The 72,011-nt window shown below is 39.9% G+C and overlaps 1 protein-coding gene and 2 pseudogenes across 1 annotated transcript; 1 reads left to right on the top strand and 2 right to left on the bottom strand.

The window, feature by feature from the left end:
• Nucleotides 1-11,404: 11,404 nt before the first annotated feature.
• Nucleotides 11,405-30,884, bottom strand: DNAJC25 (DnaJ heat shock protein family (Hsp40) member C25). The gene is made up of 4 exons (XM_036741767.1): nt 30,468-30,884; nt 26,562-26,714; nt 15,573-16,043; nt 11,405-12,743 (listed from the first exon to the last, which is right to left on the bottom strand). Exons 1-4 carry the CDS (start codon nt 30,849-30,851, stop codon nt 12,621-12,623), a joined length of 1,131 nt encoding a protein of 376 aa, XP_036597662.1. The 5' UTR covers nt 30,852-30,884; the 3' UTR covers nt 11,405-12,620.
• Nucleotides 30,885-66,346: 35,462 nt separating this feature from the next.
• Nucleotides 66,347-66,925, bottom strand: LOC118834008 (annotated as a pseudogene).
• Nucleotides 66,926-68,234: 1,309 nt separating this feature from the next.
• On the top strand, nt 68,235-68,591 carry LOC118843705 (annotated as a pseudogene).
• Nucleotides 68,592-72,011: the final 3,420 nt, after the last annotated feature.

The following is a 72,011-nucleotide window of genomic DNA, read 5'->3' as shown; positions in this document are numbered from 1 at the left end:
AACTATATTAGAAGGGAGAGCGTAAAAAGGATAATTTCAATGATCTTAAATTAAAAATGTCTTGTATAAACTAAACCTCTGTAGCCAAGAATAGAAGGAATGCAGGAAATTGAGGGGAAAAAACTTTGGTAGACAGATTTCTCAGATAGGATGTGATTGGGTCGGAATACTGCTGTGGTATAGGAAATGATGAACTGGTCAGTCTAGAAAGTCTTGGTCCGATGAAGGAAGATGCTATCTACCTTCGGAGAAACAGATGACAGGCGGGAATCAGCATAGAACGGTCTTATGTGTGCATGTATGTATGAGTGTATTTGTGTACATATGTGTTTATAGATATCTATGTGTATGTGTGTATACCCATGCTTGATTGCAGCCTTCTTTAAGATAGGGGGAGGAAGAGAGGGAGGCGAAAAAACTGAAGTAAAAAGTGCACAGCAGAGAACAGAAGAAAACCAACAAGAAAGCAAAGAAAAGCTGGGCAGCTTTGAAAACAATGTGTAGAATTTATTATATAGGAATTCTTAAAATGCAAATTTATTGTTTTATATTGAATCCGTTCTTTTAAGTTTCAAATTTAAAAATTTACCAAGAGAGAGAAGGAGGGAGGGAAGGAGGGAGAGAGAGAAAGGATGACCTGGGTTCAAGTCCTGCCTCTGACACATACTGGCTGTGTGACCCTGGGCAAGTTACTTAACCTCTCAGTGCTCTAGGCAACTCTCTCCGATTATGTGTTGCAAAGAAGGTGCTAGCTAGCAGAGGTAGAGAGAATCCCCTAGACCGGTGAAATCACAGGTACAGCCTTTATCCGAGTACAGTTTGTCTCTCACTTTTGTGCCCTCTAGCTTATTCGCACAGAATGTCGCCGTTGGAAGAGATGTCAGAGGTCATCTAGCCCAACCCCAATCTGAGCGGCCCCCTCCCTGTACAACCAAGTCAACAAGGAGTCATTTAGCCTTTGCTCAAAGACCCCTCTACCTCCAGAGGCATCCCATTGCACTCTGGGATAGCTTTAATTCAGTGGTTCTTAAAGTATGGTCCAAGGACCCCTGGGGGTCCTTAAGACCCTTCCAGAAGAAACAGGAAGTCAAAACTATATAGTGACACTAAGATGTTTTAATTTCTAATACAGCAAACATCGATAGGTATAACCCACATAAACAAAGTCCTAAATAATTTTCAAAAGTGCAGAGGGGGCCTGAGGCCCACAAGTTTGAGCACCACCGCTCCAATGGTTAAGTTTTCCTTTCGTTGAACCTTACGTTGCTTCTTTGCTATTTCCCCTGTTGGTTAAGCTCTCTGGAGCCAATCGCACTAAGTCCAATCCTTCTCCCATTTGTTGTTGTTCAGTTGTGTTCAACCCTTCATGACCCCACGTGGAGTTTTCTTGGCGGAGATACTGAACTGGTTTGCATTTCCTTCTCCAGCTCATTTTACAGATGAGGAAACTGAGGCAAACAGGGTGAAGTGACTCGCCCAAGGGTCACATCGCTAGTAAGTGTCTTAAGTCCGGATTTGAACTTAGATGTTCCCGACTCCAAGCCCAGCCTCTATCTACTGCAGCCGCCTGGCTGTAGGGGACTTAACAAGGTATGAATTCCAGGACTGGGATGAGTCCTGGGGCAGATAAACAAAGTCTAGGAGAGGCAGGAGTGCAGCCTGGAGAAGATGTCTCCTCTAAGTTCTCTCTTTTTCATGCTCATTTTGGCCGATCTCTATAAGCTTCCATCTATGGAAGTACGGCCCAGTGGGTACAGGGTGCTAGCCTGAAATCACATGGTACTACTTCTGATAATGACTAGGTGTGGTGACCACATGCAAGTCACTTAACCTCTCGTGTCTATAAAATAGGGATGATGGTTAAGTGTGGTACCAACTTCAAAGGGCAACAGCCAGGCTCGAATGAGATAACGCAGTCTCTGAAGCATTATCTAACGCCAGCTGTTGTAGCCCTTACAGATTGGGGCCAGACACTATCACTTTACCCTTCTTACTGAAACTGAGAGAAAGCCTTTAGTGTCCAGCTCTTTGTGGCCTCATTTGGGGTTTTCTTGACAGAGATACTGGAGGGGTTTGCCATTTCCTTCTCCAGCTCGTTTGACAGATGAGGAAACTGAGGCAAACAGGGTTAAGGGACTTGCCCAGGGTCACACAGCTAGTAAGTGTCTGAGGCCAGATTTGAACTCAAGGAGATGTCTTCTTTACCCTAGGTCCAGAACTCTATCTGTTGTGCCACTCAGCTGCCCACTTTAACCATATTTCAGTATAATCAGTTTCTTCTGTAATTCTTTGTATTTTATTTTATGCATTCGAAGACTTTTTTTTTTTCTGAGAAGGGGTCCAAAGGCTTCACCAGATTTCCGGGGCAGGGGGAGAAGATGGGGTGGAGCATGAAACAAAAAAGATTAAGAAACCTCAATTTGGGCTCTCTTCCATCTCTGAGATTCTGATCTTGAAAGATGGGGATCTAGGGCTGTTCCATCCACTCTGTATAGATTTATTTACATGGTATTTTCCATGCAACTCTGCCTCACTGAAATCCAGTTCACGTGCAAGTCAAGCTACCGCCCTGTGATGTCCTTGGTTCTCTTGGAAAATGAAGGACAAACAACAACATTCCGGTTAAGATGCGAGCTTGGGAGCAGAGATTGCTTTTGGCTTTCTTTGTATCCCCAGGACTTAGCGCAGTGCCTGGAACGTTGTTTTTGGCATTTGTTGAAGGTTAGGTGTGCACCCAAGGTGGGATAAGCAGCCCTGAAAGGGGCTAGGAAAGCCTTCACACTAGAGGTGCTAGTCCTCCCCGAACACCCCATACAGCCCGCCTGGTTGATTGGAGCAAAGACCCCCAGAACCTCCTGCCCCATTCTTTGCGTTAGATACTCTCACCAGAACTATTACAATGGCTTCCTAACTGATCTTCCTGCCTCTGGGCTCTGCCCTCTCCCATTCACCTTCCAGACAGCCGCCAAACTGGTGTTCCTAAAATCTGGATCTTCTCCTCATCACAAATCTTCAGCGGTCCCTTATTGCCTCTAAGATAAAACATGAACTTCTCAGCCTACTGTTTAAAGCTCTCCACCGGCTGGATCCCACCTACCTTTGCAGTCTTTCTTGTGTTTCACATTGACTCCCCCCCCTCAGTCAAACTGGACTGCTAGCAGTTCTCTATATAAAACATTGATCTCCTGCCTGCGATCCTTTGCATAGGTGGCCCCCAGTGTCTGGAAAGCACTTTGTCTCTCTTAGATTTCCTCATTTCTCTCAGGAGTGAGCTTGGGCACACCGTCCTAGAAGAGCCCTTTCCTTATTCTCCCTTCCCCCAAAGTGGTAGTGAGAGCTTCCTCCTGAAATTACTTTGTATTTACTTGAGGGACTTCAAAGGCTATCTGGTCCAAGCCCCTTATCTTACAATTACAGGTAACTGGACCACAGATTGTAAGGGTCAGAAGTGGGATTCGAACCCAGGTCCTCTCAGTGCCCTTTCCATCATCCCACATCTTCACATGTATTCTCTCCCCTCATTCTTCCTCCCCCCTCCCCAGCCAAGTCCATAGAAGTTCTTCGAGGGCAGGGACAGTTGGTTTTTGATCTTGAATCCCCAGTGCCCATCACAATTAGATTGTTGTTCAGTTGTGTCCAGCCCTGTGACCCCATGGATCACAGCACATCAGCACTGTCCATGTGGCTTTCTTGGCAAGGATAACAAGTGGTTTGCCACTTCCTTCTCCAGCGGATTATGACAAATAGGTTAAATGACTTGCCCAGGGTCACACAGCTAGTGTCTGAGGCTACATTTGAATTCAGATCTTCCGGATTGCAGGCTCAGTGCTGCATCCACTGAGCCATCTGTATGCCTCCCACGATTAGACAGTAGGTGCTTAATAAATATTTGTCAAAGAGTCTTTCCCCTTAGCTTTCAACCACTCTACTTTCATGAAGGGGCATTTAAGGGTGTCAGTAATCCAGCTGAGGTTTGGCCCAACGTGTGTGGTATTGGGGTGGTTGTAAGTCACGCCAGACGCTGTAAATTTGGGGATGTGAAAGGAAGGACAGTAGCTGTAGTCGTGTATTTGAGAGAAGAGCCCGGGAGCCTTGGTGCTATGGTGGACCTTCTTCTCTTGTATTTGGGCAGAAGGAACTGAGAGGGGGGCTTGTGGCCTAGTTATTGGTATCCTAAAATTCAGCTTTTATACCAGTAATGATGAGAGGCCTAAGATCCCCTGCTGTGCAGAAGAACAGGATGTCTTAATCACAGGCACTTGAACCAGGGAATACACACACCAGGCAACCCAATGCAAGATTTCAGTATATTCCTCTGGGGATTTTCCCCCTTTTCTGGTGAGAATGGTAATTGTTCAAGTTGTGATAGTTACAATTTGCAGATTTTTGCCAATTTATTAATGCAAAGTACAACAGATGATCCTGTGATCCTGTCTCAAGGTCTTATGCACAAAAAGTGACTTTAAGTCTTAGCCCCTTTCTCTTCTCCCTTCTTACAATCGATCACACTTCAACCCAGACCTCTTCATAGCCTTTTTGCGGTTCCTGTATGTTTTCTAGCAGCTATGTGGTACAAGTAGATAGACTCCTGAGTCTGGAGTGAGGAAGACCCGAGTTCAAACCCAGCCTCAGATCCTTACTGTGTGACCCTGGGCAAGTTACTTAAACCTCTGTTTGCCTTGGTTCCTTCATCTGTAAGCTGGACATAATAGCACCTGACTCTGAGGGTTGTTGTAAGAATCAAACAAGATAACTGTAAACCACTCAGCACCATGCCTGGCACATAGTAAATGACATAGAAATGTTAGCTGCTATTTTATTTTGGGAGCGATAGAATCAGAGCCAGAGCTGGAAGGATCTCAGGAAGCATCTCGTCCCACTTCTGAAGTGACTGTGTAGTCATTCAGTTTCAGAAGAGGTGCTCGAACCCGAGTCCTCAGAGTATGGAGGCACTACTCATTTCATGGTGCCTCACTAGGAGTCTGGGAATTGGCTGCTACAAAATGAAGCTCTTTCCTATGGGGAAAAATATTTCAGAAGTATAACTCTTACTTCCATGAGAGTTCAGTCTCTCATACCTCTTGCCTGGACAATAACTAACTCATTTGTCTCCCATTTCCAGTCTCCACACAATTGGCCAACATGCGTTCTCAAGCCACAGGCCTGATAATGTCATCTCCCTGCTTACAGAGTGACATCCTGCTTCTTAGGATAAATACAGACCCTATTAGGCTCTTAAGGCCATCTACAACCTGGTTTAACCTGCCCTGCCAGGATTACTGCATGCATGTGTTAGTCTGCTAGGTATTTTACCTGCATGAGATTCTGTCTTCCACTTCCATACATGCTATCTTCTCTGCCTAGAGTGCTCCTGGCCTTCATCTGTGTCTCTTAGAAGCTGTAGCTTCCTTCAAAGGTCAGCTCACGCACCTCCTCCCACAAAACTCCTATCTAAAGCTCCCTCCCCCCCGCCCTGAATTCTATTAATTTGAGCCATAGACAAAGGAAACCTTGTGTTTTCCTGTGAGTCCCAAATATATGATTACTAACTTAAGAACATAAAATTCTTACTTCCCTTCTATCCCTGTAATCAAGCTGTGTTGATTTTTTTGTCTATTCCTATAAACTATGCTGAGCATAGAGAAATATTACATATAAATAGGAATTACGATGGATCCGAGCCAGAGTCAACTAAGTCAGTTGCCAACAGTGGTCCTAATTACCAGGTGAACTGCAGTGTAGCTGAGGGATATATCCCATAGTGGTATTTGGTTCTTAAAGGACCCCAGACTGCTTTAACACCAGTGTTAAACCTAGGCCAGGAAGGTAGGAATCAAGCACAATAAATCCAAGCAAAAGGGCTAAGTTAAAAAATGGCGTAGGAATGCCTTCTCAAAGTAAGCAGGCTGGGGAAGGGGACAGAAATTGGAAACCTAAGTCAGCACAGATGGCAGGCCAGATAAACAGGTGATCAAGACCAGCAAATCTTAAAGGTAAGCAAGGTGGCGATTGGGTCAGGGACAGAAGCAACAGTTGCGACTCCTCCCAACAAGGGAAGACTGTATATTGTGGCCGAGGATTTGGACAAATTCGTGAATGGCCAAGCCATAAATGGTTAGCGCCACCGCGGAGGTTAGGAATTTATTTACTCTATATGCCGATCCTTAGTTTACCTTTATCAAATTCAAGTTAAACTGTGGCCAGCGTTTTGGAATTCATGTTCAAATCCCTAAGTTATTCGGTCCTTAATTAATTTTAGTTAATGCTAAAGGTCCATTTTGTGTGGCTTTACTGACGAGCGGAGCTTTGCAGATATTTTGTGAACTTATTAACCTGTAAACATTACCCCTCAACACACACACACACACACACACACACACACACACACCCTGCCCCATGCTCCCTCCCCCTCACTGCATCCAATCCTTTTCACATAAAAAGAATACATCTGATGAGCAGGAGACGTTATCAGTCTCATTGGCTGTCCATTTCAACATGTCTTTTTTTTAAATTGCAGATAACCTAAACTTATTCCTTAAGCTAGCGTATTTGAATATGAAAATTATAAGGAAGATTTGCATTTATCCATTATTTAAATTTAAGGATGATCCTAACACCTTGCTATTAAGACCAATCCCCTAGTCCCAAAATTCAGACGCCATTATCACTAGGCAAAAACCATGGCTAATTTTGTAATAGGTCACATTTGCACAATGTTTTGTGGCTTATGTGGTTATTGCCTCATAATAACCTTCAGTGCAAGCATTACTAATCTTCATTTTACAGGTGGGGACCCTGGACCTCAAAAAAAGTTGGGTGATTTGACCACGACGACAAAGTTAGTGTTAGAAATCAAACTCGTGTCACTTGACTCCAAGAATTGTTTTAACTACATCATGACTATAGAATCTTTGATAAATGTCAAATAAAAGTCAATCCTCTCTAACTTCCTCTGAACTTTAAATGTGGGGCCATCAATCACTTTTATAAGGCTTGCAGTATTCCATCTTGATGGCATCCTCCAAGAAAAATATCTCTAAGGCTTTGACCTTGGATTTTTCCAAAGGCAAAGTGAGTTATTTTCTAAATGCACAGCTAATACTTTTAATATAGCTGAGATTTATCTCTAATTTTAACAAGTGTTCATTGTCCTTTACATGTGTAATATGTGTAGCTGAAAGTATAAATGACAACAACTAAAGGTCAGGCAGGAATGGAGTCACCTTGTTAACTTGTCATTACATCTCTTCTCCCCTTTGTGGTTAAATTCCATAAAAAGGTGGTTTACAACATATGCTTCCACCTTCTCTCTTCTCCCTCTCTTCTTAACCCCTTCACAGTCTGGCTTCTGAAGCTGCTCTCTCCAAAGTAACCAGTGATTTCTCAGTCACCAAATCCATTCACCTTTTCTCGGTCCTCATTTGCCCTGACCTCTCTGCAGCCTTTGACGCCAACGATCACCCTCTTCTCGACACTCATCTCACTAGGTTTTCAGGACTCCGCTGTCTCCTGGCTCTCTTCCTACCTGATCACTCCTTTGCTGGCTCTTCATCCAGATCACACCCTCTGAGCAGAGGCATCTCACAGGGATGCATCCTGGGCCCTCTTCCCTTCTTCAGTACTACTTTGTTTGGTGATCTCATCAGCTCCCAGGAATTTAATTACCATCTTTATGCTGAGGATTTTCAGATCTACCTATCCAGCCCTAACCTCTAAGCTGACCTCCAGTCTTGGATCTCCAACTGCCTTTCAGAAATCTCAAACTGGATGTCCAATAGAAATCTTAAATTCAACACATGCTCATCTTTTCCCCAAACCCTTCCCATTTCCTCCTAACTTTCACATCCCTGTTGAGGGCACCACCATCTTTCTCAGGCTCTGGATGTCATCCTGGAATCCTCACTGTCTCTTATCCCCCATATCCAATGTTATGAAGGCCTAACAGTGTCACCTTTGCAACATCTCTTGTATACATACCCTTCTCTCCACTGTCACTACTCTAGTGCAGGCCCTCATCGCTTCAAATCTGGACTACTGCAAATGCCTACTGGTGGGTCTGCTCACCTCAAGTCTCTCCCCATTCCAATCCATTCTCTATTCAGCCATTAAAATGATTTTCCTAAAACGCAGGTCTAATCATGTTACCCCCTACTCAATAAATTTCAGTTGCCTATTGCCTCCAGGATCAAATATAAAATCCTCCTTGACATTCAAAGCCCTTTATTACCTGTCCCCCCCCCACCTTTCCAGAATTCTTATACCTTACTCCCCAACATATTTTTCAACCCAATGATGATGGGCTGTTCTGCAAATGAGACACTCCAACTTTCAGCTCTGGGCATTTTCTCTGGTGTCCCCCATACCTGGAATGTTCTCTCTCTTCATCTCTGCCTGTCTCCCTTGGTTGCCTTTTAAGTCCCAACTAAAATCCTATCTTCTACAGGAATTCTCTCCCAACTTTTCATAATTCTAGTACCTTCCCTCTTATTTTCTATCCTGTATATTGTTTTTACATGTTTTCTTGTGGCTCTGCTGCCCCCCACCTCCCTCCCCTCACTGTGAGCTCCTTAAGGGCAGTGACTGCCTTTTGCCTCTCTTATCTTCAGAACTTAATGCAGTGTGTGCCACGTAGTAGGCACTTAAAATGTTTAAACAGGAATAACACGGCAACCCAGAATTATGGACTTCCACACACAACATGAAAAAGGAACCTAAAGAGGAATAATCTCAACTATTAAAGACTTAAGAACTGAGGATTATAGAAAAACTGGAATGAATGGGCTCTATGATCTCCCAGCTCTAAATCCTATGAACCTGGAGGAAAGTTCATGGCTGGTCACGATGAAACCTAAGTTTTCATTTCACTTCATATAAAGGCATACTGCGATACTATAACAATGAACACTTAGGGATATTCACTGTATTCACTACAGAAAGATGGATTTAAACTCTCAACTTATGGGAGATATGGGAGTCAATGGAGTGCACAATAATAGGCTCTTAAAATCCTTTTGAAATTTTTTTAGAGCTTTTTATGAGATGGTGGAAATGCAATCCTGCCAGAACGTTGGGAGAAGAACACTGAAATGACAATCCATCCATCAACAACCCAGAAGGCATCGTAGTGAAATGGATACAGTGTGCTGGATACTCAAATTCATGGAGCCTCAGTTTCCAAATGCAAAATGCAGATACTTGTGGTACATCACAGCATTATGATGATACTCAAAATCTAATAGCACTGGTCAAATGTGAGTTGTTTGGGTTTTTTTTTAGCTCTGTGATTATGTCTTATGAAGTGAACTGGGAAGAGGGGAGACTTTGAAAGAGAACAGTCTACCTCCTCCCGTGACTGGAACTGTTCTTTTTAATCCGAAGCTAAGGTTTGTAAAGGTAGGGAGAAGATATGAGGCACTTTGCACATGCTAAAAAAAAAACCAAAACACCACAAGTCAATTAAAATTTTCACTTCAATACTGACCTATTAGCATCCCATAGCTCTCTCCAACACTAAGAAAAAACACTACAAGAAGAGTCACATTCTATCAGGGAGAGAAGAGCTCATAATATTTACTTCTGGACTTTAAAACAGGGGCACATTTTCAATAGCCGGGTTATAGTTAAAACACCTTCAGAGATTCAGGATTATTTAACATAAGAGTAAACCTCTGATTAAAAAAGGCTACTTAATACAACAGGTTAATCTGTAGGTATTGCTGACTTTACAGAAGTCCATGTATATGTATGTGGGAGGTATTTATCTAAAATTGACTAGTTGGGCAATCACTGATTGCAGATTTTGTAGCTTTCTATAAAACAATATTCTCTCTGCAGCTAACTCTACTCATTCCATCCTGACTCTCCCAGGTCTATCAGAAACAATAAATCCATAATAAATCTTTTCACCCAAGCATTTTGCAATTATTACCAGCAGTGTTAATAAATTTCATATTTTTTCATCATGTAATAACCCTGTCATGCCAGACTCACCTTAACTCCTTTTTTGACAGGATTAACAAAAATGGCAGATGAGGGCAATGGTGTAAATATAATTTACCTGTATTTTAACAAAATACTTGATAATTATAAGTACAACTAGTTGAATGTCAGGACCCCAACAGTAGTCATTAGTCAACTTAGATGTCTCTAGAGCAAATTTCTCTTGAAAACTGAGGACTCCCTTCCCCCGCTCAAAAAGCATGTGTTTATGTGGGTTATATTTATTGATATTTACCATATTAGAACTTAAAATGCCTTAGAATTTATTATGAAAATAGTTTTGATCTCACAGACCTTATGGAAGGGTCTCAGGCATACCCAGGGATCCCTGGTCCACACACTGAGAACCACTGCTCTAGAGTAGGGCCCTGGGAACTGTGTTTGGCCTTGTATTGTTTATTAATGTTTTCATCAATGCCTTGGAGAAAAATATAGATGGGATGCTAATCAAATTTTCAGAATGGCACAAAGGTGGGAGGAACATCTAACACATTAGATGTCAGAATCTAGATTCAAGAGTTTATCAATAAGGTAGCACACTGGATCAAATCTGTGAGATGAAATGTGATAGGGACTAGTGAGGATGTCTTACATTTGATTAAAAAAAAAAACTTCCAAAAGTACATGCTAGAAAGCAATACCCATGAAAAAATATCTAGGGATTTTAGTGGATTACAAACTCAATGTGAGTTACTGGTGTCATTTGGCAGCCAAGAGAGCAAATGCAATCTTGGGCTGTGTTAAGAGGCCTGGCATTGAAGAATCAGATGATAGTTCCACTTGTACTGTGGCCTCGTCAGGCCATATCTGGAGTATTCTGTGTAGTTCTGGGTACCACACTGATCATCTGGATAGTGACCAACCCTTGCTGGTGAAGAGCTTTAAGTTTTTGCCATGTGAGAAGCAGATGAAAGAGTCAGGAGTATGTAGGCTGGAAAAGAGGAGACTCACAAAAGAAATGATAGATCCTTTAAAGTATCCGAAGAACTAACACACAAAAAAGGGATTGGACTGGCTTTGCACTTGACCTGAGAGGGAAGAAATAGAAGCCCTGGGTAGAAATTGCAAAGAGGCATATTGGGAATTGATGTAAGGGAAAAATTCCTAACAATTAGATATACTGGAAGAGGAATGGGCTTGTCTCAAAAGGTAGTGAGGTTTCCCTCTCTTGAGATCTTTAAAGAACATACCCTTGTCAGGGATGTGGCAGAGGGTATCCTTTTTCAGGTATAATTGGACCAGATTACCTCTGACCTCCCTTCCAATTCTGAAATTCTGTGACATATTGTTATTAGAGTTCTTAGTCTGTTTAACTATAGTACCTTGTTCTATACTTCTGTGCTGTTAGTCAATTTTTTTTTAAATTATAGAAGTTACTTTAATTTAGAATTTCAAACAAATCAAGTTGTAATATAACAAACCGTTTTATTTACATAAAGCAAAGAAATAAACCCTTTAACAAGAGAATCAGCTTACCTTGATGAAGGTGTACTGACACTTTAGTGAAAGATTACATGCCACAATTACTAAAGTTGTATGTTCTGGGCTATTACCAAACAAGTACTTTCACTTTCATATACAAAAAGTATTTTTTAAAAAAAGGAATCTCCAGTGCAGCCAACTTATCTCATTGTTCTACAGAATAACACAGAATATTGATACCCTGATTAATGTCACTGATGCACATTCATGCACCTCCTGATTGTATTTTCAAAATGTTTTAAGTCAGTGCTCACATCTAAAAATGATTCCCTCTAACTTAAGGACTTCAGAATTTTAGGGGCAGCTTTTGTGCTCTTTGTTCCATATTTTTATTCTGATGAGGAATTATATTTTTATTACAGAAGCTATCAAGCCATATGGTCACAAGAAAGACCAATTTACCCTCTTGTAGAGATTTTTGCTTCCTTTGATTTGACTCATTTTTTACTCACTTTGATTTGACTCACTTTTTTAAAATTTACAATCTTATAATGACTGTAATAAAGATCATCCTACGAGGACATGAGAGTAGAATCACTCTCCTGGAGAGCTTCTGATCACATTTACAATCCTATAAGAAATGCAATAAAGACCATGTTACAAGGACATGATAGCAGAAAACTCTCCTGGAGAGACTTTTTAAAAATACATTTCAATCCTTAATGATTGTAATAAGAAAAGATAAATTAGAAGAGTTACTCTCCTGGAGAGATTTTTGGACAAATTTACAAACCAGTAATTAACTGCAGTTGTGATTTCTTTTTTTAAAGTAAAGTTCTATGAAAAAAATGAGGATAGAGAAGAGCAATGAGCAACGTAACAGAAAAGCAAGAAAAGTTCTAGAATGGAAAACTGTCAGTTTTTAAATAGTATCTGATAGAAGACACAGCATGAAGATTTAACAGAAAGTACTAGACCCATGAAGCATGTGGAATATAAATACTGAAAAACCTTTTGTAAAATGTCTCAAGAATACAGTTTTATGTATGTTTTAGACTTCACATTGTTTCATTCCATCAGATGCTTCCTGAATTTTTAGACTGTTACTGAAAATAAATGGATGAATTTTCTAAAATAATTCTCTTAAGAAAAATAATTTTATAATCATTGTGGTTTGGTACACAGAATTCCAGCAATCATCAGTCATCTACAAAAGTTAAACGCCCAGGTCCCTCATTCTTCATCCATCTCCTGTATCTCTTCCATCGAGAGTCGTTTGCCTTTTTCTTCTTTAGCTCTTCCTCTTGTTCCTGTTTGTAGACCTGCACAGAAACACAGAATATGAGCCCTGGAACAGCCCTGGGACCCCTCCCCAGATGAAGTGACCTCCTTAATCACAAAGAGTAAGTAGGACACCAGTCTGCTAACTCGAAACTCTCCAATGTATCTCTCAACATTTTGCAATGGCTGCCTCCTCCACTAGTTCGCATTACAACCCTTCCACACTTCTTTTGTATTTCTCACCATTTCATGGATCTACTAGAGCCGAGAAAACTAATAAACTGTAGGCCCACGTGGCTCCCACCCTGAGGTAGTCTGGTTTTCAAAGAGCAGAAGTAAGGCTGGTAGCAGGGAAGTATTTGAAGCCTTTGAAGTTTAAAATCCAACAGCATAGACTTTGAGAGTCCTGGGTCACATGAGACTTTTAAAAAAATTGGTCACAGTTAATTTAGCATGTTAAGAAAAACTAGTTTGCAAGAGACATGTTTGTGTTTTAAAAGACTGAGGTCATAAGCACTTCCAAAGTACACTTTAGCATTGTAAATAAAATGAAGGCAGACTTTTTTTGCAAAAGCAATTCCCTAGCAAGAGGAACATAAAGCTTTCTAGCTTTCTATTGGGACTTTTGTCTTTTGTTCACTAATAGAACATGTGATCCAAATTTTAAAAGATTTAAGCATTTCCTTTTGTCTTGGCAAAGAGCCACTAAAAAGCAACTATACTCTTCCCACCCAGCAAACCAATGACTTTTCTGTTTTAACTAGTGTAACAAAACGGCATTTTTGAACTTTTTTTTAATGCTTTTTTTCGGCAGAACTAAGAACCCTGAATGAGACAAAGTAAATAAATCCCACATTAAGTTGAGAACAGAATGGAACAACACAAGCACAATGTATTTCCAGGGTACACTGTATAATAACTACTAATGTCAAAATTAAATGGAGCTGCTTTCTTCATTTCTCCAGATATTTTAAGGTAGTAGCATTCACACTTTGAAATTTATCTTATATATTATTATATTAGACTGATTATGCAAAACACATTAGTCTCTAAAATCTTGGAAGCAGTCTATAAAACTGGGTTTTCACAATAGCCTGAAAATTCTGACAAATAAAAACCTACCCTGGAAAGACCTCTAAAAATGTAGCAGTCCCCCTCTCCAAATAAATAATATACATAAGATTCCAGAACTGAGATGATTAAACTACTTCAGAGTAAGCTTTTCAGCTTAGAAAAACTCACTAATATACAAACAGTGAGCTAAACATGACTTAATTTTATCTGTTTGTTAAATAGGCTGAACACACATTTAACATGCACTCTATAATCCTTGACTAGTCCATTTGCTCTATACACTTAAAAATTAAAATGTATTTATGTTAACGTACATAACCAGATTGCTATTTCACTGTATGGTGAAACCTTTTAGAAGACACCACTGTGCAAACGGAGAAGTCACTGACAGTTTACTTAAATCAGGTTTTCCTATGCTACATTCACATTTAAAATATAAATGTATTCAACCACTTAAAAGAACAGTACTAAGATAAAGAATCAACAAATGTCAGAAATGGAAGGGCCCTTAGAAATCATCTAATCCAATGAACTGATTTTATAGATGCGGAAACTGACGATAGAGAAAATCACTGGTACTGAAGAAAACACGGGAGAGGTGACAGCTAGTTAGAAAGCAAGCATTTCTCCTTTATGTATGAAAAACACACCCATGGGCCCAATTATGTTCGGTATACTTTGGAGGACCATCATCCACAACATGCCACCTATGCAAAGGTACACCCCACGGTTCTGTCCTGCACCTTCTCGACTTTTGGTCTACTTTCCTTAATAAAATATAGATTTTCTTAAAGCCAAGGGCTTTCACTTTTGTATCCCCAGGGCCTAGGCACAGTGCTAGGCACATATTAGGAGCTTAATGAATGTCTGATGAATTGCATCTTTGGTTCCTCAAAGAATGGTTATTACATTACTGCTGATATCCATCTCCAGGGCTTCAGAAACATTTGTATTTGTAAGTATACATTTTGGAAGCATTAACAGAAAATTTATTTAAAAACACTTTAAAAACTAAGCAAGCATTTGAGCCACTTCTAACTTTCATTAATTCTGGAATGACAAACCATTTTTTTAAATTATATTTCATTAAAAATGAACATTTGATATCAGGTTCCAAAACTGAAGCAGGTTAGGTAAAATGAACCAGACCTGGAAATCTGGTTAACTCACTATGCTGTGCAAACAGTTAAGTAATATGGCTTTTACCTACCCAATACAGTTTTGTTACCATGAATGGCACAGAAAAATCAGATCAGACTGAATTTTTCAGAATCATTTTGGGTGATATACAGATAATGCCACATGAAAATTCCTCTAAAATATTTGTAGATAATCTTGTAAAAAAAAAAAATGTGGACAGCCAAAGTAGCTTTTTCTCAATGACAAATATACTCACACCCTTCTTTTGCAATACAGTTATCCCTTCACATCACGCCTTTCCCCATCTTAAGTTTTGATATATCACGGACTGGCATAAAAAATTAAATGCGAATTCTGGGGGAGTTTTGTAGAAGCTGCAGACAACATGCAAAGGCCAGCAGACACAGAAAAAGTTTAGAAACTCAGAAATACATAAAATATATGTCTAGTGCTGCATAATACCAACATATTTTATCATTTACTGCCATAATAATTTAGACCTCTTCTCTGGTACAAGGGGATTTTCCAGATTGCAGGGGCTCCACACCCCCACCCCCTCAATGTGGAAGGGATAACTGTACATTTTAAGTTAAGCATCTTTTTACTTTTGACATGAAAGAATACATTAAATTATCAAAACAATTCGAGCTACTCACTTCATAGTTCTCCTTTATCCACAGCTTCCGTTCAAGGAAAGTTTCTTTCTGGTGATCTTCTAAACTGTCAAACTGAGATTCTGACATTCTCATAAATTTCCGTATGAGATAGAGCCTCTCTTCTTCTCCATACTCTTGACCTTTGATATTAAAATGATAAATCCACCGGCAGTACCAGACTATGTATGCACACAGGTGATAGGGAGCTAAGATGATTTGGAATAGCAGAATGTCACATACTTTAGGCTTCTGATAGCCTCCTTTTATATCTATTTTACTTTTTATAATGTTTTTGATGATGTTTTCTTCCTCCTCACGGATCTCCTCCTTGGAGCGTCGGTTTTTGCCTTTTTCTTTGGCTTTGTTAAGTAGCCCTTGCTGCTTGGCAATTTCAGTTGCTTGAATACGATACCTTGGCACCGTGGCTAAGTAGTTGATGGCCTCATTATAGCTACTCCACCAGCTGAAAAACTAGAAATATTTAACAAGGAAAACACAGTCACTTTTACCTGGAACTACGACTCCAAATTTAGCAACAAAAAGTTAGCTGGAAACCAATCCCACCCAACAACCATTCATCTGCATTAAAAAGAAACAGTCTTGCATATATGGGAAGACAAAATTAAAACTGATTTCAAACAGTCACGATATGACACAGACATTCAGTGGCAGCAACAGTTCACCCTGACGTACTTTACAGTTACAAAAGCATTAACTGGCCTTCCCAGAGCCAAGACCTGAATGCAGGTCCTCTGACTTTTAAGTCTGAAGCTCTTTCCGCTACATCATACTGCCCCCAGATAATCTAGAGAAATATTATGATAACAGTAATAACAACAGTAGCTAACAAATAACACTTAGCCTATTATATACACCTTATTTCATTAGCTTTGAGTGGGACACAATGAAGACTCCTTGGGGGAACCTAGACATATGGAACTCCCAAGATGCTGCAATACCCCACACCTAGCCCCGCTTTGACAATACGACCAACTTTAACTGTGAGAGCAAGATTAGCTACAGAATGTTCCAGGCAAAACTCCCAAGGCCAGTGGCCTAAAAAGGGAGAGATTAGAATTGTGCAGATGTTGTAGAATGATGATGGCCACACAGAATACTGATAACCGCACCTGTCTGTACTTTTTCAATGTCACTCTGTACTTTTTCCATGCCATGGGGAAGGGAGGGGGAATTCCGCTTTTAGATTGTACCCTCGAAAGCTCATAACTCTGAGCCAAAAGGCAGGGGGTCTGGGAAAGGGGGAGCTGTTGTCAGGGTCTATAAAAAAAAATCTGTTCTTTCTGCATATGGTGTGGTCTGACACTGAGAGCATTCTCTGTGAGTCACCCTTCCTCGCAAGATCGCAATAAAATTCCTTTCTGCTTTCTACCTTGAGAAGCCTGATTTTAATTTGGGTAAGGGTCTCTGTCCTATACAGCTTCTTACAAAAGCTGTGTAAAGTGATCCCTGCTCTACAGATTAGAACCAAAGGCTCAGGGAGGTTGACTCAAGTTTGGGGAATCTGCTGCCTTGAGGCCACAAGTGGCCTTCTAGGTCCTCAGGTGCAGCCTGTTGACTAAGTCCAAGTTTTATAAAACAAATCCTTTTCTTAAGTTTAGATTCAGTCAAAGAGCCACACCTGAGGACCTAGGGGGTCACATGTGGCCGTGAGACCGTAGGTTCCCCACCCCTGCCTGACTAGACCATGGTCACCGAGCTATTAAGTGTCAGAAGCAGGACCTGAACCCAAATTTCTCCTTACTCCAAATCAAGCACTCTTTCCAGTATACACCACGCCTCTAGATTTCTCTTTTATATCAAGATTTCTCCTTTTCCCAGCATGGGAGAGAGAGGCTAAAAGGTAAAAAAGTATCAGATCTTCTCTAGCACCACAAACAGTTCCATGCCATGGTGATAAAGAGTCTCTGAGGTTGAGATACCCTTTCAAAAATGTTCAACACAATGAACAGGCAGCTTTCACAAGAAGAAAAAGAAAAGAATATTCCAAATCACCAAGAGGAACACACATTTTAAACTGGGTGAAGTTTCAACTCACATCCACAGACTAGCAAAGATGACAAAATATGAAAATAACTACTGGGAGAAGCAATAGGACTACACCACACTAGTGGAACTATGAAGTCATCCTATTCTAGAGCATAACTGGAAATTATGCTAGAAAAGTTACCATATATACTCCTTGCAAATATGTTTTGCATGATTTCACATGTATAACATCATATTGCTTGCCTTCTCAATAAGTAGGAGAAATAAGTAGGAGAGGGATTGGAGGGGAGAAAATTTGGAATTCAAAACATTTTTTAAAAAAGGCTAAAAATTAATAATTGGGAAAAATATAAGATATAAATAATACAAGTGTGTATACACACACAATCTTTCACCAGGAATATTACTTCTGGGCAAATACTTGCTCAAGGAAGTAAAACGCACTGGGAAAGGCCTCATATATACAAAAATATAGCCACACTTTATACAGTGGCAAAGAAATGGCAGAAAAGTGAGTTCTTCTGTTAGTGGAGTTGTGAACTGGTCCAACCATTCTGGAAAGCAATTTGGAACTATACCCAAATGGCTATAAAACTGTGCATACCTTTTGATTCAGCAATATCACTGTTAGGTCTATATCCCAAAGATGTCCAAAATAGGGAAAAAAGACATATTTGTACAAAAATATTTACATCAGCTCTTTTGGTAGTGGCTAAGAACTGGAAATCAAGGGGATACTCATCAGTTGGGGAATGGCTAAACACACTGTGATACATGATTGTAATGGAATATTATTGTACTATATGAAATGACAAACAGGATGATTTCACAAAAACCTGGAAAGACTTATATGAACGGATGCAAAGTGAACAGAATCAGGAGAATGTTAGAAACACTAGCAGCAATATCGTTCAATGAACAACTGTGAATGACTTAGCTATTCTCAGCAATACAACGATCCAAGACAATCCCAAAGGACTAATGATGAAGCACGCTGTCCGCCTCCAGAGAAAGAACTGATATTGGCTGAATACATACTGAAGCATGCCATTTTGGACTTTCTTTCATTTTCTTTATTCAAGTCTTGTACAAAATGACTAATATGAAAATGTTTTACATAATTGCACGCATATAACCTATATCTGCTTGCCTATTGTCTCAGGGAGGGGAGAAAAGGAGGGACAGAGGGATAGAATTTGGAGCTCAAAACTTTAAAAAAATTTTTTTTTGAAAAACTGTTTTAATATGTAACTTGGAGGGGGAATAACATACACAAAAATTAAAGCTTATAACAAAGAAAAACAATAAAGAAAAGTGGGTGCTCAATGATGGGGGGTTGGAATCACTGAAAAATTGTGGTATATGAATACAGTGGAATATTACTACACAATAAGAAAAAACACAAAATTCTCCATGAAACCTTGCTCCCACACCTTAGGGTTCTCAATGGCTATGTCAGGAGACAGCAAATGCTGAAAAGGTTTTGAGTATGGTTCCAGCAACAGAATGAGTTGGCTATCTTTGGATCAGCCTAGCCAGTTACAGAGCAGTGAAATTATTTGCATGTGAACACAGAACAAAGAATTTTACAAAGTAGTCCTCAATCTGATGTGGACCTAAGCAGGCTTCCAAAACGATGGATGAGAGGTAGAAAAGGGGGCAGAAGGTTCTAACAATCACATAATTCTTAGACCATTTATCAATATTAACTTGGCATTTGGTACTCTAAATGTGAGATCCTTGTCCCAAATACCAATGAATTGACACCAACTGGAGAAAATAAACAGTGTCCATTTTGACCTTCTTGCTATAAAAACAACACCAAAGAGACGGAAGTTATAGCTTAAGTAGTAGGACGGTTCATAGGTTATTCCAACAGAATCAAATAAAAGAGTTAATTTTATTACATGTTCAAAGACACTAAGAAACACTGTTCTGTGGGACATCTGATCATCAAATATTGCAGTGCTTCATGACAAATATTTGCAAAATGACCACTGTGAAAATTATTGCAGTATGTTCAGCAACACCTGTCACAAATGAACTGGCAGGGAAATTTCTATTAAGAATTCTCTGTAGGACCCTCCAAATTAAATCAGCATATATGCTGATATTCAGTGACTTCAAGGCAAAAGCGGGAATAAGTTAGGAAGGTGACAAGTAAGGTTCAGGAACAAGGAGACAGGCAAAAGACTAGAGTCCACAGCCATTTTACACCTGGGCATCATTAAGATACTTTGTTGAAGAAGGAAATCTGTAGGCACCAGAAATGGTGAAAATCAAGTAACATCACAAATTTTAAACTGATTAAATTTTAACAAACTAAAGACTGATTTTTACTCACGTGGGGGCCAATCCCAAGTGAGTTGTTAATTATGTGGCCAATTCGTTAGAGCAAAAATGACAAAGCTAAGAGACCAAAATGAAAAAAAAGGTGTGTCATGAAGACTTTAAAAACTCCATCCTGACCTATTTAGATGCATAACTGATACAAAGGGAAAAAAGCATTGGAATCGATTATAATAACTTCATATGTACGTTTAACTGGTGTAAATCAATTGCCATAACAAAGAGACTAAAATTGCCTTATGAAACAGAGAAAAATGCTAAAGGGTAAAACTAACTGGTGACAGATCTAAGTGAAATCCTCCCAAGGGCATTTAAGAATTGTATGTCCAGTGCAAGACAGAAGGGATCTCAGACGGCCTCTAGTCCAACCCCCGCATTTTACAGCTTAGGGAACTGAGGCCCAGGGAGGTTAAATTATTTGCCCATGGTCATACAGCAGGTAAAAGATCTGAACATCAATGTACTCTTTCCACAATATACACACTGCCCACAGAATAAGATGGAAATGAAAAGACAACAAACAATAAAAGTAAGAAAGTTGCAAAGATTTTTTGGTAACAAATCTTTCAACCACAGACAACAGTTACCACACTTGTTTTCTAACCAAACTATCCTGGACATGTTTACGTTCCACAGTGAAGCAGATATTTACCATCACACAACTGACTAAAAGATAAAGTGAATATAAAGTCTTCCTATGTTTATCGCTTATTATTATTTTTAAAAACCTGATCTGGTAGAGTAGAACACTACCTAAAATGCACTCTTCCAATATGGTGTCTTCCACGCCTGCATCAAAATCATGCAAGATTCCTTGAAAGGCATGATATCAGAGACCTCTGATAGTAATATCAAGCAAGCCGTAAAATGGGAAGACACAGGATTGCCAAAAGTCTTCACTATTGTCATGGAGGACATCTAGCCCTGTAGCCAAGTTGAAGGCTCATCCCCTAGAGATGGGAAGGTCCTCCAAACACTCCTGGTTGCTGATGACATTGTGCGTCTGACATCCAACTCTAGAATACTGCCAAACCTCCCAAATAATATCTGGAACCACCCACAGTGTATTAAGAGTAACCATACTATCTATACAATTATATGCAGCTACAGGGACAAGATATACCACACATACACTCACATCATGGGCAGGCACTGCAGATAGACAAAGAGTTAAGCCAGAACTGAGGAAGAGAAGGAAAGGGAGCTATTTTGGGAAATTACAAAGTTTGTTTAATGACATCCCCTTCTCCCCCAACTTCTAACTAGAACAAAGGCCCATTTAAAAAATATTCTACTAGTGTTATATGGCTCTGAGCTACAGTCTGTGAAGAATTAAAAATGAGTATCGTTCAGAGCACAATTGTAAAGGCCCCTGAGAATGTGAGGAGGCTGTAACATATCAATTATCAACTATGAAGAAAAACTGGAGTAAAGCCTATCATTGAAAACATGCACCAGTGAATAGTCTGATCACATACAGAATAGAATGGGAAAAGTGAGGGACAGACAGCTCAGGTGTTCAAGGAATCCTTAGGATAACACAGCATGGACAAGAACTGCAGGAAATTGCCAAGTACGTGTAGGTGATGATCTCCATCCACTAGAGGATCTGGATAAGAACCAACAAGATGTGAAGAATTCAGAAAGACCTAGTGTGCTGATACAGAGCAGAGTAAGCAATCACCAAGCATTTATTAAGCACCTACTATATGACACACACTGTGCTAGGTGCTGGAGGTACAAATGTGAAAGTGAATCCTATCCCAAAGAAGCTTACCACTTTAATGGGGGAGACAACACGAAAGGAGGAGACTAATATGGTGCAAAGGATTTCTTTTTATTTTATATTCCCATCAACTCCCTTAGCCTCGACATTTTGGGGGAGGATAAGAGACAAGAGGCAGGTCCTAGGACTTGTGCTGGGTAGGCCGGGAGGAAACTAATATGAAAAAAAATACAAACAAACTGGGGTCGGGGGAAGGCAGCAGCAGCTGAACAGAAAAGGTCTGATGCAGGAGCTAGTAGCCTATGGGCTGACTATTGAAGGAAAACAAGAAGAGATTCCAAGAGGTGAGGAGGGAGTACATTTCAGGCATGGGAGGCAGCGACTGAAAAGGCATAGAGATGGGAAATGAACACTATGCATGAGAAAAACCAAGGTCTGTTTGCCTGAACTACAGAGTTTTTGATGGGGGAGGGACTGCATGTTTTTTAACGCTGGAAAGGTACCTTGGGACCAGGTTGTAAAAATGCATCATTTGATTTTTGCACTAATAATCTAATACTCAGTTATAACATGAATTTTTTCCCTTGAATTTTACTTATGACATAGAACCACAGAATGTTTGAGTTGAAAGAGGCCTTCTTCTAGGGAGAAAAACTCTAATACAGAATTATAATAATCATCCCAATAATCTAATAATCTCTTGACACACCAACGTTCTCATCATGGTGGAAAGGTTTCTCTGTTGTGTTCCTTAGAACTGAGAACTAATGATCTTCGCCATACATTCCCTTAGAAGGTATTACTTCTCAATTTTGGTAACTTTATACCATACTATTGAATTAACTATCCAAAGAGGAATTTATCATTCAAGTTCTATCTAATAGCTAAAAATGAGAAGCATGAAGCAAACTAATTACAATGTCCTCACTGGCTATTAACTATTTTATTCTTGTAGCAGTTATTTAAAAGCATACTTTTAAAAAACAATCTATGATATAGCATAGCTAGACTCCAGACTAAGATAAATAAAAAGCAAAATGCATGTCTTGCTCAAATCATATTCCTGGGATGATTCAATTTTAAAAATTAAGTGACCTCAGCACCCATAATCTAGGAGCAAAGAAACCCACATTTCTATTACTGAAGTCAAATGGGCACAGATCTAAAGCTGGAAGGCATCTCAAAGGCCACTTAATCCATTTAATTTAGTCCTCAGAACACAGAGCCTGTCCTCTTTCTCCTCCTTGTTCCTAAACGGGCAGCTCCTCTACTATCATATTTCTCATCCTGAGTAATTTCTTTTAAAATTACAAATGAATTCTGTTCAGAAGTAGTTACAAAAAATAAAAGCAAAGTCAACAGTAAGCAAGGGAATATTTTGAAATAAGGGAAAAAGTCAAGTCTTTCAGAAAAAAAAATCCTTTCTAGCTTTTTGAGTTCTGCAAAGGACAAGAATTGGCCCACAAAAATTTCCTTCTTATCAGATATTCAACTTAAATGTGACTGTTAATGAATATTTCATACAAATAAACAAGTGACCTCTAAATTTGGTTTAAATTTGAATACTTGCTTTCCCCAAATTAAAAGATTTATCATTTGGCAAAGTAGAGTTGCAATTATATTCATGTATTCATATCTTGCCTTAAAAATTGTACACTTCATGACTGATTTTTTTTTTCCTGTGCTCAGAAGAAAAAAATATTTTGATGCATTTTAAAAAAGGAGAAAAGTGTTAAAGATCAAAATTATAATTCAAAAACAGCTCTGAGAAAGGCAAATACTCATCTCAATATTATGAAATGAGCACATGTAAATAGTAACCATTTCCCCAAAGCAAATGAGCTTAGAAACTCTCAGTACATCAAAACTTAAATTCTTTGACCTTCTGGTTAAAGACCCTAGTGTTTGCAAACTCTGAAAGATGACTTTCAATGGATTTACACAAAGCATGGTGGTGGAAGACATGAAAGAATGTGTGCAGTGTGGCAGATACTTTCAAAGTATTGAGGAGGCTACACAGACCTCCTGAAGAAAATATTCCAAATTGCAGTGTACAGAGGCTGCCAGTTAGAGAAAACAGAGATAAAACACAGAGGAAACCAGAGATTGTTTTTCCCACCATGATTAAGAAGAAGGAAAGATGATGTAGTTCTTAATGGAAAGAGAAAAAGTGAACTTTCTGAAGTCTAGAATTTGGCTTTAAAAAATAAAAAGCTAAAATTTAAATGGATGTAATAATTATTTTTTAAAAATTCTTTCACAATCACTTGTCTAGAGATATAATACCACATTAACTCAGGAAGGGATTTTAGAAGATCATTTAATCCAACCTGCTCATTTTACATGAGGAAGTTTAGGGACTCTTCTCTGTACCAAAACAAAATAATATCTTGACCTGCAATAATGATAAATTCATGCTTTAAAAGATGAAGGACCTAACAAGGGGATTTCTATTCAGAATCCGATTCTCTCCAAAAGGGAGAAATTAGCTATTAGGGTAAAATAGAAGGCAATATTGGGGGAGGAGGGAAGGGAAGAGAGTAAAGAAGTACTTAGAAAAGTAGAAGTAATGGAAAATGAAAAATGAAGGCAAAATTGTAGTACCATAGAGTGAAAATGGTATGAGAAGTATTAAGGCTCAGAATGAGCTGAGCCAAGTGAAGAAAGCTAATGGCAGCAAAAAGGTCAGGGTTTTTAGAAAAGCTTTGAGGGTAAGTACAAAATCAGAGTCACCTCTACTTGGGATGGATGAGACAAATGAGGACTGATGGAAACAAAGTAATTATTCAACCCTTATTCTGTTCCCAAGAATGACTGGTTGTTTTTTTTTTTTTTTTAATCAGAAAGGAGAGAGCAAAAATGTTAACAGAGTCAATACCCAGAATAATGAGACAATAAAGGAACATCTACTTGCCCCTGAGTTCAAGCCACCTGGACAAGCTAACCTATATCCTGGAGCACTTAAAGAACTGAAGGGTGGGAATGCTATGCTAAGCTACAATCAGTCCTCTTTGAAAGATCAGAAAGAATAGAAAAGGACCACTGAGAACAGCACTGGAGAAAGTTAACTGTCCCAATTTTCCAAACAGAAAGGAATGCAGCCTGCAAAAAAAAAAAACAAAGGCCAATGAACTTGATTTCAATTCCTGGAAAAATTCTAGAACATACTTTTTAGAAGGTTAGTGATTGACTAGAAAAGGAAAGGTGAACACAAAGATCAAAGTATAACTTCAAAAAGATAAGGTCATGACAGACTAATCTTATTTCTTTTTGTAACATGGTTATTAAAGTCATAGATCAAGGAAATATAAAATACAATATAAGATTTTGGCAAAAATCCCTTATAAAATTATTCTGGCAAAGCATTTGGTAAAATATAATATTATTTTATGGAGAAGACGGAGCTAGACAAGAGTACACTTGGATGGATTCAGAACTGGCTGGAAGATCACACCCAAAAGGAGTCACTGATGGTTGCATGTCAACTTGGGAGGATAGTTCCAGTAGAGTGCCCAAGGGATCTGGACTAGGCTCTATGCTGCTGACTTGGATAAAAGGATGGATGGCATCCTGATCGAATGTGCAGGTGACACAAAGCAAAAAGTGCTAGCCAATGCACCAAGTGACTGTGAGGATCCAAAGAGATCTAGACAAGGTATAACACTAGCACAAATCTAGTAAGATTAAATTTAATAGGGATTAATGGGAAAAAATCTCATTTTTAGATTCGAAACATGAGAAGAGGGAGGCATGCACAGCTAGATCGTAGTTTATCTGAAAAAAGTCTGAAGGTCTTGGTAGCGGCAGGGGTGCAATGTGAATCAAGGATATCTCAAGAGTGACACATAGTATGACATACCCTGTGAGCTGCATTAAGAGATAATAATGGTTCCACTGCATGCTGCTCTGCTCAGACCACATTTGGAACTGAATTATATTCAGTCCTCAAGTCCATATTTAAGTGCACTGATAATCTAAAGGTTCAGAGGGCAACAAGGATGTAGAAGGGCCTCAAGTTCATATCAATGATGATTTGATTTAAAAACAACAAAACTCTGAGGATGTTAAATCTGAAGAAGAAAAGATTGCGCGGGGTCAAGGAAGGGTCTGACTATAAGAATCTGAACATAATACTTAAAAAGCAGTCCAACCAGGATGACCTGTAATGAATAATGCTGGTTCTGGAAAACTTGTTAAGGAGTTAAACCGCCTTCCTATCAGTATGGAAGGTGATATAAATTATCGGACACAGCTGCTGTTAGTTGGCTTTGTTTAATTTTTTTATGACAAAGAAGAGTTCAATGGGAGTGGAGGTGGAAAGGGGAAATAGAAATAGTGTTAAAAAACAAAAATCAAAGTTCTCCTCATCAATTCAAGGACCTAAAATTTTTCCAAGGGACTCATGATGGAAGGTGCTGTCCACATCCAGAGAAAGAACTATGGAGTCAGAATGCAGAGTGAAGCAGACTCTTTTACGTTTTGTTTTGTTTCTCATTTCTTTCCCATTCGTCATAATTCTTCTATGCAACATGACTAATGTGAAAATATGTTTAATAGGGATGTATGTGTAGAGCACATGTCAGATTGCATGCTGTCTTGGGGAGGAAGGGGGTGGGGGAGAGAAAATTTAAAACTTATGGAAATGAATGTTGAAAACTGAAAATAAGTAAATTAAATATTAAAAAAACAAAAATTAAAAATACAACTTTTTTTGTAAATAATACACTCAATTAGATAGTTGGATAAATGAAACTTTTCCCCACAAAGGCAAAATTTAATCTAAGGTTGAATATAAAACTTTACTTAATTGTATACATAATTTACACAGGCACATCTGAGTCCATTCCAAAATGCAGACTCAGTATAACAAAAAGTATTGTCTAAATGCTCAAAGAAAAAAAATATACCTGAAACACGGAGATAGCACACACAGTGACTAAAATGACAATTCTGACATCCACTTTAGGGGCTAACCGCCTACTGTAGTAGTGATAATAATGGCTGTAGTACTCTTCAGGATGATCCAGCATATAATCATAATCTTTACGTGTTTCTTCATCCTACAAAATGCAAGATAAGACATTTTATCAATTCATATCTTCAACTGTCTAATATGTGAAATCTGGAACATTTCATAACCTGGTATAAATGTTAAATTTTTACTGGCATGACAACATTACTTTAGAATTTTAAAACTAAGCCTCTGTTATAATTAAGAATTTAAGCTATCAAGATCAGAAAACTTCTTTCCACAAAACCAAAGAGTCTTCATCAATTATTTTTCTTAAAAACTGAATATTAAATACTGGGAACACAAAAATAAATATTCCCTTGGAACTCAACATTATTAACATAGACTTCCCTTATAAATTTCTTTGAGGCATCATGAACACTGGATTTGAATTCAGAAGATTTGGGTTCAAATCCCAACTGTGCTATTTTATTCATCCATGTCTCTCAACAGAATTCAAGCTCCTTGAAAGCAGGGCAATTTTCATTTTTTATCTCCATAGTAGCACCAAATAACACATAGGAAGGACTTACTAAAAGTTTGTTGAATGTCTCTGGGGTTACATGACTGGACTGTTCTCACATCCAAGAGTAATCTATAAGGTCAATTTCACAGCCCAGTCCATATTGCCCATGTAACATACATTAGAACATGTAGTAGGAAAAACGACATTCTAAATGTTCCCAAGTAAAGATGTAATAAAATATGTAATAAAAATGTTTTAAGACTCTGAGAGATTCCTGTCAATTTCAAAAAAAAAAAAAAAACAAAAAACTAAAAGCAACAGGGAACTGTCACAAGCTTGTATTACATACCAGTTTAGAAAATTATCAGTAACAGGTTCCAAAGACTTTTTTTGTCCTTCAGCTAACTTCTTTCTCAACTTATTCGCTGACTTACAAAACTTTCAAGATAAAGATGCCAAAAAAAAATCTACTATTGTAAGTATTAAAAGAAGATTAAATAAGCAAATAAAAAGTACCTTATTTTATGGTTCCTTGCCCCCAAACTGGAACAAAAGAGTCTTTAATGCAAAGCTGGGCATAGGAAAATGTGGTTTGAGGAAACTCTGAAACCATGTAAAAAATGCTGGGAATTTTTCTGGTGGAGAGGAAAGGAAATTCAGGAGGTAAAGATGCAAGTACTTTTTTTGTTGCCTTTGCAATTCCAAAGCCCCTCCATTAGTTTAGAAATGTAAGAATGTAGAGCTTATTATATGAGCAAACCAAATTAAAAGGTCTAGCACCTTACAAGAGAGACAGGGTAGTATAACGAACAGAGTCAAAAAGACCTAAGTTCAAGTACCAGCTCTGACTCATATGTGTGCTCTGTGACCCTGGGCAAATCATTTAATCTTTCAGTGTCTCTCAGTAACTCTCTGAGACTAAAAAAGTCTCCACTGGTAAAGGAAATTTCCTCTTCAGGAGTTTGAACAATGAAATCCCTGGTACAGTTAAAATATTTCTAAAAGTATTATATATGAACAGAAAAAAGAAGAATTACTGTTCATGAAGCTGCAGATAATAAATGAATGAATGAATAAAAAAAAATTTATCTCAGAAATTTTATTCCAGTGCCTCACTGTGGCATGGTAGCAATCCTGTGTTCTTGAAAGGTAAGTCTTTCGCCTCTAAGCATACAGGGGCTCATCATCACTAGGCAACCATGGGATGAATTCTTTGGCCAAGAAGGCTCCCTCATTACTGAATACCCTGTTCTACTTCTGCAGTGATGATGGCTGAGCAGCGGAAGATGGACAAGGAGGTACAGGAAGAATCACACAATTTTTAAGTTGCTTCAAAATATTAACTTACTGCGGGTATACGTAATCATAGATTTAGAGCTGAAATGGATCTTAGAGACGTGACTTGCCCAAAGTCAAACAGCTACTAACTAAGCCAGGATATTTGTGCGTCTTTACAGGAAGGCCTATCTATCCCATTATTGTCTATCTCAGACTCCATTCAGTGTAGTCTGGTGATCCAGTAATTCATTGCGTCATTCCAGCTGGTCCAAGGATGTAATAGTGATTCTCCGTGATTCTTCACACTAAATGAATTAGGGTTAAGCAAGCCAGTACACTTTAGTCATCATCATCAGATCTAACTGGGGAAATGGGAGAAAATGCTCAAGGTTGTTATAGAATACAGGATAAAATATGGATCTCCAGATTCAAACCCAATACATTAACACATCAGTCCAAATACAGGCTGCCCTCAAATAAAAGACCATTAGCCAAATAAGATAACATCAAAGGGGAAAAGTGGTCCCTGACACATTACAAACCCCTGTACTAGGCTGTTTCTAGACAGGGCACTGGCAGAGGTGCTTTCATGTCCAGGTCAGAAAGTCCCTCCCATACTGTCTACCTGAGCTGCCTAAGGTCATTTTGCAGGGAACAGACACTCTTTACTAACAGGAATTTCCACTGCGTTTGTATATTCGGCCAAATTTTTCTCAACTCTAACACTAGGAAAACATGTCACTAAAAGATTTAATAAATATTCACCTACTGTTCCCTGCCAGAGATTCTTGGAGACCATTTTATTCCTGGACTACAACTTCATCCCCCAAGTGGTTCAAGAAAACTCTCCTTTTACAACCCCTAAAGCTGGATTAAAAAAAATTTTTTTAAAAACCTTCAATCCCAATAGCATTTATTGAAACCAACATTTCACCACACAGCAATTTCATTGTTATTTAAAATACAACCCTTAAAAGTAGGTAGTACAATATGACTATTGCCAATTTATAAAGAAACTGAGGTTCAAAAAGTCCTAGGATCATAGTAAGTGGCTAATAAACACTATGAACTTATCACCAGGATTTCAAAGAATCTGAGGGTTGGAAGGGACTTTGAAGACTGTCTAGTCGAGAATCCCTAGGACTGTTACTTATTAACCTGTGTGACTTCAGGCAAGTCATCTAGTCTCCTTATCTTATATGTGGAGAAACTCTGTCCTGCTAAGTTCCCTAAAGTCACACAGTGACAGGGCTGGAAATCCAGTGAAGTCAAGTGAAGAAATCATTTGTTAAGCTTACTACGAGCCAGCAAGCACAGAGCTGGAGGCAGCCAGGAGGCTCAGGCGCTTGGCTGGAGTCGGGCATACCTGAGTTCAAATCCGGCCTCAGACACTCAGACACAGAGCAAACCACTTAACCTGTTCCACGTCACCAACTGGAGAAGGAAACTCAAGCATCTTTGCCAAGAAAACCCCATGGGCAGTACTGGCCCGCTAGGATCCACAGGGTCGCTAAGAGTCGGTCGCTGAACGACTGAACAACACAATGTGCGGGGCACCGTGCTAACCGCTGGGTATAAAAAGGCAAAAAAAAAAAAAGTGTCGCCTGCTCTCACGGATCTCAGTCTGACGGGGGAAAGACAACACCGATGTATAAACCAGATTATACAGAATAAACTGGAAATCAGCATTTGTGCAATTAACCAGCCGATCTGGGAAGGTTCCTGGTCGCTCCCCGGTGACGAGGAGTTTAGACAGACTAGTTCCAGGTCCTTTGACTCCAGATCCAGCGCTCTTTCTACCGCCCCGGGTAAAGTCCAGATGGTTCCTGGCTCCAAAGCGATCATCGAAAGAACCCTTTCATTTTTCAGAGAAGGAAACTGAGGCCCGGGGGGTGGGAGGGAAGTGTCTCAGGGGGCGGGATAGTGTTTCTCTGCGCGGATCCGACGCGTGACAAGGGGGCATAGGAACACCGAGCCGGGCAGGCAGTGCGGGAGGGCAAGTAGCTGCGTTACGGGGTTTTCCGCGGCTCGGCCTCTGCCCCGCCGCCCCCCACTCACCTTCAGGGTCTCGTAGGCAGTAGCCACCAGAAGGAAGGCCTCCTGCGCGCTCTCCAGGCTCTCGCCGTCCGCGCCCTCGCGCCGCACCAGGTCCGGGTGGTGGCGGCGCGCGAGCTGCCGGTAGGCGCGGGCGATCTCCGCCTTGCCCGCCTTGCGGCTCACCCCGAGCACGTCGTAGCAGTTGTGCGAGCCGCAGTAGAGCCCCTCTACCAGCGCCCCGGCCCGGCCCGACAGCAGCAGCAGCGGCAGCAGCAGCAGCAGCCACTGCCGGCTTCCCGCCCCAGGCCAAGCGGCGGGCGGGGGAGGCAGGCGGCCGAAGCGGCAAGGTCCGCTAGCTTCATCCCAGCGCCCGCCGCGCTGCCCGGCGGGCGCCACCGCCACCATCGCTGGCTTTCACAGCCCCGACTGGCTCCGGGCTCGTCGCTTCCTTTATACGTCATCAGCCACCGCCCCCATCGAGGACTTTCACTGCCCCGACTTGGCTCCGGGCTCGTCGCTTCCTTTATACGTCAGCAGACTCGGCGGAAAGGAGGGGGACGGAGAGGGAGAATGAGATACGTGGCGGGGTGGGACTTCCATGTCCTTAGCAACGGTTGCTAGGGGAGGACAACTTACTTCCTCGCCCCTGCCTTACCCGTCACGGTCTCCCCGGGTTGTTCTTGGACTGTGACGTGGTATAATGACACCCCTCCCCCTCCAGCTTTCTGGATTAGGGGAAGGGACTTTTAAATCGTTTAACAGTCTGACCCCCTGCCCTTTCTAGCCTCACACCTGATTCCCTCCCCTCCCCTACACACACACATACTATGCAATTTAGGCTGTACGTGGTACCGTCCATCTCCCCACTCTGGGCATTTTCTCTGGTCGTGCCCCGCGCCTGAAATACTCCCCTCATCTTCGCTTCCTGGCTTCAGGTGCCGGCTAAAATCCCACGTTCTGCAAGAAGCCTTTCCTGACCTCCCGGGATGCTAGAACCTTCCCAACGTGGGTTGCTATCTCCGATCTGTAACTTGTTTTTTACATATTTGTTAGCGTGCCGTCTCAATCAATAAACATTTTAAACAATAAACATTTATTAATCACCTACTGTTTGGGAAGCTAGGTGGGGCAGTAGATACAGTGCTAGTCAGAAGACTCATCTCCCATGAGTTCAATTCTTGCCTCAGATACTATCCGTGTGACCCTACGCAAGCCACTTAACCCTCTTTGCCTCAGTTTCCTCATCTGTAAAGTGATCTAGAGAACAAATTGGCAAAGCACTCTGGTCTCTTTGTCAAGAAAACCCCAAACAGGGTCAGGAAGAGTCAGACAAAACTGAACCGACTGAACATAAGCTGAGTGCCGGGGATGAAAAAAGAGGCAAGAGATAGTCCCTGCCCTCAAGGGGTTTATAGTCTAATGGGGCAGACCAATGAGGTAAACAAATATATGCAAAGCAAACTATATACAGGATGCGTAGCAAATAATTAAAAGAATGAAAGCGGTTTGCGAAGGCTTCTTACAGAAGGTGGGTTATTAGTTGGGCTAGACGGTGATCTCCTGGACAGCATGGACCATTGGTGGACTTTCTTTAACTCCTCAGTTTAGCTCATAATAAGTACCTAATAAATTATTTTTGACTTGACTAAGAGAGTGCGTTACCAGTCCTGTGATCCCCAAATTCTTCTTCAGATGCTAACTAGCCATGTGATTCTGGGCAAGTCATTTAGCTTTGCTTAAGCCTTGGTTTCCTCATGTGCAAAATTGGGGGGCGGGGGCGGTTCTGACTGTACTCCTCCTGATTCTGTGCTTTCTCTACAATGCCCCAGACATCTCTTCACCCAGGAAGCTCACTCTGCCCCTGGATTTCCCACACCAGAAGTACAAGACCCTCTAGCCTCTCCCTCTGGTTAGCTGGTTCCTCTAGAACTTCCGTTTTAAGGAGGAGGCCCGGGCCAGCCATCTTCACTCTTTTTGCTTGAAGAGTAAGTGACCAAGCCCAGCATGACTGAATGTCGCAGTAAGATGAATAGTCCTCCAGCTTCTTATTGTCCCTCCGTCCTTCAGCATCCTTCTTTATTGCCCAACATGGGGAAATGGACACAAGCCCTTGGCCGACAGGTGACCCTGCCCTTGCCCATCCTATGACCGTCAGCCCTGCCCGTTTTTCAGCCCAAGTAGGTGCTTTCTACTGGTCCTCATTGGCCCTAGACTGGACTGTAGGTTCTCCTGGAGGGTCAAGGAATAGGTCTGTCAACCAATGAGATCCTGTATTTTACTCTGCATCATCTATATCATCTCTGTATCATCTTACCAAACACCATAAAACCAAGGCCACAAGGTCTTATTGATTCTTAAAGGGTGGAGGGGCCAGGTCTCTTTAATAAATTGCTATTGGCTCAGAAGTCTGCCTTGGTTGCTTTTGTTGTAGATTGGATATTTTTGGGCCCACACATGTAACATGTCAAACACATATGTTTATATATGTACTCCTACACGTACACGTACACTCACATACATACACACACATACATATACACATGTACATGTACATGATCCTAGCTGAGGATCACATCCGCTTTCAGTGAGTCTTTAGAAAGATTCAGATACACATTCTCCCTAGGAGCTAGAGGGGCAGAAGATGCCTCTGAGGACTGTGACCTCTAACGGCGGAGAAGAGAGAGAGCGAATTATGAAGAACATCCCCCCTACACACCCCTAATCACCTACTACCCCCTCCCCACCAACATACACACACACACACACACACACCTCAGGAAGATACTGTTCTTTGACTTTTCCTTTGTGTCTTTTATAGAGTGTTGGGAAGGAGATTTCTTTACCTTCCTGCAACCTGTGCAGGGAAAGCTACCTCACCTAGCAGGGAGCAGGACTCCTGAATCAAGGCCCAGGCCCTGAGGCACTTTATGAGAGTTAGAACTGGCTGTTGGGTGTTGAGTTGCAGAAAGGAAGAGGCTCAGGGAATCAGGCTCATTGCCTCCACCGAAGTGGAACTTAATATCTTGCAGTGACTGTTACAACTCAAAATACATCTCCAGGATCATGTTCTTTTGGAAATTTCTTATGGTATGTTCAGGTTCTATTGCCTTTGAGTTTTACTACAGGGGTGTCTCAGAGTAATATGAGAATATTCCCTTCCTATACCATTCCAGTAAATCTGTTTTCCACTTTTGAACAGTTCATGATGAAACAGCTCTCTGTCCTTCTGTATCTGGGTGGAGTGCATCTTGCTTACGTCAGCACTTCCCACTATGTATTGAATTTGAAGGAGTTCCCACTCTGTCCCTTGCTTATCTTTTCATCCAAAGATGAAGTTATCCTAAGTTTGCTTCTCAAAAAAAGATTCCCAGAAGGGAGGAGATAAGTCAACTGATAGGTCAGTTCAGGAGTCTGTGAGGAGGGAGAGAGGTTCAGCACCGACAGCTGAGGGAAAGGCAAACAATGGGAGCCCTACTGTGTGTAACCCCAGTCCCAAAGTCTCTTCACTGGGGGAGGTGAATGTCCTGCCCCGAGTTGAAGAATGGGAGAGCTCCATCCTTCTTCAGTTTTTCTTCAGACCTCCTTCAAGCTTTGAGTCTCTTCTGGCTTCCAGCTTCTAGAGGGAAGATGGAAGAGGCCAAGGCCACTTCTGGTTGCTGTAGAAAAAGAGTCTGGGAAGACATGAGAAGAAGTCCCTGTCCCCAGCAAGCTACATTAGAGACTTTAGGGAATTTCCCCTTGGGTGAAATCTGGGACTCTCACTTTTGGTTGAGTTGTGTTATCTTATTCCTGATAGGAGAGCTCCTTCACTCTGTATTGTCTGTTGTACATTCTCCTATACATACCTTCTTTGATTTGTTTTGCTACCAGTTTGGATAAAAGGGTTTCTTGGCTATTCATGGAACTAGTATTTGGTGGGAAAGGGATCAAGCCTTGAATATAAAGCTCAGAATCCTCTGTACGGCCATCCCCTCAATAATGACACAGTGATCAGAAGTTAACCCGAACAATGGAACAAACAGATATAATTCTAGCCTAGTACTTCTCTCCGTGGAGAACAAAGTGGTCTCTGCCCCCAGCTTCCTGCTTCCTCTCCTGGAAGGAATTAAATTCTCCCTTGGAGAAGGGAGGGGTGGGGAGAAGAGATGTCAATTCTGCCTTACTTCAAGGCACACATCACAACACCCCATGCTACATGTGAAGGACAGGCCTCCTTTATACACAGAGGCTTTCTACATACATTATGAAGGTGTTTACCAGACACGAAATGCAGTCAAGGTCAGTTTAGATAATATTATACAGTATTTTAGTGGAGATGATGAAGAAATAGGTTACAACAAAGTGGAAGAAGAAATCCTAAGAGAATAGAAAAATGACTCACATGCTGAAAAGAAATCATTAAAACTTTGTTATAAATTAATGGCAAGTTCTTGTTGGGCCTCTGGAAATACCAGCAAGGTTTCCCTTCAGAAGAATAAGGGTCAATCTAGTTACTGCTAAAGTTCTGTTGATACCTCAGGGCCTCTTTCTAGGCTATTCTGTCATCTCTTAATCACCCAGCTGGAAAAAAGAGTTGTCACAGTCTATTCAAATGATGTCTCTTAAAAAAGCCTCCATCGAAAGAAAAGACTTGCAAGACAAAATCATTTTCTCTATCATAGAGTTCTGGAAGTAGGTTGTGACCTTGGAGAAAGGAAGTTCAGGAAGCTCCATCCCTCTAATGTGTTGTTTTTTAGTTGTTCACTCATATCTGACTCTGTGACTCCATGGACCATAGTACGCCAGGCCCTCCTATGCTCCACTACCTCTCAAAGTCTATCCAAGTTCATGTTGGTTGTTTAAATGACACTATCTATCCATCTCATCCTCTGCCATCTCCCTCTCCTTTTGCCTTCAACTTTCTGACATCAGGGTCTTTTCCAATGAGTCCTGTCTTCTCATTATGTGGCCAAAGTATTTCAGCTTCAGTTTTAGTATTTGACTTTCCAGTGAATAGCCTAAATTAATCTCTTAAAGCAGGGCTGTCCAACTTTGGGTTTTTATTGAAACGAGCTCTTCAGTAGCCCGGCTTTCTTCACTAAAGCTTTTATGTAAATTTCTATGCTTGTAGGTGGGCTGCATAAATCCCACTGTGGGCTGCATTTTGGACAGCCCTGTCTTAAAGTATTGACTGATTTGACCTTCTTGCTGTTCAAGGGACTCTCAAAAGTCTTCTCCAGACTGCAATTTGAAATCATCGATTCTGTAGCATTCGGCTTTCCTTATAGTCTCACAGCCATACATTGCTATTGGAAAAACCATAGTTTAGACTATATGGATCTTGGGTGATGGCATACAGGATTGGTGATTTTGTTGGCATGGAAACTCCCTACATCAATACAGATGGGCACCTCCTTTGTAATTTGTAGTCTTAGAGAAATGTCTTCCAATTTTTTTTGGTCATCTGTCCTGCAATATTTGTATATTTCTAAATTTCATTCACATATGTATGTGTGTGTATATCTACAACTGAACTAATACACACATTATAAAGATAGAAATGAAGACAGAAATTAAAAAGGATGATAAAAAATGAAATAACATTTTAATAAAATTTTCTTTTTATTAGCAGTTCAAAAACATTTTTGCTGTCACTCAAATACATTTTGTATGTTTAGGGAGAACAATGAAATTGATATACTTCATCATTTTGAAAATCTTGGTTTAACATTTTGTGATACAGTAACTCCAAAAATTTAGTTTATTTGTATACTTTCCCAGACCCACTTCACGCTTCTTCCTTCTAAAATTGCCTTTGGCAAGATGCTTTTGCTGATTCCCCTTAATGCTAGTGCCTTCCCCCGCCCCCCAGATGGCCTCCAACTGATCCTTTCTATACCTTGTTTGTCCATACTTGTTTACGTGTCCGTCTCCCAGGTTAGATTGTGAGCTTCTCAAGGACAAGGATTGATTTTTTTGCCTTACTTTGTAAGTCCAGCATTTGCACAATGCCTGGACCATGCTAGGGGCTTAATAAATTGATTTTGACTGACAATCTGTAGATCCAAGTAGAAGAAGTACATTTTTGGCTGCTGGCTCATTTTTCAATCTAATCTACCAATTAGGCATATGTACACACATACATACATACATATATATTATACACACACATGTATATGCACACATATATATATATATATGTATATATATATTATTCAGCTAGTAAAATTAGTTAAAATCATCTTTCCTGATGTATGTAACGTAAGGAAGGTGGGCAAGGGGAATGCAGGGGGGTCCAGTTCTGGAGAGTGACTATTACAGACCGGGAGCAGGTGATGACGTAACTGAAGGTGGGCCTGCAGAGTCATTTCCAGACTATTATGTCAGTCTCAGACATTCAGCGTGGCCTGGGTTTGGTTCTGGGAAGCCTTTCTTTGGTTAGAAGAGGCTCCCTTTCCTCACACCTACTGAATAAAGCTCCACCTAGGGGCGGTTCTCATTATAGCTCCTTCCCTGCCAGCACAGCCCACCTGGACAAGGTTTGGGGAGAGGAAAAAAGAGCTTTGTGGACAACGTGGAACTCGCCTGCTCAGGAAGCTTTTCATCCCTCCGGGGAGAGCCCCTGGGGCCTGTAAAGGCCTTCCCCACCTCCTCATTCCAAGCGATGTATCACAGAACACCCACCTCATCCATCCCCTCCTGAAGGTGAGGTCCTATCGATGGGGAATCATGGTCTGTCTGTTCCCGGTGCAGCGTGGGCCAGCTCTCCCACCTCACCATGACGTCAGGGCGGTGTGCGCACTCGATCTCCACAGGGGCGGTGGACTTATGCCCATCAGAGACACATTTCCCATCTTTTCCCCCCTCCCCCCAACTCCTAACAGTCTGTAGATCCAAGCAGAATAAGTGCATTTTTGGCTGCTGGCTCATTTTTCAATCTAATCTACCAATTAGGTATACATACATACATATATATGTATATATATAATATGTTATATGTATATACACAAGCACATATACATACATGTATATAGATATATATATATATATTAATTCAGCTATTAAATTAGCAAAAATCACCTTTCCTGATATATGTATATCCTCAACACATATACTCAAGAGTAAGGCCCAGGAAAGATCCCAAGAAAGCTGCATCTGCCTGTCCTTGTTGCAGTAAGGGCTCCAGATAGGTTGGAACTGCGTGCCCACTGTTTTTCCCAAGTACTAGATCAAGATCGATTAATTATTCAATTATTATTAAGCATTTACTACGTGCCAGCCACCATTAAGCACACAGGATACAAAAAGAGGCAAATAATGGTCCATATGCCAAGGGGTTTACATTTTTGAAGGAAATAACTTGCAAACAAATATATACAAAGCAAACCATATACAGAATAAATGTTGTTGTTATTCAGTTGTTTTTGGTTATATCCAACTCTTTGTGAACTTATTTGAGGTTTTCTCGGCAAAGATATTGGACTAGTTCATGTAATGACAATTTAGATTTGAAGATCTTTCCCACCCATTGATAGGTCATGTGACCTGCTTATGTCACAGGAAGCCTAAGTCACATGTGGTGGGAGGAGCTTGCTGAGAGGAAAAGAAAAGTGTGCCACAGGAAATGAGAGTGCAGTTAGAACTGGGGAAGAGAGGAGACGTGTGGTGCCTGTGCTGTGAGTGATTGTTGGTGGCAAAGCCCCAGCAAAGGGCGGAAAGTTATGGGATGGCTTGGCTCCCTGCTGTGATGTCATCTTTTGGATTCTTTGCTGTTATTGTAAAGTGGACCTACTGGTTCTGGAATTTGCTTCATGCTTTGATGGGTTGGACTTATTGGTTTTGGGAACTGGTTCTCTGGTGTCTTAATAAATGGCTTACTTCTTCTACCTTCTATATGGAAAGTCTCATATTTTGCAGTATAGAACCACCTAGGCATAGTGACAATTATCATCTATATTGTGATTATTGCCTTGCTAATACAGTTTTCCATTTCCTTCTCCAGCTCATTTTATAGATGAGGAAGCTGATGCAAACAGGGTTAAGTGACTTGCCTAGGGTCACATAGCTAGTTAGTGTCTGAGGCCAGATATGAACACGGGAAGAAGACTCTTCCTGACTTCAGGCCTGGCACTGTATTCACTTTACCACCTAGCTGCTGCACAGGATAAATAGGAAATGATTAAAATTCAGAAGACACCAGAATTAAGAAGGTTTAGGGAAGGCTTTCTGTAGAAGATGGGATTTTAGCTGGCACTTGAAGGAAGCCAAGGAAGTCAAAACTTGGAGATGACTGGGAAGCAGCCATCCTATCTATATTCACCTAAGGGAAGTTCTTGAGTATTCTTGTCTCTTAAGGAAGCAGGTCTCTGTTGCTGCCTGGAGCCCCTAGGCATCTGAGTAGTGTACAGGGCATACAGAATTGGGGGGTAGATAGGGACTGCCAACAGGCCTGCCTGCACAGCGACTTGCCTACCCGGGGGAGAGCTAGATCAATACCCAGTGCAGACCAGACTTGCCCTTATAGCCAGTATATGTTAGAACTCAAATTTAGTGTTCCTTCCCTCCACTGCCAGCCTTTTCCTTATCCACTACTCTCCCTTAATAACACTTATCCACCTCTCTCACTTAATAATACATAGCAGACATAGTATAAGAAGCGGTCATGCTCTCCTGGGGAATCATTTCCATTATTGGTACAGGATGCTCATTCTTTATCTAGAGATCTCGTACTCTCTTCTATTCATCTTTCTTGTCCCCTGGCTGGTATCAAATCTCATTCAACTTCATTCCTTCTGGCTAGCTCCAAAGTCAGCCACTTTCTGCAACAAGTGTTTATTAAGCATTCACTACCTGCCAGGCATCATACTAAGTATAGGTCTAGAAAGAAAGGCAAATTAAAACAAAACAACCAAACACAGCCCTTGCTCTCAAGGAGTGTACATTCTAATAGCAGAGACAACATCTAAATACGTAGGCATATCAGACGTATTCAGAGCATGTGAAGGTAATCAGAAAAGGGAAAATATTAGCAGCTAGGAGGTTAGGGAAAGGCCTCTTGCAGAAGGCTGAATTTCAGTGGAGCCTTGATGGAAGCTGAGCAAACCAAAAGGTAGAGGTGAGAGGACAAAGCATGTCAGGATTGGGTGGGAGGGGGAGGGGTGCAGAAGGCAGCCAGCGTGAAGTCATGGAAACAAGAAATAGGATGTTGTATTTAAGGACCTACAAGTAGGTCAGTGTAGCTGAATTATGGAGTACATAGAAGAGAGAGAGAGCTCCAAGAAGCCTGGAAAGGTAGAAAGGGGACCAGGTTATAAAGAACTTTAAGTGCCAAATAGAGCGCTTTCTGTTTGATCTCAGATGTTAGGGAGTTGCTAGAGCACTTTGGTTGGGAGGTGTGGGGAAGGAGGTTGACATGACCAGAACCATGCCATAAAAAATCACCTTGGCAGCTCAATAGAGGATGAATTGGTGAGGAAGGAGACTTGAAATAGGGAGAGCAGGTAGATGACCATTGCAATAGTCCAGGTAAGAAATCCCGAATTAGGATTGTGGCTGTATGAGTGGGGAGAAGGGGACATATGAGTGTAGAAATGACAAATGTGACAGCGGATTGGATATATAATCTGAGGGAGGGTCAGGAATCAAGGATAACACAATGTTTTGAGCCCAAGTAACAGGGAGTGCCCTCGATAGTTATCAAGAAGGTTTTTGGGGGGATTGAGCCAAGATGCCAGAATAAGAACAGGGACTTGCAAGAACTCTCCCCCAAGCCCCTCCAAATACCTGTAAAAATATCTCCAAACAAATTCTAGAGCAGCAGAACCCACAAAAAGACAGTGAAACAAATCTCCAGGCCAAGACAACCTGGAAGGTTGACAGGAAAGGTCTGTTGCACCAGGCTGAGAAAGGAGCACAGTCCAGTACAGATTGCGCCAATACAGACCCAGGCGTCAGGAAACCTAGAGCAGGCCTCAAGGGACTGAATCACTGGCAGCTATGCAGTTTCCAGAGTTCACAAACCACAAACACCAAAGACAGTTTAGAAGGTCAATAGGACAGTCTGTCAGACCTGGGTGAGAAAGGAGTATAGACCAGCCCCAGCCCCAGCATAACCCCAGAACAGCCCTGGCCCTAGCAAACCAGGAGCAGGCCTTGGGAGTGACTACATCAGCAGAGTGGTGGTAGCAGTGGCTGTTTCCAGAGCTCTCAGCCCACAGATGGTAAGGGATCAAACAACTGATCAGGAATTTTTTTGATGATAAGCTTCAAGCCAGCTTTTACACTCTCCTTTTTCACCTTCATGTGATACAGGATAATATATTTTTGGACAATAGAAACTCTCAAAAAACATCTGCTAGGTCTGAAAACAGTCAGATCTGGGTCAGCTGAAGAAGTACCCATACCAACAAATCCTGGATCTTTGAAACATCAAAGCCCAAGCTTGGGGGCATGTCCCCAGTGGCAGAGGTGTGCGATAGCCAGATAAAATCTGGAACTTGCAACCTGGAACCTACTCCAAACCTGCACCCAGGAGAGCTGATGGTTAAATCTTCAGTGTGAGCACTTAAATTCATATCAGGACTTGATTTATTGTTTTGTTGGTGAAAATGTTAATAATGCAGTTCAAACTTTAAGTGTGCAGAGCATTTTTGGTTGTTAAAAATTAACTGGTCCACCTGTGCCTGAGGGACAGGCTGTATGTGACCTGCTTAAAAATTGACTGAGAGAATCCTAAGATGCTTGAAAGGAGGAGTTTGGTTGGAGACAGATTTCCGGAGGAGCCCTCTAGAGACGATAAAGAACCTTTAAAGACTGAGTAGAGTCATGAATTTTTGCATGGCTGACTAGAAGCCAGGAGCCTGTAAGGGAAATTGGCCCCCATCACGTTCCTTGACTTCTATTGTCCGCATCCCTAAAGAATATTTTATCTCCTTTTCTGAGATGAGGTCTTATCTGTCTCGCAGCCGAAGAATTATTTACTCTTGTGTATTTTTTGGCATAGTCAAATTTTCCTAATTTCTGTTTGTTAGTTTCTTTGATAAAAAGGTTTGTTAGCTATTTGTGCAACCAGTTTTTAGTAGGAATTGGGTAAACTGGCAAGTGTGAGCTAAGGGCTACTATCCCTCCTTGAGAGAGATCACAACAGCAGTTTTTGTTTTGAACTACTTAGAATCAATCATATACCTAGACTAGAGATATTTGATGTGTGGTAAATAAACATTATTCTAATCCCATGCTCTTCTCAGAGGCAGGCACAATCATCCAGTCTTGGTGGTCCTGATCCTGCCTGACCTCCCGTACTAGGCCGTTGGTAGTGCTCACATGGCTCTCCAAAAAGCCAGACTATTTCCCAGATCAGATGTCTATTTCAACATCACACATGAGTTGTATTTTTAAAAAATATATTAGAGGGGGCAGGTAGGTGGTGCAGTGAGTAGAGCACTGGCCCTGGAATCAGGAGGACCTGAGTTCAAATGTGGCCTCAGACATTTGACACACTTTCCAGCATTGTGACCTTGGGTAAGTCACTTAACCCCAATTGCCCTGCCTTCCCCCCTCCCAAAAAATATATTAGAAAGTCCTGCACATCTTACATATCAATAGAAATATACTTCCTAAGAATAAATTAAGTAGAAAATGGAATTAGAGAGAATAAGATAAAAGCCTATCCCATAAAGAAGATAAACAATTGAAATTCTTTAATTATCTGATGTAAACAAAACCACAGAAAATTAGAGCTGAAAGAGATCTTTGAGGTCATCTAATTCAATCTACTAATTTTTTAAAAGTTTTTTTTTTTCACACTACAGTAATTTCCTCCCTTGTAACAAAGAAGAGTTAAGCAAAACTGACCAAAGGACCTTATCTGATAGCCTACAGGGGTATCAAATTAAAGAGATCCCTGTCTATACCCTGCTTATACCTATGCCTTCCCATTTCCTATCAGGAGTGGGGAAACTGCAGCCTTGAGGCCACTTGTGACCCTCTAGGTCCTCAAGTGCAGCCCTTTGACTGAATCCAAACTTCACAGAACTAATTCCCTTAATAAAAGGATTTGTTCCGTAAAACTTGGACTCAGTCAAAAGGCTGCCCCCAAGGACCTAGAAGGCCCTCGAGGCAGCAGATTCCCCACCCCTGGTTAGTCTCTTACCTCTCTTCCAAGAGGAGGGAAGTATGTTTCATCATCTGTTCTCTGGGACTAAGATTAGTCACTGAAATAAATCTGGTTTCAGACAGCTTTTAGTGTTGTTCTAAGGTACGTGTTTACGTACTCTCTGCCAAGCCAGAGAGGATTTTAGGGAGTGAAGCAGACTTTGCGTTTCACACAGTTTCTGTGGGGTATCTTTGGAAGACCATGTAACAATGGTTTTAGAGGGCATAGGATCCCCATAAAGGGGTAATAAAGAATTTCTAATCCTTAGTCAGGCATTTCTCTGGGACAACATACTGTGATTCAGACCCAAAGATAGGCAGTAAAACAAACAAACAAAACCCTTTATTCTTAGCTTGGGAGCATTCTGCTTGGATTTCCTTCTTTTGGCTGCATGTGGTGACTAGTAGCCAATAATCGAAGAGCTGTCACTTTGTCTTATGAGGGAGATATTTTCTAAACCCTAAACCCAAGAAGACAGAATCTGAGTTGACCAGCAGGAAGTCCTGAGGACATTCATGCTATTCATTCATTCAGTGAGCATTTAATAAACTCTTACTAGAGGCCAAGTACTTTGCTAGGTGCTAGAGATAAAAAGATAAAAAATTAAGCAATTTCTGCACTGAATAAAATCCAGAAAATGGCAACAGCAGAGATATACAGTATTGACTATCAAAAAGACATCCTTCAGACTATACATTCAATGGAGAGCACGAGATGGGACGTCCAGCAGAGAGCAAGGTGACAGAAGAAACCAACAATCCTGCAAAACAGCAGATGTCAATTTCCCATGCCCTAAGTATTCTTCCCTCTGTGTTCTCCCTTCATGTGTGTGCCTACTGGTCGCATGCACTCTGTGTGTGTATGTGCCTGTGTGAGCCACACCACGTGTGCCTCTCCAGTTGGTGGTATGGTAACCTTTAAGAAAGTGAGTCTAGGAATCTTATCTCATCACTTTATTTGCTATATTGTTTAATATGTCTTGTTTGAACTGATATGTCCTTTAGCTAACGGACAAAAATAAATATATTGGTGAGGACTTAGGAATATGACTTAGAGTGGGTGCTGGCATAGATACTTCAAATCTGGAGGGGCTTTTCTGAGGGACAAATAAGAAAAAGGGTACCTCAGAAATTACATTTGCTACTCTCCCCCCATCCAAAAAAGGAGGATTGCTACACATTTTGGTCCATGTTTTTTAATCTCTTTAACTCAGGCTTCTCTGGATATGTTTTGATCATAACCTGCTGGTATCCTTTATCATACAAGTGAGACTAGCCCCCTTTAATTGGCTTCCTGAATCGTTAAACTGGCAAGACTGAGCCATTCATTCTTTTTCAGCTGTGGCTTATGTCCACTATCTTTCACCTGTGGTCTTATTGGTGACTCCTATCTGCTGTGCCCAGCACGGACACCAGGAACTAAATCAATGAGAATGAAATGACTTCCTTCCCCTCCTTCCTTCTCTTTATGCCACAGCTCTGAGAAGTAGGTCTGTTGGTGTTTGTCTTTGTATCAGTTTCAGAAAGGTGCCAGGTTGCTCCTGTAATCCTGGCTCCAAGGTCTCCAAGGCTCAAGCTCCCAGTTGCCATGAGGATCACCTCCAGCACCTGAAACCGAGGGCAAACAACAGAGAACAGAAATAAACACCACTAGACCCATTTCTCAGAGCGGAGGTAAAGGAAGGGAAGCAGGATAAGTCAAGTAATTCCCTTCACTTTGGCTCAACTGAAGGTGCCTATGCCAGGCATAAGAGATAGCAGTCATTGAAAAGAGCAAAAGATGGCAGAAATGAGATGCAGCTGAAAAATAATGAATGGCTCAGTCTTGCTAGTTTTAAAGACGGAGGCGGCATAGGCATGCTGTGGACTCCACACTAGGCAAACTGGGCATGTTCAAAACATGCCCAGAAAAGCCTGGGTCACACCTCTTTGGAATATATGCCTACAAGTGGGAACAGCGTGCCTGCCAAAGGACATGAAGTTTTATGATTTTTCTCATGTAATTCCAAATTTCCCCAGCATAGTCAAATCACTTTACAGCTATACTAGTGTATTAGCAGTGCACCTGTCTTCCTATAGAACCTCCAATATTCTTGCTTTGAGGGGTGTGAAATGAAACCTCAGAGTTGTTTTAATTTGAATTTTCCTTACTAGTAATGATAGAGCATTTACTCATGTGCTTGATAATTTAATTTCTTCTTTTGAAAATTGTTCTCATCTTTTGATACTTTACTGGAGAGTAGTTCTGATTCTTAAATATTTGTGCAAATTCCTTGTGTAATTTGGATATCAAACTTTTATAAGTCATTTGAAAAAAAGGTTTTGCCCCATGACAACTTTTCTTCTTATCCTAGCTGCACTGAATTTGTTAGTGCAAAATTTTTAAATTGTATCAAATTGATATATTTCATGTTTGATGACCACCTCTATCTTTTGTTAGCAACTCATTCATTTTATAGAAGAGAAAAATCAGAAGTAGTGAGGTGCTATGATAAATCCAAAGTCACACATTGAGTCAGTAACAGAATTGGATAAGAATCCAGGTTTCTTGGTTTCTCATTATACCACATTATTTCTCATGAAGTAGGATAGGGATAGGAACTAGACCTATGATTTCATGTATTTAAAGAATTGTCGGGTGCAAAAACTCTCTCTAGCAATGCATATGGGCACCCTCTTTGCAATTTAGAATTTTAGACAATTGTGAAGAGCACAGTGGTTAAAGTGACTCACCAGGGTCACACAGCCCTTCTGCATCAGAGGCAGGACTTGAACTCAGTTCTTCCTGGTTTCAAAGCTGGCTCTGTAGGTACCAATCAATAAATATTCATTAAGTGCCTACAATGTGCCAGGCACTGTGCTAAGGTTACAAAAAGAGTCAAAAGACAGTCCCTGCCCTTAAGGAGCTTACATGATATCATGCTTCCTCTTTTTCTCATGAGACAGTCAAATTGATATTTTTCTGATTGTCTTAATTAAGCAAGATTCAAGTAAATTGTATATTTTTTAAAACCCTAATTACTGTTGCCTACTCTTCTATATTATTATAGAGGCAGTATTTGCTATCACGACAACTTTATAAGATAGACTAATAACTACTATGAACAAATAGAATATTTACTAAATATTTGCAGCCTCTTTGCCACCCTCCCATGCCCCTTGTCTTTCACACATTAATAAGTATATTTGCCCATTTCTAAATTGCCGCAATGCTGGTACCAGAGGTTTCCATACATGGCATCTGTCCTTTCTGGGATGAAATCAAAAGAGTGGCTATTTGTTTGCCATTCACCAATGGGGGCTAAGAGAAAGTAAAACTAATTAATACTGTTTTCTACCTCTATTTTCTCTTTCCCTTTCTGCATTTTCTTTTTGCTCTCTTTTCTGTATCAACCCCTAATAAACTCTTCACCCTTTGAATTGGCTAGTGATAAAAGATTTCCTGACATTTCAAGTGTGTGTGTGTGTGTGTGTGTGTGTGTGTGTGTGTGTGTGTGTGTGTGTGTAAAGCCTCTTCCTTTATCTAGGAGAAGCAAGACATTTCAGGGAGATGGTAATTATAACAATTATAATAAAAAGACGCATTCTAACAACACACATTGTTGTAAGAAACTTCTTAAGCAGATGTAGAAAAAGTATCAGAGGTAAAAGCACATCCCTAAGTGTGCCTTACCTGTCCATACCTTGTTGGGTGGTGGGGCTCCCCGTTCTGTGCTATCCCTCCCACTCCGTCTGAATGGAGAATGGCTTTTGTGAGAAAGCTCCCGTCCCAGAGGAGTCATTAACGAAGGTACCATTTAAAGCTGACTTTATTTCATGCTTCATCATTTACCAAGCACTTTACATCCTTTATTTGATCCTTGCAGCATCCCTCTGGGGTACATAGGCCAGGCATTATTTTCTACCTTTTACCGTTAAAGAAACTATACCTCAACAGATGATGAAACATATCCCCTTCCTTTCATTAGGGCTGTCACTGACCCAAGGTCACTCAACAGGAAGTGGTAGATAGAAGTAGGGTATTAATACATTATCTGTTTCACATCACTGTAGATGTCTTTCCTTCACACTCTGCCCACTCTTTTTAAATTGCCACTTTGTAATGGCAAGCAAAGTGGGACTTTTTGTTTTGCTCTTTTTTCTTTTGGAGTTCTAGTTTTGCTCAGCACTAAGGTAATCAAGTGCCTTTGATTGAGACTTGCCTTTGTTGGAATCAAGAGTCTTTGATGACCTGCTTAAGTCATAAGAAAGCCTAAGTCACATGAGATCAAGTCACAAGGTTGTGACGCCCTCTGTGGGCTGACGCTGAAGAAGCGTGTATATACTCTGAGGTGGGCATTTTGTTTTGGGGGTTCACTCACTGGAAGAAAGTTCCTGTGATTTTGCCAGATGAGGCTCTAGGCAGCTGTTAAGGAGCTCCCTGGCTTTGAAAACCCAGATGTTGGTGCTTCTCTCTCTACTATGTATGTATTGCTACAGACAGACAGAAACCCTGTCTTCTGATTTGTGTTATTTGCTCTGTTTATAATTTCTGCTTGTCATTTCTATTTGTGTTTTCTCTGAAGTTCAGGGTGCTGACTTTTTGCCCTGAACTAAGTGAATGATATGTATATGTTTAATTAAAGTGAGATTGTAAACCGCTTAAAGTTGCTTTCCTTAGAAAAGCAGATCAAAGAATCTGTGTTAGCAGCCCTCCTGTGTGCTGGTGTTGCTGTTCTTACACCTCCACAGCAGCTGCTAGTAGCGTTGTTGTTACACACTTATAACTCCAAAGTCGCTTTATTTGTTAGGAACATGAAATCGTAGATTTGGAGCTCAAAGTCCAACTATGTCACTTTACACATGAGGAAACTGAGGCACAAAGAGATGAACTCACTTGATGGGGATCACACACCTAGTAAGGATCTGAAGTAGGATACGTAGCCAGATATTGTGCATGTACTGTCAGTAAAAGTAGAGTATTTGGTATTTCTGAACTTGACTTGTGATTTTGTTACTACGGGGATATCTCAGTGAAGAAATGCCCTCTACCAAGGCAGATCAGTGTTTGTACACGCTCTTCAAACTATGATCTTAGAGAACCGCCTGTATCATGGAGAAGTTAAGTGATTTGCCCAGAGTAACAAGACTATCATGGTGGCATTTTAAACCATGAGATCTAGCTGAACCCAACACCAGATTTATAGCTATTATATTTATTTGGGGGGGGCAGGGCAATTGGGGTTAAGTGACTTGCCCAAGGTCACGCAGCTAGTACATGTGTCAAGTGTCTGAGGCCACATTTGAACTCAGGTCCTCCTGACTCCAGGGCCAGTGCTCTACTCACTGTGCCACCTCGCTGCCCCCTATAGCTATTATGTTATTCTTTCCCTTCTATATCTGGCATATTAGGTTTCCAAGTACTTTCACTGGTATCTTCAAGGTATTAAAACAAGCAGAAGAAGGCTTCCTTTCTCTGGATACACCATTGGGTGTATCCTCTATGGAATATTTATAGATAGACACGGACAAGAATCACACAAGTTGAGATGGCATAAAATACTGGAATCTGTGCCACTGGAGGGAGTATCCACTGACATCACAGATCTGTTCAAGTATCAAAGGCAAATGCATTCAGATAATAACTATACATTTCTTAAATGAATTTGCTTTAAAATGTTTATAATTTTCAAAATTGAACTACAAGCAACTGAACATGCTAATCTTGCATTTCTTAGTTACTGCATATAAGTATACAGGAAGCAAGTAAAAAGCTTGAGAACTAGAGTTCCTTAACATTATAACAAAACAAAGTCATTATTTTTTTTAGTTTGTTGTCATCTACAGTGTCAAGGAGTTACAAAACTCATTTTCAGTGCTTATTGGAGTAGGTTTGGCAGGGATTTGTTATTAGAAGTCGTTAATGAAACTCACCAGACGAAAGGAGTTTTTATCCCTAAACAATATTCTTCACAGGAGTTTTGGTGACTAGTTGAGGTTCAACAACAGAACATAGTAAAGAGGCAGAAAAGGAACAAAGGAAGCATTTTCAAAAACAAAAGCTTCTACTTAAACATTTTAAAAAATATCTTTCTATTATAAATTTAATAATATGAGCATTTGTGTGTATATATATGAATATATATATATGACTGCTAGTCATATATATACTACATTCAAGAAGAAAGGAATTGTTGGTGAAACTGAATTTCTATTATGTAGAGCTTGCTTTTCTATATATGTAATTTTCTTTTCCTTTTTCTTTCTTTCTCTTTTTCTTCCTCCTTCCTCTTTCTCTTATTTCCTTCCTTCCTCTCTCTCTCTCTCTCTCTCTCTCTCTCTCTGTCTCTCTCTCTCTCTCTCTCTCTCTCTCTCTCTCACTGGAAGTGAAATGGACACTGATTCCACTGACCTTGATCCCACTGCTGTTCTGTTGGGAAACTTTGACCTGTTTTGTTTTTCTGAGCTGGGTGGTTCAGGGCTCCTTGGGCACCTTGTGGCCCTCCACTCCCCTGGGGATGCTGTTCTTAATGTGTACACTTGATTGGCTTCAGCTTGATCTAAGAGGCTTGAGCCTCTTAGAACCCTTGAGCTCAAGCCTCTCTCAATAACAAGGAGTGAGTCATCATGATCTGGTTTGTTTGCTTGAACCTGATCCCTATCTCTATCCCTAACCCTCCTGTACCTCCTACCCCCTTCAATTTGCTTCATATAGTGAAGCAAAATAAATTTCTGCACTGATCTCACTTTAAAATGTATGCGAGGACTTTCCACTTTGATTCACAAGAAAGGAAAGGGATTTATCACCTCAGAGAGCAGCTTATAAATATGAGAAAGGTTACAAGTTGAGAATAAGGGAAAAATGGTAGTTTAGGGAAAACTCTTCTACAAGATACATCTAAATTGCATCTCAAAAGGTGACAGTCAATTTAGGGGAGATACCCGAAAAAGAAAATAGGAATTATCTGGATTAGAATCCAAATGTACTACAAATATACAATATGTTCACACAGATGAACTGTGTACAGGTTAGGGTAAGATCAACTGGAGCAAGCTGGACAAGAATCGCTGTGTGCTAAGAACAATATTGCAGGTTAGGCTTGTTTTTCTTTGTTGTTTAGTTTCAATTGTGTCCAACTTCTCATCACTCTATTTGGGGTTTTCTTGGCAGAGATAGTGGAGTGCTTTGCCTTTTCCTTCTCCAGTTCATTTTACAGATGAGGAAGTGAGGCAAACAGGATTAAGTGACTTGCCTATGGCCACATAGCTACTAAATATCCAAGGTCAGGTTTGAACTCGGGTCTTCCTGATTCTAGGACCTGCACTCTATCCACTGTGCCACCTAGCTGCCCATTTTTAATCTACTCACCTGGAGTTAGAGATTCTTGGTGGCCTAAGTACAAAAAAAAGCTTCTTGCTAGTAAACCAGCGTGCCCTACACAATAAGCACAGGGAAGATATGTCTAGTTGAGTCAATGCTGTACGCTTACTAGCTACCCTTTTCCTGTTATGTTTAAGTAACTCTCTCTTAAATAAGTGTTAGATGGACTATGAGTATTCAATTTGTGAGCTAATAATAAAAAGAAAAAGAGAATACACTGGTTTATTTTAATATCTTCCCAGAAAAAAGAGAATACACTCATGGAGTAAGAGGGAGGGGGCATCAGATGAACCTACTTTTTTTTCTAAAATGGAGAAAGGACAATTGAATACACATGCATGGAAAGCACATACACACAGGGTTTGGGATAGAAATGCATTAAACTCTCCTTGAAAAGTAAAGTTAAGGAAGGGAGGGATAGTAGAGAAATTTAAAAGGAAAGACAATAGAGAGAAGAAAAGAGCCACAAGCAAAACAAACTTCCTGATAATGAAGTGGGGATTAAAAAAAAAAGCAAAAGAACTGTGATACTTAGATTTATCACATCACAGTTTGTTTTAGGGCTATTAAAAGTCCACCCTAAAAGTTGACTTCTCAGCTTAAATCCTAATAATATCTTGTATTTAATATATTTAAATCTAAATTTAATTCATTTCTGTTTGTGCTTTATTTAAAAAACCTATAACCTAAATTCAATTTGTTTAGTTGGTTGTTCTTGGAAATGGGAAAACTGAGGCCCAGATTGTTTGTCCTAAAGTCATCACTAAAGGTGGAGCCAAGACTAGATCCCTTTCAAGTTGATCTGAGCCACTCTTCCCAGTCTGTCTAAAGTTTTTCTAAATAACAGAGTTGTGATAGCATGAGGTTAAGAATGGTTAGCAAGTTCTCTCCTGCTCCTTTGCCCATTAGTTGGGGAATGGCTGAACAAATTGGGGTACACAGATACGATATAATGTGATGTGATATTATTGTGCCATAAGAAATTATGGGAGAAAATTTTAGAGACTCCTAGGTACTATGAACTGATGAAGAGTAAAGTGAGAAAGAACCAGGAGAAAATTTTATATGAATCTAACAGCATTGTAAAGAAAAATGAGTTTGAAAGACAGTAAGACCAAAGCAATAACCCACCATGTCTCCAGAGGACCAATGGAAAAACACATTAACTACCTCCTAACAGGGAGGTGATGGACTCAAAATGCAAAAAGAAACATACATTATTGGATATGATCACTCTGTGCATTCATTTGGGTTAGTTATACTAATTTATTACAAGGAATTTTTTTCTTTAGGTTTTTAATTGGAGTGGTCCAGGGAGGAGAGGGTGAATTAACAATATTAATGACAAAATAAGGGAATAATTCAAACATTTTAAAAATGCACAGAGAGAGCAGAAAAAAAGTTCAGAGGAAACAACATGATAGTATTGAAGGTAGAAAATTCATTATGCCTTTTTTTAAAGCAATCAAATAAAAATGTGCATGCACTTTGATCCAAAAATATCATTACTAGGTCTGCATCTTGAAGAAATCAAAGAAAAAGGAAACTGACCTGTATGTACCAAAAAATATTTATGGCAGCTCCTTTTGTAGTGGCAAAAAATTGGAAACTGAGAGGTGATCATCAGTTGTGGAATGATTGAACAAATTCTGGTTATAATTGTGATGGAATACTATTTTGCTATAAGAAATGATGAGGGGGGATGGTTTCAGAAAAAAACTGGGGATGACCTATATGAATTAATGTATTGTGAAGTGAGCAGAATCAGGAGATCATTTTAAACAATAAAAACAATATTGTAAGGATGATCAACTGTGAAAGACTTAGCTACTCTGATCAATATGAAAAATGCTATCCACTTACAGAGAGAGAACTGAACATTGAGTTCAAATTGAAGTATAATTTTTGTCACTTTATTTTTCTTGCCCCCCCCCTTTTTTTTGCAACATGGCTAATCTGGAAACATGTTTCGCCTGATTTCACAGGAATGGTTGGCATCACATTGCTTGCCTTCACAATGGGTGAAGGAGAAGCAAAAGCGAGGGAGAGAATTTGGAACTCAAAATTTAAAAAAAATGTTTAAAATAAATAATATTTTTAAAAGCACTAAAAAATTAAAAAGTGACACAAGAGATTCATAGTTTTATATACAGTCCTCATTTTGTGTTCTGTTTTGTATGTGAAAATATTTAATTTTGTTGTTCCAATTTAGAATAAAAAATACAAAAAAGAAAGAAAAGTAGATCAAAGAAAGGTTGTAAAGGACTTTAAATTCCAAACAGAGGAGTTAATATTTGATCCTACATGTAACAAATTGTTCCTGATGTTTACTGAGAAGGATCCAGTGAGTGACTCAATATACTCTTCCAGAAACTATATCATAAAAATCGTAACATTTTTAGCATAAATGAAACTAGAGGAGGTCCCAGAACTGAGCTTTGGGGCACACTAACAAGAGGCACAGGACATGAATGATGATCCACAAAAAGAGACAGAAAGAGCTGTCAAACATATAGGAAGAGAAGTAGGAAAGATGAAAAATCCAGAGAGGAGAGACAGAGTATTCAGGAGGACTGGGTGATGAACACTGCTAAATTTTACAGAGAAATCAAAAACTGGGAAAAAGCTGTGTGATTATTGGTAAGCTTGGAGAGAGCAGTTTCAGTTGAGTAGGCAAATTAGAAGTCAGACTACAAGGCACCCAAAAGTGAGTAAATGGAGAGGAAATGAAGGAAACAACTAGCTTTTTTTCTAGCAATTTGGCTGTGAAAGGTAGGAGAAACTTGGGGAAATGGGTAGGACATAGTAAGTCAAGGGAAGGTTTTATAAGAGTAAAGGGAATTATGTGTTTGTAGCAGGTTAGGGTAGAGTAGATAAGGAGAAATTGAAGATGAGAGATAAAGAGGGGACAACTGAATGGGCAGCGTAGGATCAGAGACAGAGGTAGATTTAAAGAGAAAAAGGAAAAGAACATATTTTTACAACAAAATTTATAGCAGCTCTTTTTGTGATGGCAAAGAATTGGAAATTGACAGGATGCCAATCAATTGAGTAATGGCTGAACAAGTTGTGGTACGTGATTGTAATGTGCTATTGTGCTATAAGAAATGATGAGCTGGCGAAATTCAGGAAAACCTGGAAAGATGTATATGAGCTGATGCAAAGTGAGGTGAGCAGAACCAGGAGAACATTGTACACAGTAAAAGCAATATTGTGCAGTGATCAGCAATGCATGACTTAGCTATTGTCAGCAATGCAAAGATCCGAGACAATGCTGAAGGACTTATGAAGAAAAAACAGTATCTACCTCCAGAGAAAGAACTGATGGAGTCTGAATGCAAATTGAAGCATACTAGTTTTCACTTTCTTTATTTTTTCATGTTTTTTTTTCTGGGCCCAGAAACCAAAGTTTTTATTAGGAAATGATGTTTCATAATACATTAACAAGTCAACTTTAAAGTAATATATTCATTATTATTGTATGAAATTTAAGTTTAAACATGCAGTGCTGAAGGTTTGTTGTGTTTGTTTCTTTGTTTTAATGATAGCTATGAGCCTTTTCAGGTTTTTTTCTTAGGATATGATTCTTCACTAAAGTAAATAAAAATAGATTCGCTGTATTACTGAGTTCTTCTATATGACTTTAAACTTTTTCTTCTTTTTATTACAGAAGCAAGCAAGGTGGCTTTTTGTTGTTATTTCTTAGATTCCAGTTTCCAGGATCCGTAGTCTTTACAAACTCTTGTTCCCAGGTATTTCGCCTTATCAATCATGGATGTCTTGCTCCTTTGAACACTGGTCCAGTTCTTAGCTATGATGCATCCCGTGTTGAGTCATGTGGAGATCTGGCTCAGAGCTAATCAGGTGCTGGACCCCATGGACTTTCGTGCTTTTTGGCACTGAACCAATCAGGTGCACAGTCTTTGTTTGGAAACCGTATATATTCTGGAAGATTGATATTTGCCTGGGGGCTTGCTTATGGGAAGGACACTTTGCCGGAACAAATGGACGATGTAAGTAGCAGAAAGGAGACCTCTGACAGCAGGAGAGGAGACCTTTCATAGATCAAGAGTGAACCTGTGCTAGCAGTCCCCCTGTCAGTAGGATCTGTGCAAACAAAAAGAAAGCATGCGGTTTAGTGAGACTGGGATAATTGTCTGTTGCTTCCCAGTTATTGTGTTATTTTTTGTAGCTAAAGCTCCTACAGAGATAACAAAGGAGCCAGGGGAGAAGTTTCTTTTGAACTTCTCAGAGTCAGAGCTTGAGTGAAGTAGCCCTGCCCCAAATTGTGCCCAAGGGGTGGGGGCTCTGGAAGTGTGTTCTGCCCAGAGTCCAGGCCAGAGCGGCCCCTCCCCATGTGTGGCTGGGGGAGGATGAGCGGCCCCGGAGTTGGTGTGGTGCTGGCCAGAGACAAAAGCTGGGGTCAGGAGTCCCTAGAGCCTGCTGTGCCTGGACCCAGGAAGAAGGGAGAGCTTGGAATGCAGCAGTCCCTTCCCCTGTGAGGTAAGAAATGGAGAAGGAGCTGAGAGCTGCCTGCCTTCAGACCCAGGCAGGAGCAAGGAAGTGGTCAGCCCACAGACCTGCAGGAGAAGGAGCTACAGGGCTTGGGACTCAGCCCCCAGGTCAAGATGAAAACTTTGCAGCAAGAGCACGTGTGCACCTGAGAATGCCAGGTGGGAACCTGCAACTGCAGCGTGGAAAGAAGGACATACTCCAAGAGAACTTTCAGGACTCGGATACTCTGTTTTGTTTGAGGGTATTGTAACCTTATAAACAGTATTTTTGGACGGCACCTGAGTGAGGACAAGCTAAAGAATGTATAAGGTCTGTGTGTGGGGGAGGGGCACATGTTATATTATATACTGAGTACAATGATATATGCTGTGTGCCATGTTACATACTGAGTCTTATGTTATATATTGAATATGTTTTGTTTTAGGCCTTGTGGTCATACTTATTGGGGGAAAAGGGCAACTTATTTTGTGTCTGTTTAAGGCCATGTGGCCAACTGGTGATAGGTTGTTATGTTGGGTTTTTTTTTAATTATAAATTTATATTTTATTTTTAGTTTACAACACTCAGTTCCACAATTTTGGGGTTCCAAATTTTCTCTCCCTCCCTCTCCTCCTCCCCCACCCTGCCCAAGACAGCATGTAATCCAATGTAGGTTCTACATATACTTTCACATTGAAATTATTTACATAATAGTCTAGTTGTAAAAAAGAATTTTAGCCAATGGAATGAATCACAAAAAAGAAGAAACGAAACCAAAAAAGAAGTGAAAAAAAGAGAGCAAATAGTTTGCCTTAATCTTCATTCAGATTACGTAATTCTTTCTCTGGATGTGCATAGCTTTTTCCATCATGAGTCTTTTGGAGATGTCTTTAAACCTTGCATTGATGAGAGGAGCCAAGTCTATCAAAGTTAGTCTTTACAGATACCACATGTCTGTAATCATGTATAATGATCTCCTGGTTCTGCTCCCCTCACTCAGCATCAGATCATATAAATCTTTCCAGGTTATAATGAAGTCCATCTGCTCCTCATTTCTTATAGCACAATAGTATCCCATTACATTTATATACCACAATTGGTTTAGCCATTCCTCAATTGATGGGCATTCCCTTTTCCAATTCTTTGCCATCACAAAAAGAGCTGCTATAAACATTTTTGTACATACTGGGCCATTTCCCACTTGTGTGATCTCTTTAGGATACAGCCCTAGAAGTGATATTGCTGGGTCAAAGGTGTGCACTTTTATAAAGCCCTTTGGGCATAGTTCCAAATTGTTCTCCAGAAGGGCTGGATCAGTTCACAACTCCACCAACAATGTAACAGTGTTCCAATTTTCCCACATCCTCTCCAGCATTTATCCTTTTCCTGTTTTGTCGTGATAGCCAATCTGACAGGAGAGATGTGGTACCTAAGAGTTGTTTTGATTTGCATTTTTCTACTCAATAGTGATTTAGAGCATTTTTTCATATGCCTATAGCTATCTTTAGTTTCTTCCTCTGAAAACTGCCTGTTCATATCTTTTGACCATTTCTCAATCGGGGAATGACTTGTATTCCTATAAATTTGGCTCAGTTCCCTGGATATTTTAAATATGAGGACTTTATCAGAGACACTGGTTGTAAAGATTCTTTCCTAATTTTCTGTTTCCCTCCTAATCTTTGTTGCATTGGCTTTGTTTGTATAAAAACTTTTCAGTTTAACATAATCAAAATTATCCATTTTGCATTTTGTAATGCTCTCTATCTCTTGTTGGATCATGAATTCTTCCTTTTCTCATAAATCTGACAGGTAAACTATTCCTTGCTCTCCCAAATTGCTTAGAGTATCAGCCTTTATTCCTAAATCATGAACCCATTTTGACTTTATTTTGGTATATGGTGTAAGATATTGGTCTATGTCCAGTTTCTGCCATACCATTTTCCAATTTTCCCAGCAGTTTTTGTGAAATAGTGAATTCTTAGCCCAGAAGCTGGATTGTTTGGGTTTATCAAAGAGTAGATGGCTATAGTCATTGAATACTGCATCTTGTGTACCTAACCTATTCCATTGATTCACCACTCTGTTTCTTAGCCAGTACAAAGTAGTTTTGATGACTGCTACTTTATAATACAGTTTGATATCTGGTATGGCTAGGCCCCCTTCCCTAGCACTTCTTTTCATTAATTCCCTTGGTATTCTGGACCTTTTGTTCTTCCAGATGAATTTTGTTATTTTATCCAGCTCTGGAAAATAATTTTTTGGTAGTTTGATTGGTATGGCACTGAAAAAGTAAATTAATTTAGGTAAAACTGTCATTTTTATTATAGTAGTTCAGCCTAACCATGAACAACTGTTGTTTTTCATTCATTTAGATCTGACATTATTTGTGTGAAAAGTGTTTTGTAATTGTGTTCATATAGGTGCTGGGTTTGTCTTGGCGGGTAGACTCCCAATATTTTATAGTGTCTACAGTAACTTTGAATGAAATTTCTCTTTCTATCTCTTGCTGTTGGGCTTTGTTAGTAATGTATAGGAATGCTGAGGATTTATGTGGGTTTATTTTATGTCCTGCAACTTTGCTAAAGTTGTTTATTATTTCAAGTAGTATTTTACTTGATTCTCTAGGATTCTCTAAGTACATCATCATATCATCTGGAAAGAGTGATAATTTAGCTTCTTCTTTTCCTATTCTAATTCCTTCAATTTCTTTTTCTTCTCTTATTGCTACAGCTAATGCTTTTAGTGCCAAATTGAATAGTAGGGGTGATAACAGACATCTTTGTTTCACCCCCGATCTTATTGGGAATGCATCTAGCTTATCCCCATTACATATAATGCTTGCTGATGGTTTTAAATAGATGCTACTTATAATTTTTAAAGAAGACTCCATTTATTCCTATGCTTTCTAGTGTTTTTCTTAGGAATGGGTGTTATATTTTGTCGAATGCTTTTTCTGCATCTATTGAGATAATCATATTGTTTCTGCTAGTTTTGTTGTTGATATGATCAATTATGTTAATAGTTTTCCTAATGTTGAACCAGACTTGCATTCCTGGAATAAATCCTACCTGGTCATTGTGCATTATTCTCATGATAAGTTGCTGCAATATTCTTGCTAATATTTTATTTAAAATTTTTGCATCAATATTCATTAGGGAAATTGGTCTATAATTTTCTTTCTCTGTTTTGACTCTTGCTAGTTTAGGTATTAGTACTATATTTGTGTCATAAAAAGAATTTGATAGGACTCCTTCACCTATTTTTCCAAATACTCTATAAAAAATGAAAATTAATTGTTCTTTAAATGTTTGATAGAATTCACATGTGAAACCATCTGGCCCTGGAGATTTTTTCCTAGGGAGTTCATCGATGGCTTGCTCAATTTCTTTTTCTGAGATTGGGTTATTTAGGTATTTTACTTCCTCTTCTGTTAAGCTGGGCAATTTATATTTTTGTAAATATTCATCCAACTGGTCTCAAGCCCAAAAAGTATTCCTGGAGGACCTCAAGGAGGATTTAAAAAAAATAAATTAGAGAGATAAAAGAAAAACTGGAAAAAATTACTGATGAGAACAAATCTTTAAAAAGGAAAATTGGCAAAATAGTTAAGGAGGTTCAGAATCTAATTAGAGAGAATGACTCCTTGATAAGTAAAATTAAGCAAATGGAAAAGGAGGTACAGAAACTAAATGAAGAAAACAATTCATTAAAAATTAGAATTGGGCAAGTAGAAGCCAATGACTCTATGAGGCATCAAGAATCAGTCAAACAAAATGTAAAGAATGAAAAAAATAGAAGAAAATGTGAAATATCTGATTGGAAAAACAAGTGACCTGGAAAATAGATCCAGGAGAGATAATCTAAGAATTAATGGTCTATCAGAAAGCCATGATGAAAAAAGAGCCTGGACAGTATCTTCCAAGAAATCATCAAGGAAAAGTTACCTGAGGTCCTAGAACCAGATGGTAAAATAGTCATCAAAAGAATCTACCAATTACCCCCCTGAAAGAGATCCCAAATGGAAAACCCCAAGGAATATACTAGCCAAATTCCAGAATTATCAGATCAAGGAGAAAATACTGCAAGCAACCAGAAAGAAATAATTCAAATATTGGGAACTACAGTCAGGATCATGCAAGATATTGCAGCTTCTGTCTTAAAAGAAAGGAGGAATTGGAATATGATAATCTGAAAGGCAAAGGAGCTTGGGCTACAAGCAAGGATCAACTACCAAGAAAAATAAAGCATAATTTTTCAGGGAAGGAGATGGACATTCAATGAAATGAGGGAATTCCAGACCTTCCTGGTGAAAAGGCCAGAGGTCAAGGGAAAATTTGATCTTCAAATAAAAAACCCAAGTCAGACATAAAAAGGTAAACAGGGGGAAAGAAAACCTTGTTATTCAATAAGGGCATATCGTTTACATCCTTATATAGGATTATATTGTTTTATATATGCTATATATATGTGTGTATATATGTCAATCTTGAGAATGGTATAGTTATACAACAATTAAAAGGAATACACATAGAGTGAGGGTGTCAGTATAAAGTAACTGATATGATGCTAAAAAAACATAATTAAGGGATATAAAGGGATTGTTCTGGGATAAGAGGTAAGAAAGAGGTAGAAAAGGGTAAATTATATTACATGAAGAAGCACAAAAACATATTATAGTAGAGGTAAGGAAGGGACAGAGAAGAGCAGTGTTTGGGCTATACCCTCATCAGATTTGGTTCAAGGAGGGAATAACATACTTTGAAAAGTATAGAAATCAAACTTCTCCTACAGGCAGCAGGAGAGGAAAGGGAAAAGAAAAAAGGGGGTGGTTAGAAGGGAGGGAAGAAGTAGCAAGGGGAAAAGGGTAAGATAAGGGAGGGGTGTCAATAGGGAGGAAAAATTGAGGAAGGTGGTGGTCAAAAGCAAAACTCTTTTGGGGAGTGGAAAAGAGAAGGGAGAAATTAAAGCATAAATGGGGGAAACAGGATGGAGAAAAAGACACAGATAGTAATCATAACTGTGAATGAAAATGGGATGAACTCTCCCATAAAATGGAGGCAGATAGCAGAATGGATTAAAAACCATAATCCTACAATATGTTGTTTACAAGAAACACATTTGAAGCAGGGGGATATACACAGGGTAAAAGTAAAAGGCTGGAGTAGAATATACTATGCTTCAGCTGAAGCAGAAAAAAAAGCAGGGGTAGCAATCCTAATCTCAGACAAAGCAAAAGCAAAGAAAGATCTAATTAAAAGAGATAAGGAAGGAAACAATATCCTGCTAATGAAGCAATGTCATTACTTAACAAATATGCACCAAGTGCTATAGCACACAAATTCTTAGAGGAGAAGTTAAGGGAGTTACATGAAGAAACAGACAACAGCTATACTAGTGGGGGACCTCAACCTCCCCCTCTCTGAACTTGAAAAGTCTAACCTCAAAATAAACAGGAAAGAAGTTAAGGAGGTGAATAGAATTTTAGAAAAGGAATGATAGACCTATGATAGACCTCTGAGGAAAACCAAATGGGAATAAAAGGAATATACCTTTTTCTCAGCTGTACATGGCACATACTCAAAAACTGACCATGTACTAAGGCATAAAAACCTCACAATCCAGGGCAGAAAGGCATAAATAGTCAATACAGCCTCTTCCGATCATGACACAATAAAATTATTTGTAATAAAAGACCATGGAAATATAAACTAAAAATTAATTGGAAACTAAATAATCTAATCCTACAGAATGAGTGGGTCAAAGAAAAATCTTTCTTATGAATTATCCAATTACTAATAACAATCTTAGGTATGTGTTTCACATTTTACATACATAAAAAGTAAACAGTCTGTCCTTATTGAGTTCCTTGTAATCAGTCTTTGGTATGTACATTATGTTTCTCTTGGCTCTTGTATGTCAAATCCTCTATTAAGTTCAGGAGTTTGGGTTGGTTTCTTTTTTTTAAGCCAAGTCCTAAAAGTCTGACAGTTCGTTAAATGCTTAGCTTTGCTGGGTATGATATTTTCACCTGGAGCCCCAGTTCTTTTGTTCTTTGATATATAATGTTCCAAGATCTGTGGTCTTTTAGGGTAACCACTACTAGGTCTTGTGTGATTCTAATTGTGACACTATGTTATTGAAATTTTTTTTCTTGTTGCTCATGATATTTTATCCTTCAGCTGGGGGCTTGGGAATTTGAATATAATATTCCTATGGGTTTTCATGATAGGACCTCTTTCAGGTAGTGATTGGTGGATTTTTTCTATTTCTACTCTCCCTTCTTGTTCTAAAGTTTCAGGACAATTTTCTTTAATTATTTCTTATATTATTGTATCAAGATTCTTTTTTAGATCATATAAGGTACTACAATTATTCTTATGTTTTTCTTTTTGATCTGCTCTCTGGATCAGTTGTCTTTCTTATGAGATGTTTCACATTCTATTCTATTTTTTCATTATTTATATTTTGTTATTATTTCTTGATCTCTTATAACTTTACTGGCTTCCCCTTGCCCAGTTCTGATTTTCAAGGAGTTGTTTTCTTCCTTAAGATTCTGGATCTCCTTTTCTAATTGGTTGACTTTCTTTTCATAATCTTCTTGTTTTTCTTGGATTGTTCTTATTTTTAAAATTTTTTTCCTCTCTGTCCTTTGATTTTTAAAGTTTTTTTAAAGCTCTTCTATGAATTCTTTTTGAGCAGGTAACTATTTAATGTTACTCTCCCCAGGAGAGGGTTTCTTTGCTTCAGTATCCTTTCTCCTTTGCCTGTGAATTTTTTTTATTTGTAATAACTTAGTTTTTGCAATCACCTCTAGCCCTGGGGTGTGGGGGATGGTGCCTCTGGTCTCAGATCCTTCTTCAGTTCTCATCTCCAGCCTTAAATAACAATAACAACCTGGTCTTAAACAGTAACCAACATCTCCAGCCTCCTGTAAGTGCCCTCGGCCAATGGTGTCCCTGACCTACTACTTCTGCTCTCACCAGGCATGTGGTGGTTCCTTCTCATCCCTAATGCATCCATGGAGCACAGCTGGGTCTGGCATTTCTTGTCAGCAGAGGTTGCTTCAATCTTCCCTGGCTCAGACACCCAGCTGAGGCCAAGGCAGCATCCCAGCCCAGATAACCTCAGAGCTTGTCATTTGTTGTTTAAGGTGACCTAGGAACTAGTTTGGAGGTGTTTAGTCTTCACAGGGACTCATCCTGGTATTTTTCTTCAGATCTTCTTGGGTTGTCCCAGGAATACTCCTGTTCTGCCCCTACTCTTATTTATTTTTGCTCTTCAATATTCACCCTGAGGTGCTATTTCATCTCTTTTGTGGGAGAAAATCTTGAGAGGTTGGAATTTTCTGACCTACTCTGCCATCTTCCCAGAATCTTCTCTCCAACTTTAAACTTTCATAGAAACAAAGCCCTACCTTTTTAATTATACTGTTCTTGAGGTGATGCTGTACGGCTGTGTCATAGAATACTAATGCTTCTGAACAATTAAAGGTAAAGGTCCTCCAAAAAGCAATGAAAAGACATGGTGGATGTGAGCAGCCTGCAACACATTCAACACGAAGAATTCTTGTGGAGATGAATGAAGAATTGAACATAAGATAGGACATAAAAGACATTAGTACAGAGATGTATGGCTAGAAAAATTTTTGGATCCATTACAGGATGCAAATGAGCAATACACCGTGGGAGGTCTGTGTACTTGCACCCAATATATCTAGAGGAAGGACCCTAGAATGTGAAATGATGCTTTATGGAAGTGAATGGACAAGAGTCACACAGAGTGTTCGGGCATGGATGGGTTATAATAGGCTATAATAGGGAGAGAACCCACACTGATGAGCTCACAAACCTATTAAAGAATTGAAGTGAAAATATCCATTAACATTGATTAACCATGTGACCACAACATTGGCCTAGCAGGCCAATACTCTTAGAAATTTCAAAACTAAGTAAAAATATAAAAGCTGGTATTAAGTGGCTTAAATATGAAAGTGAGCCCAAGGGATGTTGGTGAAGACCGCTAAAATATAATTTGGGATCAAAACCTGAAAGTATAGCAGCTAATGGACTACTCATAATCTTCATACCTATCTATCATTTAAAAAAATAACCAGGAGGGACAGCTAGGTGGCGCAATGAGTAGAGCACTGGCTCTGGAGTCAGGAGGACCTGAGTTCAAATCCATCCTCAGACGCTTGACACACGTACTAGCTGTGTGACCTTGGGCAAGTCACTTAACCCCAATTGCCCTGCCTTCCCTCCTCCAAAAACAAAACAAAGCAAAAAAATAACCAGGGAAACTGCTGGAGTAAACAATTACTGAATAGTATCAGCAAATACATATTCTGTTTTAACGGATGGGGGGAAAAAGCTGGTTCCAGACATTTAAGTATCAGCTGTTTGTTTGAAGAAGCTGAATCAAATGGTTAGAGTGAATAACCAAAAAAATACCTAATAAAAAGCAAGGATAAATATGAGAAAACATATTACAAAAGATGTCAAATTCTTGTCTAAAAGGGAATGGAGCCACCTGATGATGACTATTAACCTCATTCAACAAGGCTTTAATGAAGAAACTTCTGGAAAAAGTGGGACATGGTCTAAGAAAAGGCCTCTCAACCCCTCGATGAACCCTGCACGAATTTCACAGAGTTCATGAACTTTGGGGAAAATATTTTTCACTAACCTGTAATAGAAATTTAAAATTTCCTTCAATTATTTAAAAAAACATTACTCTGAGAAGGAGACCATAGGTTTTAGCCAAACAGATGCAAGACACAAAATAAACACATTGAGAACCCCTGGTCCAAGATGAATGTTAGCAACATGGAGTCAGGAATACAGGGTTCAAAGCTCAATTCTGACACTTACTGAATCCTCATTTTCCTTATTGATAAAACAAGGATATTGAAGGAGAGAGCTGCTATGGACCCTTTCAAATACTATGGCAAAAGACGGAGCAAATTAGGCTTTGCCAAGTGTATCAACAATCCAGCTAGCAACTTCTGTGGGGGTGTAAGATCCACCAACAACCAACACCCAGAAAGCTGCCAACACAGGTCCTTTTGATCTGCTTTACTTAAGGAAAGCAACATTAAGGGGTTAACAATCTTACTTCAATCCAGCATACAAATAACATCCACCTAGTTCAGGGGAAAAAGCCAGCACCCTGAATTACAGACCAAATACAATTCGTAGTTTTCAACATCTGGGTGTACAGTCAGGGAGCTCATTAGAAGGGCTGACCCAGAGTCACACGCCACTCCTGTTGTGGCTCAGAGCTCCCAGCACTTTGTGCATATATATATCCTGTTCAGGGCTGGAGTGCCTGACCTCACCCAGGCTGGGCATGGAGAAGTTCCCCACCCCCAATATCACATCAGGTACAAATCAATGGCTCCCAATTGTCTCGGTGCTGAGAAATACAAAAGCATCCCACCTTATCTGCCCCATTCAACAAAGGCCAGAATCATTAAAGGTCAACAGCAAAAAGTCCCACATTTATTACTATTACACCAAGTCAGATGAGAGCATGTAGGTATATTAAATCGAAAGAGTCAGTATATGAGTTGAAAGTATAATTTTGAGCAGTGGACTAAAGCAAAAAGCAATGTAGATTCAGGAAGAACACAATTTGAATGAGAATGCCATAGAGGTTAGCTGGCTGTGGAATCATACAACTTCCTTGGTTAAGATGGCATTCTTTTGTAGTATCACCACTAAGCCTACCGAACTACAGTAGAATTCCCATGAATCTAAAAGTCATCTACTTACAAGAACACATCTCTCAAAGATATGACTTCCAGTAAAGGATGGCACAACCAGACCTGTTGAAAAATTGACATTGTTGAGGCTATGGTCTGTGTTTTCTTTCCCAGCATGACTAATATGGAAATAGGTTTTGCATAATTTTACATGCATAACTATATCAAATTGCTTGCTGTCTTAGGGAGGGGGCAGGAGGGAGAGAATTTGGAAGTCAAAAATTCTTTTTAAAAGAATGTTAAAAATTGTTTTTACATGTAATTGGAAAAAATAAAACATTATTCAAAAAATTTTTAAAAGAGACATAAGTAGAGGGGTTGGTTCTGACTACCTCTTCATCAAAGATGAGGAGAAAAGAGGAGAGGGAGATAAGGCAGAACAGTTTTAAAATGTAGAACAAGGGAGAAAAGGAAGATCATGGATGGTCTCTATTTTAAACTGCTAAGAGGCTGGATTGGAATTTAGGAAGAAGTTGTTTAGCAGGACTAAGGAGAGAAGAGAAGCTTTGGAATAGCCGCTGTGAAGAGGGTGGTAGAAAGTTGATTAGAGAAGAATAAAGATATTATGGAACTGTGGGGGAACTTAAGGACCCAGTTGAAATTAGATAATACCAGTTTGTAGTAGGTCTTTTCAATGTGCTTGTGTGACTTCCGTTAATAGTGTTCTGCAGAACTCTGAGTAGGAATAGAAGATAGACCATGGAGGTAACTTAGAGTTAGGATTTGATGGGTGTGAATAGTCACAGTGCAAGGGAATAAGAGATTCTGCTTTTATGTGTAGAGTATAGTGCATAGTTGAATTGTTTAACTGTATGGTTAAGATTGAAAGAGCAGCTAGGTGGCATAGTGGATAGAGTGCTGGACCTGGAGTCAGGAAGACTCATCTTCCTGAGTCCAAAATCTAGCCTCAGACAATATTTATGTGACCTTGGGCAGGTCATTTAACCCTGTTTGCCTCAGTTCCTCATCTGTAAAATGATCTGGAGAAGGAAAGGGCAAACCAGTATCTTTGCCAAGAAAACCCCAAACTGAGTGACAAAGATACAACTGACACTAGATACAACTGGACACAAAGATACTTATACAAATATACAACTGGATACACCTGAAATGACTGAGCAACATTAATAAATAAGATTGAAAAGAGAAAAAAAGAGGCCATAGCAAGGGTGATAAACTTGGAAAGGAGGGAGAGATAAAGTGACTAGAAGTTACCAGGGGCTCAAGAGGTCTAGCAGGAGTGAAGTACCTGGAGAGATTGGAAGATAAGAGGTTATGGTCAAATAGAGGGATTTTAGACTTTTGGATAATGCAGGTAGAATATTATCTGGAACGTTTATCCAGTACTGGAAATGTTAAACAAGGATGCAGTGCTTCTAGGGGAAATCAAGACCCGGTACTCACAGGAGAAGATGAAAAGATGCTGAAAAAAAGGTCCAAATGAAGGGAAGTTTGTTAACTATAATAAGGTTCCAGACGGCACAACAGAAGGGAAGTTAAGAGCAGAACTGGGACTAGGGAAGGTTAGGGTTAGGGTGGATGGGGATGAGAGAGCTGGGAGTGATAACACTGCTAAGGGTAACCAATAACACGGAATCACAGGAATTAGGAAAGGAAGAGGTAGGAGAATTGCTTACATGTTCTCTTGAGAAAGGCAAACAAACATTATTTTTTTAAGTATAGGACCAAGTACAAAAAGAAATCATTTCATGGGATATGTGATCATTTTATCTTGCAGTTCTCATGGTAAGTATTGGGGAGGGAAAGACTACCATGAAAATAATTGAAGCTTTTCTGCAAATATCTCTTTGAGAGGATGAAGAAGGAGAGAAATTTTGTGAAGTTCATAACGCCCTTAAATCTATATCAACATGTGCTTTAATATGTTCAAATGAATCTCTGATATCATCATTTTGGATGTTCTTTCTAACAATGCAGACCACATTTCTATCTATCTTGTGTGATTCTTACCTAGATCCTCCCACAAGGGTTCCAGAGGCCATCCCAATTTTCTTTTGACATCTCAAAAATGCCAGTGATGCACTTACATTGTCCAGCTGTCACTTCTTTTTTTTGACAAAAAGTGTTCTTATTTTGACATCTGAATAAGTGTTGACTCCTCAGGACATGGCCTTTGACATCTTTTCCAACTTATTCATCAGCTTGTTGCACTGTGCCTTATTCAGAAACATAGATGCTATCCAAAACTTTTCTGATATCTGTGTTTTTGACTGTGGTGGCCTGTTGGATCAGGGCAGCTGAATTTGAAACAAATTCAGTATCATTTCCTTCAAGAATTAACTCATCTTTTTGGGCTTGAGAAACAACATAAGCAACACCTGGCCTCATGCTCACTCTTTGGATATATTTTTCACCAAAAAAATTTCTGATTTCAACAAATGAGCCATTCTCTTGAATAACAACATTGATGGGGAAGTGAGCATACACAGACCTCATTTTGTAACGAAAACCCAGGGTAACGCCTTTGATCATGTTTTGTACATGACTACAGGCTGTGGGCATGGTTGCAAGTTCTTTTCAATTTCCCTACCATTTGTCCACCTGGAGCCTTTTTTTCTTCTTTCCAAGAAGGCTGAACTCAACATTGATATGATTGAAATCCCTATGGAGGATTCCTCTGGGCCCCTTCACAATAACTGTTTGGCCCTTAAGAGAGATGTCAGCATTTTCTGGGATGTCAACGGTCTGGTTGCTTAGAATGGTCTTCATTCTGGTAGCGAATGGGCCAAAGAGCCCAGCTGTCACTTCTTGAACTCACTATGTTACCAACCCATCTTTCCTTCTTAGAATATATTTTCCACATAACATATTTAACTTTGGCACAGTGGAAAGAGTTCTGAATTTAGAGTTACGGGACCTATGAAATGTCGTATTATCTGGATGATCCTGGGTAGGCAAGTCACCTATCCTATGATCCAATGTATCAGTTTCCTCAAATATGAAACAAGGGTCCCTTCCATCTACAGAGCCATATTGGTTACATGGTAGAGCCTTCTCATACCCACCAGCATACATGTCTCCATTGTGATAAACGTGTGATAAAGATTTTTCAATTTTTGGGAGACTGTTGTGCTCTCTGTCTCAAAGCCAAACAGTAAAATACTGGTATTAAGAAGAGGGGCTGAAAAAGAGATAAAAAATGAAAAGGAAAAGGACCTATATGCACAAACATATTTATAGCAGCTCTTTTCTGGGGGGCAAAGAATTAGAAATTGAGGGGAAGCCCATCAGTTGGGGAATGACTGAACGAGTTGTGGTATGTGATTGTGATGAAATACTGTTGTACTATAAGAAATGATGAGCAAGATGCTCTCAGAAAAACCTGCAAAGACTTGCATGGGCTGATGCAAAGTGAAATAGACTGTGTACAAAGTAACAACAGTATTGTAAGATGGTCAGCTGTGAATGACTTAGCTATTCTCAGCAATACAATGATCCAAGACAACTCTGAAGGACTAGGTTGAAAAATACTATTTATCCCTATTTATCCCCAGAGAAAGAACTGATGGTGTCTGAGTACAAATCGAAGCATACTTTTAAAAACTTTTTCTTGAGGCTTTTTTGTCTGTGTTTTCTTTCACAACATGACTATGATGGATATGTTTTGCTTGTATAACTTATCTCGAATTGCTTGCCTTCTCAATGAAGGGGGTTGGGGATGGAGAAGGGAGAGAATTTGGAACTCAAAGTTTTAAAAACAAATGTTAAAAATTGTTTTTACATGTAACTGGGGTGGGGTGAAGAGTCAGCTCCAACTAAAATATGTATTATAAATCTTGGCTTTTCGTGGTGTGATACATGAATAGAGGTGGGGGTTTTTTGTTAAAAACAAAAAAGAAGATAGCTGGAGGTTGTAGTCTGTGGAGGATGAAGTGGCTATTGCAGGGTGAGATGACTTGCCCCATTGTAGGACTACTCTGTATGGCCTAAATCAAACTACTGATGCTCAGTCCACCAGAAGGGATAATGGCAGTCCTCATGACTAAAGAAAAAAAAATTTAATGTGAAGCCTCAGTAAATGGGCCCAGAATACAATTGTTTTGAATTTGGTATATTTTCCTGCTATCCTAAGTCCTCTATTGAACCACCCATTAAGTCCTCTGAAGATGATGTTCACCTGTGAGATATTTCACACATTCACCCCAATGGAAAGGTTTGCATCTCTATTCTTCATGTTCTTAGAGATGAGCCAAAAAGGAATGAGAGTTCTGGAGTCCAGTGCAGAGCATTGAGAAGATCCTCCTATCAGCAGTGAACATGTTGGCAGAGCCAAATGATGACTGGCACTAATGAGTATGCTTTTAAATATGGCAGTGACAGAGAACACTTTTATCAAATTGCCAAGCAGATCATGTAAAACTCGCTTGGGCTTTAGGAGCCTTATCTTGCCTCTCCTCTCCCCCTTCTTTTTCTCTCTTCTCTGTGTCTCTGTTTCTGTGTCTCTATCTCTGTCTCCCTGTCTGTGTCTCTGTCTCTCTCTCCCCCTGCCCTCACCCCCAACCACTGACATATTTGCAGTGTTCCTCATGAACTATTGGTGGTCATGGTACTTTGTGCTGGGACCCAGAAAGAGAAACCAGAGCACTCATCCTAGTTTATTCCTCATACCTGTATTCTTGCCCTGCTCCTACGTTCTCATCTTATTAGACCAATGGAGGCTTAATATATTTTTGGAGTATTCCTTGGATAAGTAGGTCAGACATTGGAGATACCAACACTACCTCTTCCTGCTGAGAGGATCTTGACTATCCATAAATTCCTTAGAAAGAACCTGCCACTTGATTAGTATTCTTCCTTGATGGAGAGATGATTGTAAGAATCATCAGGCTTTCAGTGGAATACGGTCAGTAATGCTCCTTTCAAGTTAATGAGATGAGGCTTTGGAGCAAGAAAAAAAAAAAAGGAAAGGGTTGACTGCTGAATGGTTTCCAGGGCAATTGATGTGTATTTATATATGTGCCACATGAGGAATACTACAATCAAATTCTGTCCTTGAAAATTTGAAAAATACGTATTTTTATAACCTAGTTGAATGATCTTTTCAGGCATATATTACTTTCAAAACCATAAATATTTTTTGGGAAATGACCTTTTTTACAATGTGGGTCAAAATGGGGGTGGAACATGTTAAACTGAAAAAAAAGTTGAACGAATATGTCTTAAAAACCAACAAGTGTTTGAACATCATTTATTAAAGATTCGGATTTCTGCTTTAGTTAACAGTGAGTTGGTGTAAAGCTGGGGTATGAATTCTGATAGAGGCTTCCCTGAGACGTGAAAGAGTTTACACCTTCTGAAGTTAACAATTCCTAAAAATGTTTAAGGTTGCAATATTGGGGTGGAGGGTGTGTTCAGGAAAGACTAGTACCTCTGGTGTGATGGCTGCTGATCCCTTTTCAGGTCTGCTTTCCAGCTTTGGTGGCTAGCTGTTCCACCTAACTCTTACCTGTGGCCACACAGGTAAAGTGGTCACACCCCGGTAAACTCTTTTGGCATTTGGGCTAAACCAGGTTGAGGGTAACCAAAGGGTCTCAAACTTGTTGGTAAGTTAGGGGGATGTCTACCCCAAGCACGTGAAGACTTCTCCTGGTAGAATGGGCAGATGAGAAGAATCTGTTCCAAAAGCCATGAAGCCAGATAAAGCAGGTGCTGTGGAGAGCTTAGAGCTTGGTTAGATGTCAAAGACTCCAAGGTCATCCACTGCGTCTTGAGCCATCACACAGTCATCTTGATTCTGTCCTGTCACGGGACTGTGATGACTCTGGAGGAGAGAGTAAGACTGATTATGTTGTGTAACTCTGCTTCACTTAAATCCAACTTACATACGAATCAAAAGACGTCACCCATACCATTTTGCCATTTTACCTATCTCAAAGTTCTGTGGCGACAGGCAAGTGACAAAGCAGCAGGTGCCAACACACTGGGAGCTGTAGTCACAATCCTACACACAGGAGGCCCAGGCCATAGGGTCTTCTTCTCATTAGAAGCAGTAGGGGAATTCAGTAGCTCCCAGGTGTCTGAACAGCCTTTTAAGGATTGCACTGCTCACCTCCTGGTGTGAGAAGGGGGCTAGAAAAGGTGCCCTAAAAATTGTCTGCTTACTTGACCCTGGCCTGATTACCGCAGCAGGCGGGGAACTCACCCTGTGGTCAAAACACACAAAAAAGTACAAAAACGTCTGCAAAGACAATTCCATTCACTATCAGAACATGGAATGTGTGCACACTTATAGAAAACATAAAATCTAGTAGGTCTGAAAAACAAAAAGATCTTGTTGCAAGAAAACTCAGCAGGTATTGCATCCAAATAGTAGCCCTGAATGAAACAAGGCTGGCAAATGAAGGCCAACTTATTGAAGTTGGAGTGGATACATGTTTTTCTGGAGATGCCCCAATGAAGGGCAGTGCTGTGAAGCTGGTGTAGGTTTTGCAATCAAAACTAATTTAGTCAACAAGCTTATATGCCCCCTAAAAGGAGTGAATGACAGTCTCACGACAATGTGATTGCCACTTGCAGAAAAATGTCACACCACTATCATCAGAGCCTATGCTCTCACCATGACGAACCCTGATGAGGTCAAAGAAAAATTTATTGAAGACCTGGAGATCCTTAATCAATGTGCCAAAAGAGGACAAGTTTATAATTCTGGGTGACTTTAATGCTAGAGTAGGCTCAGACTACCCAACTTGGCGGGGAATCCTAGAGAGAATGTAGTTGGAAACAGCAACAGCAACGGTCACTTACTACTGAAGACTTGTGCATCTTTTGACACCAACTCTGTCTTCCATTTACCTAAATGCAATAAAACTTTGTGAATGCACCCTCACAGAAAACATTGGCATTTAACAGACTATGTGATTGTAAGGAGAAGAGACAGACAGGGTGTGAGAGTGACAAAGGCAAATGTGTGGTGCAGAGTGCTGGACTGATCACAGACTTATCCTCTCCACTCTAAATATTCACATTCAACAAAAACAGTGTTCCCAAGGCAAAATGACTGACAGAAGAATTAATGTCAACGGATCAGAGCTCATCTCTGAGAGGGAACAGTTTGTTGCTAATTTGGAGGGAAAGTTGAACCAACATGTAGTTGGCAACAGTGGAGCAGAAAAGGAGTGGGCAGCTTTAAGAGATTAGGTATATAGCACTGCCTTTGCTCATCTGGGTCAGAACACTCGCAAACACCAAGACTGGTTTAATGAAAATGATGGGGAAATTCAGAAGCTGCTAAATGAAAAATGAGAACTCCACAGGGTTTACCAGCAGGATAGTTCATCATCTCTAAAAAGGCAGCATTTAATTTCATCGAAAGTAAAGTACCTTGCAAAGCTTAGAGAGATGCAGGATTCTTGGCTCAGCAAGAAGGCAGATGAAATCCAGTCTTATGCTGATAGTAACAATCCAAAGCACTTTTATGATGCCCTGAAGGCTATTTATGAGCCAAAGAGAATTTCCAGGAGCAGAACAGAGGTCTGTACACAATGTTTGTAGATCTGACCAAGGCCTTTGATACTGTTAGTCATGAGGGCTTATGGAAAATTATGTCAAAATTTAGTGGCTCAGAGAAGTTCATCAGCATTGTATGTCAGTTTCATGATGGCCTGCTTGCCCAAGTTCTGGATAATAGACAATGCTTTCGTGCTTTCCCAGTCACCAATTGTATTGCCAATGCAGTATGAGCAGATGCTATGAACATGCAAATGTATTTTAAGGATCTAATTGCCAGGTATAATAGGCACTCCTCACTCAAGACTAAACCCATATAACATTTATTCCATACACCAACAGCAGACAA

This window comes from Trichosurus vulpecula, chromosome 1 (genome assembly GCF_011100635.1).
Source record: "Trichosurus vulpecula isolate mTriVul1 chromosome 1, mTriVul1.pri, whole genome shotgun sequence".
Taxonomy (NCBI): Eukaryota; Metazoa; Chordata; class Mammalia; order Diprotodontia; family Phalangeridae; genus Trichosurus; species Trichosurus vulpecula.
The sequence above is the reverse complement of the archived record's forward strand: the minus strand, read 5'-3'. Positions and strand labels throughout refer to the sequence as shown.

Bases quoted from the DNA above. Each gene is read 5' to 3' on its own strand.
- DNAJC25 (XM_036741767.1), bottom strand. From the start codon at position 30,851: ATGGTGGCGGTGGCGCCCGCCGGGCAGCGCGGCGGGCGCTGGGATGAA. The intron at 26,715-30,467 runs GTGAGTGGGGGG...TGCATTTTGTAG, and splicing joins CTGCCTACGAGACCCTGAAG to GATGAAGAAACACGTAAAGA. The intron at 12,744-15,572 runs GTGAGTAGCTCG...GTTTCTGTGCAG, and splicing joins GGATAAAGGAGAACTATGAA to GTCTACAAACAGGAACAAGA.